General features: G+C 48.2%; 2 protein-coding genes across 2 annotated transcripts; both read left to right on the plus strand.

The window, feature by feature from the left end:
• The first annotated feature begins 646 nt into the window (after positions 1 to 646).
• On the plus strand, positions 647 to 12,087 carry LOC306773711 (zinc finger protein 513-like). The gene is made up of 6 exons (XM_079263605.1): positions 647 to 1,027; positions 5,545 to 5,661; positions 7,105 to 7,233; positions 7,312 to 7,761; positions 9,188 to 9,369; positions 11,247 to 12,087. The coding sequence occupies exons 1-6, from the start codon at positions 988 to 990 to the stop codon at positions 12,060 to 12,062; spliced, it is 1,734 nt and encodes a 577-aa protein (XP_079119731.1). The 5' UTR covers positions 647 to 987; the 3' UTR covers positions 12,063 to 12,087.
• A 2,445-nt stretch (positions 12,088 to 14,532) lies between these two features.
• Positions 14,533 to 16,999, plus strand: plaat1l (phospholipase A and acyltransferase 1-like; the record flags this gene model as incomplete). The annotated part of the gene is made up of 5 exons (XM_079263834.1): positions 14,533 to 14,595; positions 16,178 to 16,307; positions 16,421 to 16,509; positions 16,629 to 16,793; positions 16,865 to 16,999. The coding sequence occupies 5 exons, from the start codon at positions 14,533 to 14,535 to the stop codon at positions 16,928 to 16,930; spliced, it is 513 nt and encodes a 170-aa protein (XP_079119960.1). The 3' UTR covers positions 16,931 to 16,999.
• Between the last annotated feature and the right edge of the window lie 55,090 nt (positions 17,000 to 72,089).

Genomic DNA, 72,089 nt, shown 5'->3' on the forward strand with positions numbered 1-72,089 from the left:
CACATTAAAGATATTAATTTAAAGTTTATTATGGCTTCTAAATGTCTGTTATAGATGATTTTACCAGTTTACATTTATGATAGCAGGATGGGGTTTTTTGGGGCCATTTAACTGTTAGATTTTCCTTAAAAAAAATTATGAATGAGATGTTCAACAGATTAGGCTTTACAATTTTATGTAGGGAAACTATAATAATCATAATTTATTGTGTGAAACATTGACATCTACTCCTGACGAACATCTGGTTTTAAACTTTCCCTTCTATGAAAATTCATTTAACTTAGCGAACACTGCTGAACATCTGCAAAACATTATAGATTAACCAGTACTTTATTGCTTTAAACCTTTTTTCTCTAACTTTGAATATAAAAACCCAGTCAGATGAAAAATGTAAAAGAAGGACATTTAATTCAGTTTAACTCAACATTTAACTCGTATGAGCTAGCTAGCCTTGCCCTGGCCAAGATGGCAGACGCGCCAATCCCACAATCCCTCGCGCCTGTCAATGACGTCACACGTGTCCCGGACCCGGCGCGCCTCTGCCGGTGAGGCGTTTGTGTGTGTCGAAAGGACTAAATCTTGGTTCAGGAGTTCTCCACGACATCTCTGAACCTGAGCACCTGCGCGTGCTTCCCCGCCAGAGAGGTGGCGCGCGGTGACGGTTGTAGCTCAGGTGACCGCGGCAGGTAGATCCCTCTGGGGTTAAAGTCAGCTGCTCGCAGCGTGACGGCGTGCGTGGCGTGAAACGCGTGGATTTGTGCAGCTCTCCGGGCGGCGGTGAAGACGGGATTTCTGACACGTCCGGACTTCAGGCGGTCTGTGATGACACCCCCGCTGCTCGGCGGAGAAGGAGGAAGGAGCTGATGATGATGATGATGATGATGATGATGACGACACGCAGTCTGCGGGCTGCCTGGCTGACTGGCGGACGAACCGGAGCCCGCTGAGAGAACAGGACTACCCGGGGATCCGGGGAGAGGAGCCAGGATGCCGCGGAGGAAGCAGACCAACCCGCAGCCGGTGAAGGGTGAGTTTTGTGGCGCGTGGACACGTGCGCGTGGACAGACTCGCTGTGTGGATGAGGAAGTGGTTCTGGGTCTGTTCTGCGGACTCTCATCAGACTGGTTTCTAACCTAATCTGAAGGTTGTTAGAGCCGTGTAACTGGTCTGACTGGTGTAACTGGGTCTGTTCTTCATCATCTGTCAGAGGAAGACTACTTCCCTCTGGGCTTATCTCACCCCGAGCCTTCATCCTCCTCTTCCTCCTCTCTGCTTCCTGCCTTCATCACCCCTGACCTCCCAACGCCGCCGCCTCTCCGTCCCCTTCCTCTTTCTGCTTCCTCTTTGGCTGGTTCTGCTGTTTCTGGTTTACCTCTGCTGGACCAGGACCAGAACCAGGACCAGGACCAGGACCCCACTATTACCAGCAGACTGAGTTGTTAGACCTGAGGTGATCAGGGGTTAAAAATGTAGTCCACCATCACCTCTTCCTTTTCCTGACTCCTCTTCTGAACTTATCTCATCCTCCCTGACTTCCTGTCATCTGCCCCACTCCTCCTCCTCCTCCTCCTCCTCTTCCTCTTCCTCCTCTTCCTCCTCCTCCTCCTCTTCCTCTTCCTCCTCCTCCTCTTCCTCTTCCTCCTCTTCCTCTTTATCTTTAGTCTCCTACGTCTTCTCATTGTTCAGCAGTCTGAGTAAAGACATCTTTATTATCGTTATTCAGACCGTCATGTCCACACTGTCCCTGTTGTCTACACTGTCCCTGTTGTCCCTGTTGTCTACACTGTCCCTGTTGTCTACACTGTCCCTGTTGTCCCTGTTGTCTACACTGTCCCTGTTGTCCACACTGTCCCTGTTGTCTACACTGTCCCTGTTGTCCACACTGTCCCTGTTGTCTACACTGTCCCTGTTGTCCACACTGTCCCTGTTGTCTACACTGTCCCTGTTGTCCCTGTTGTCTACACTGTCCCTGTTGTCCACACTGTCCACACTGTCCCTGTTGTCTACACTGTCCCTGTTGTCCCTGTTGTCTACACTGTCCCTGTTGTCCACACTGTCCACACTGTCCCTGTTGTCCACACTGTCCCTGTTGTCTACACTGTCCCTGTTGTCCACACTGTCCCTGTTGTCTACACTGTCCCTGTTGTCCCTGTTGTCTACACTGTCCCTGTTGTCCCTGTTGTCCACACTGTCCCTGTTGTCTACACTGTCCCTGTTGTCCCTGTTGTCTACACTGTCCCTGTTGTCCCTGTTGTCTACACTGTCCCTGTTGTCCCTGTTGTCCACACTGTCCACACTGTCCCTGTTGTCCCTGTTGTCCACACTGTCCCTGTTGTCCACACTGTCCCTGTTGTCCCTGTTTTCCACACTGTCCCTGTTGTCCACACTGTCCCTGTTGTCTACACTGTCCCTGTTGTCTACACTGTCCCTGTTGTCCCTGTTGTCTACACTGTCCCTGTTGTCCACACTGTCCCTGTTGTCCACACTGTCCCTGTTGTCTACACTGTCCCTGTTGTCCACACTGTCCCTGTTGTCCCTGTTGTCTACACTGTCCACACTGTCCCTGTTGTCCCTGTTGTCTACACTGTCCCTGTTGTCCCTGTTGTCCACACTGTCCTTGTTGTCTACACTGTCCCTGTTGTCCCTGCTGTCCACATTGTCCCTGTTGTTCACACTGTCCCTGTTGTCTACACTGTCCCTGTTGTCCCTGTTGTCTACACTGTCCCTGTTGTCCACACTGTCCACACTGTCCCTGTTGTCCACACTGTCCCTGTTGTCTACACTGTCCCTGTTGTCCACACTGTCCCTGTTGTCTACACTGTCCCTGTTGTCCCTGTTGTCTACACTGTCCCTGTTGTCCCTGTTGTCCACACTGTCCCTGTTGTCTACACTGTCCCTGTTGTCCCTGTTGTCTACACTGTCCCTGTTGTCCCTGTTGTCCACACTGTCCACACTGTCCACACTGTCCCTGTTGTCCCTGTTGTCCACACTGTCCCTGTTGTCCCTGTTTTCCACACTGTCCCTGTTGTCCACACTGTCCCTGTTGTCTACACTGTCCCTGTTGTCTACACTGTCCCTGTTGTCCCTGTTGTCTACACTGTCCCTGTTGTCCACACTGTCCCTGTTGTCTACACTGTCCCTGTTGTCCCTGTTGTCCACACTGTCCCTGTTGTCTACACTGTCCCTGTTGTCCACACTGTCCCTGTTGTCTACACTGTCCACACTGTCCCTGTTGTCCCTGTTGTCTACACTGTCCCTGTTGTCCCTGTTGTCCACACTGTCCACACTGTCCCTGTTGTCCACACTGTCCCTGTTGTCCCTGTTGTCCACACTGTCCCTGTTGTCCACACTGTCCCTGTTGTCTACACTGTCCCTGTTGTCCACACTGTCCACACTGTCCCTGTTGTCTACACTGTCCACACTGTCCCTGTTGTCCACACTGTCCCTGTTGTCCACACTGTCCACACTGTCCCTGTTGTCTACACTGTCCCTGTTGTCCACACTGTCCCTGTTGTCTACACTGTCCACACTGTCCCTGTTGTCCACACTGTCCCTGTTGTCCCTGTTGTCTACACTGTCCCTGTTGTCTACACTGTCCCTGTTGTCCCTGTTGTCCACACTGTCCCTGTTGTCCACACTGTCCCTGTTGTCCCTGTTGTCTACACTGTCCCTGTTGTCCACACTGTCCCTGTTGTCCCTGTTGTCTACACTGTCCCTGTTGTCCCTGTTGTCTACACTGTCCCTGTTGTCCCTGTTGTCCACACTGTCCCTGTTGTCCACACTGTCCCTGTTGTCCACACTGTCCCTGTTGTCCCTGTTGTCCACACTGTCCCTGTTGTCCCTGCTGTCCACATTGTCCCTGTTGTCCCTGTTGTCTACACTGTCCCTGTTGTCCCTGTTGTCCACACTGTCCCTGTTGTCCCTGTTGTCCACACTGTCCTTGTTGTCTACACTGTCCCTGTTGTCCCTGCTGTCTACATTGTCCCTGTTGTCCACACTGTCCTTGTTGTCTACACTGTCCCTGTTGTCCCTACTGTCCACACTGTCCCTGTTGTCTACACTGTCCCTGTTGTCTACACTGTCCCTGTTGTCCACACTGTCTACACTGTCCCTGTTGTCCACACTGTCCCTGTTGTCCACACTGTCCCCGTTGTCCACACTGTCCTTGTTGTCTACACTGTCCCTGTTGTCCCTGCTGCCCACATTGTCCCTGTTGTCCACACTGTCCCTGTTGTCCCTGTTGTCTACACTGTCCCTGTTGTCCACACTGTCCCTGTTGTCTACACTGTCCCTGTTGTCCACACTGTCCACACTGTCCCTGTTGTACACACTGTCCCCGTTGTCCACACTGTCCTTGTTGTCTACACTGTCCCTGTTGTCCCTGCTGCCCACATTGTCCCTGTTGTCCACACTGTCCCTGTTGTCCCTGTTGTCTACACTGTCCCTGTTGTCCCTGTTGTCCACACTGTCCTTGTTGTCTACACTGTCCCTGTTGTCCCTGCTGTCCACATTGTCCCTGTTGTTCACACTGTCCCTGTTGTCTACATTGTCCCTGTTGTCCCTGCTGTCCACATTGTCCCTGTTGTCCCTGTTGTCTACATTGTCCCTGTTGTCCACACTGTCCTTGTTGTCTACACTGTCCCTGTTGTCCCTGCTGTCCACATTGTCCCTGTTGTCCACACTGTCCCTGTTGTCTACACTGTCCCTGTTGTCCCTGTTGTCTACACTGTCCCTGTTGTCCACACTGTCCACACTGTCCCTGTTGTCTACACTGTCCCTGTTGTCCACACTGTCCACACTGTCCCTGTTGTCTACACTGTCCCTGTTGTCCACACTGTCCCTGTTGTCCCTGTTGTCCACACTGTCCTTGTTGTCTACACTGTCCCTGTTGTCCCTGCTGTCCACACTGTCCCTGTTGTCTACATTGTCCCTGTTGTCCACACTGTCCTTGTTGTCTACACTGTCCCTGTTGTCACTGCTGTCCACATTGTCCCTGTTGTCTACATTGTCCCTGTTGTCCACATTGTCCCTGTTGTCCACACTGTCCCTGTTGTCCCTGCTGTCCACACTGTCCCTGTTGTCCCTGCTGTCCACACTGTCCCTGTTGTCCACACTGTCCCTGTTGTCCACATTGTCCCTGTTGTCCCTGTTGTCCACACTGTCCCTGTTGTCCACACTGTCCCTGTTGTCCACACTGTCCCTGTTGTCCCTGTCGTCCACACTGTCCCTGTTGTCCCTGCTGTCCACACTGTCCCTGTTGTCCACACTGTCCCTGTTGTCCCTGTTGTCCACACTGTCCCTGTTGTCCACACTGTCCCTGTTGTCCCTGTCGTCCACACTGTCCCTGTTGTCCCTGCTGTCCACACTGTCCCTGTTGTCCCTGCTGTCCACACTGTCCCTGTCGTCCACACTGTCCCTGTTGTCCCTGCTGTCCACACTGTCCCTGTCGTCCACACTGTCCCTGTTGTCCACACTGTCCCGACCGACTGTGACCGACCCAAGAAGTTGGACATGTTGGGTTTATCATGTCTCCGCTGGTTTCAGTGGAAGGCCAGTCGGGGGACTGTGATCCGGGCTGCCTGGTTCTGGACAGGGACTTCTTGCTGGGTGGAGACCTGGGGTTTGGAGACCCAGACATCATGGGTCTGGACCAGGAGACAGGTAGGACACCTTTTAGCTTAAAACACCTGTCTACAGATGTGTCTGGTTATATATATACATATATATACATATATATATTTATAATGTGTTACGGAGAGGTGTGTCTGGTGTACGACAGGTGCGTTTAGTGTTCTATAGGTGTGTTTTGGTGGTCTACAGGTGTGACTAACCAGGTGTGTTTGGTGGTCTACAGGTGTGACTAACCAGGTGTGTTTGGTGGTCTACAGGTGTCTAAACAGGTGTGTTTGGTGGTCTACAGGTGTGACTAAACAGGTGTGTTTGGTGGTCTACAGGTGTGACTAAACAGGTGTGTTTGGTGGTGTTTGGTGGTCTACAGGTGTGACTAACCAGGTGTGTTTGGTGGTCTACAGGTGTGACTAACCAGGTGTGTTTGGTGGTCTACAGGTGTGACTAAACAGGTGTGTTTTGGTGGTCTACAGGTGTGACTAACCAGGTGTGTTTGGTGGTCTACAGGTGTGACTAACCAGGTGTGTTTGGTGGTCTACAGGTGTGACTAACCAGGTGTGTTTGGTGGTCTACAGGTGTGACTAACCAGGTGTGTTTGGTGGTCTACAGGTGTGACTAAACAGGTGTGTTTGGTGGTCTACAGGTGTGACTAAACAGGTGTGTTTTGGTGGTCTACAGGTGTGACTAACCAGGTGTGTTTGGTGGTCTACAGGTGTGACTAACCAGGTGTGTTTGGTGGTCTACAGGTGGGACTAACCAGGTGTGTTTGGTGGTCTACAGGTGGGACTAACCAGGTGTGTTTGGTGGTCTACAGGTGTGACTAACCAGGTGTGTTTTGGTGGTCTACAGGTGTGACTAACCAGGTGTGTTTGGTGGTCTACAGGTGTGACTAACCAGGTGTGTTTGGTGGTCTACAGGTGTGACTAACCAGGTGTGTTTGGTGGTCTACAGGTGTGACTAACCAGGTGTGTTTGGTGGTCTACAGGTGTGACTAACCAGGTGTGTTTGGTGGTCTACAGGTGTGACTAAACAGGTGTGTTTTGGTGGTCTACAGGTGTGACTAACCAGGTGTGTTTTGGTGGTCTACAGGTGTGACTAACCAGGTGTGTTTGGTGGTCTACAGGTGTGACTAACCAGGTGTGTTTTGGTGATCTACAGGTGTGACTAACCAGGTGTGTTTTGGTGGTCTACAGGTGTGACTAAACAGGTGTGTTTGGTGGTGTTTGGTGGTCTACAGGTGGGACTAACCAGGTGTGTTTTGGTGGTCTACAGGTGTGACTAACCAGGTGTGTTTGGTGGTCTACAGGTGTGACTAACCAGGTGTGTTTGGTGGTCTACAGGTGTGACTAAACAGGTGTGTTTGGTGGTCTACAGGTGTGACTAAACAGGTGTGTTTGGTGGTCTACAGGTGTGACTAACCAGGTGTGTTTGGTGGTCTACAGGTGTGACTAAACAGGTGTGTTTGGTGGTCTACAGGTGTGACGGTATTCTCCTTAAGTGTGAATGAAGACCCCTCTACACCATCAGACTTCCAGGTGTCGCTGTCCTGTAAGGGGTGCGGTCAGGTCTTGGGGGACCCCCCTCTGGGATCAGGCCTGGACTTGGGTAACTGAACAAAGATAGCTGACTGAACGTCTCCCCACCTGCCTGTTGATGTCCACTGATTGGCTGTCTGGGTTACAGGTCTGGGCCTGGGGGCGGAGATTTACTGTCTGGCCTGTGAGGATGGTCTGCAGCAAACCTCGTCCGTGGAGGTCTCTGACCTCTACGAGCGGACCACCAGGGGGAGGAGAAGTGAGACCACCAACATGTCCACCAAGCTGTACTCTTGCTCGCTGTGCACCTTCACCTCCCGCTACTCCAACCACCTGAAACGCCACATGAGGATCCACGACGGGCAGAAGCCATACCGCTGCCCCGCCTGCCCGTATGCCTCGGCCCAGCTGGTCAACCTGCAGCGCCATGCCCGCACACACACGGGGGAGAAACCGTACCGCTGTCCTCATTGCAGCTATGCGTGCAGCTCCCTCGGCAACCTGAGGAGGCACCAGCGCATGCACACGCAGGAGGCGGCACAGAGGAAGGAGAGGAGGCAAGGGAGGAGGAAGAAGGCGGACACCGGAGCAGAAGAAGGTGAGGAAGACCCACGGTATGATGTCATACCATAGACTGTATATAAAAGATGGGCGGAGCCTCCGTGACGTCCCCCGTAGGTTTCTGAAGAGCTGAATTGAAGCTCGGTGGGCGGTTCCTACCATCACCATCTTGGCATTTGTGTCGTCTCACCTGGAAAATACAAATATGGGCAAAGAGGTGGAGCTGAGAGGGGAGCCGTGAGTGTCATGGTGGATGATTGACATCGAGCGACCTCCGAGCTTTCTGTAGCTAAGAGCTAACCGAGCTAACCCGGAGATAACAGGAGCTAACCAGCTAACGGAGGTAAACGGGCTAAAGCTAAGTCACGTTGTTAACCGGCTAAAAACCGCGGTTGTTCTACGTTCTTCTGACTTGAAGCAGGAGATCAGGTACCTGTCAATCAAAAGGACACGCCCCTAAATATGCTGAACTTCGAGATTAAATTACTTTTAATCGGGCGAGTTAGAAAAAAAATCACTCCCCCCACAGTTGTCATGAAGTTAAACCTGACCTATTAAACCTAAAATGGATTTTTAAACCAGGCAGTAAACATGTTTATTTCTGCTGTAAACATGTTTATTCCTGCTGTAAACATGTTTATTCCTGCTGTAAACATGTTTATTTCTGCTGTAAACATGTTTATTCCTGCTGTAAACATGTTTATTCCTGCTGTAAACATGTTTATTCCTGCTGTAAACATGTTTATTTCTGCTGTAAACATGTTTATTCCTGCTGTAAACATGTTTATTTCTGCTGTAAACATGTTTATTCCTGCTGTAAACATGTTTATTCCTGCTGTAAACATGTTTATTTCTGCTGTAAACATGTTTATTTCTGCTGTAAACATGTTTATTCCTGCTGTAAACATGTTTTTAACATGGGAGTCCATGGGGATTCTCTCTGTTTTGCAGCCCCTAGTGGATGAAGGGGGAACTGCAGTTTTCTGTACTTCTGCATAGGCTTCACTTTTTACCGCTCGAGGCTCCGTCCATCTTTCGTATACAGTCCATGTGTCTGCTGGAAGCAGCTGATCTACTACAAGCTGAGAAGCAGCAGAACATGTGAAACCTGCAGAAGCTCCACGGTGGAGGTTTTTAACCTTCGTTGCATCATGATGCAGAAAAGCGGAAGAAAACATTTCTGCTTGAATGATGCCCTGAAACCACAGCAGAACCTGCATCCAGGAAAACACTGAGCTGGTGGTGCGGGGCTGTTCTTCCAGCACCTGCAGAACGCCGCCCGACGCCACTCCCCTTGGTAGGCATTTCCATCGGTATCTTCTGCAGACCTGATGAAGAGGAGGAGGACCTGATGAAGAGGAGTTTTGTGTGTTGTAGATTAGCTGGAGAAGCAGGAAGTGGCGTCATGTTGTGTAAACCTAGAAGAAGACATGTCTGTAAGCTTCTGTCTCTGTGTCCTGCAGTGACCCTGACACTGTACCAGGACTCGGCTTACCTCCAGACTTTGGGTGGCATCAGCTCTCCCTCCGGCCCCCTTCCCGTCCTCCTCTTCCCCCTGTGCTGCTGTGTGTGCGGTCTCACTCTGGAGGAGGCTGACCTGCAGGGGGACAGAGCTGAGGGGGAGGCGGAGACTGATGGAGGACAGGTAATCACCTCACACTGGTGGTTTCTGATGGGGGGCGGGGTTGGTATTGTTTTCATAGATGATGTATCTCTTCTGAAGGTGTGGGTCATGATGGAGTCAGTCTGAGTTTAAGAAGTTAGAGAAAAGCAGCAGTTGTTGTTCTGGTTGCTACAGCAGATGTCTGACGTACTCCTGCAAGACCGGATGTTTTGCTTCCGCTGTCTCCTGCGTTGTTTAATGTCAGCATACAAACATGCCTCTCCTCCTGAATGCATGTAGCTTTTAGCATGTAGACTGATGCATGTAGCGTTTAGCATGTAGTTCATAGCATGTAGCTTTTAGCATGTAGACTGATGCATGTAGCGTTTAGCATGTAGTTCATAGCATGTAGCTTTTAGCATGTAGACTGATGCATGTAGCGTTTAGCATGTAGTTCATAGCATGTAGCTTTTAGAATGTAGACTGATGCATGTAGCGTTTAGCATGTAGACTGATGCATGTAGCGTTTAGCATGTAGTTCATAGCATGTAGCTTTTAGCATGTAGACTGATGCATGTAGCGTTTAGCATGTAGTTCATAGCATGTAGCTTTTAGCATGTAGACTGATGCATGTAGCGTTTAGCATGTAGACTGATGCATGTAGCGTTTAGCATGTAGTTCATAGCATGTAGCTTTTAGCATGTAGACTGATGCATGTAGCGTTTAGCATGTAGTTCATAGCATGTAGCTTTTAGCATGTAGTTCATAGCATGTAGCTTTTAGCATGTAGATTGTAGCTTTTAGCATGTAGATTGTAGCTTGTAGCTTTTAGCATGTAGATTGTAGCCTGTAGCTTTTAGCATGTAGATTGTAGCCTTTGGCTTTTAGAGTGTAGATTGTAGCCTGTGGCTTTTAGCATGTAGATTGTAGCCTGTAGCATTTAGCATGTAGTTCATAGCATGTAGCTTTTAGCATATAGATTGTAGCCTATAGCATTTAGCATGTAGATCGTAGCCTGTAGCTTTTAGCATGTAGATTGTAGCCTGTAGCTTTTAGCATGTGGATTGTAGCTTGTAGCTTTTAGCATGTAGATTGTAGCCTGTAGCTTTTAGCATGTAGATTGTAGCCTGTAGCATTTAGCATGTAGATTGTAGCCTTTGGCTTTTAGCATGTAGATTGTAGCCTGTAGCATTTAGCATGTAGATTGTAGCCTGTAGCATTTAGCATGTAGATTGTAGCCTGTAGCATTTAGCATGTAGATTGTAGCCTTTGGCTTTTAGCATGTAGATTGTAGTTTGTGGCTTTTAGCATGTAGATTGTAGTTTGTAGCTTTTAGCATGTAGATTGTAGCCTTTGGCTTTTAGAGTGTAGATTGTAGCCTGTAGCATTTAGCATGTAGATTGTAGCCTTTGGCTTTTAGCATGTAGATTGTAGCCTGTAGCATTTAGCATGTAGATTGTAGCCTGTAGCATTTAGCATGTAGATTGTAGCCTGTAGCATTTAGCATGTAGATTGTAGCCTGTAGCATTTAGCATGTAGATTGTAGCCTTTGGCTTTTAGCATGTAGATTGTAGTTTGTGGCTTTTAGCATGTAGATTGTAGTTTGTAGCTTTTAGCATGTAGATTGTAGTTTGTAGCTTTTAGCATGTAGATTGTAGCCTTTGGCTTTTAGAGTGTAGATTGTAGCCTGTGGCTTTTAGCATGTAGTTCATAGCATGTAGCTTTTAGCATATAGATTGTCGCATGTAGCTTTTATCATGTGGTGTGAGCACCCTGAGGTCATACAGGAACAAAGTGTAAGTACCACCATTATGAGACTTACTTTGATAAAATATCTGAATCATTTTAAGAGGCAGGAAGAATAAACAGATGAGATGAAGACGTGTCCAGATTCAGACGTCTGTCCTCATGTCTTGCAGGCTTGTCGTCGCTGCTCATTGAACCTGCTGTCTAAAGATGGCTCGGAGCCCCCCTGCAGCGCTGACAACTCAAAAAGGTCCCGAAGGGGCCAGCATGGGAACAAGCTGTACCGATGTCCACACTGTCCCTTCCTGTCTCACTACCCCAACCACTTGGCCCGCCACTCCCACACCCACTCTGAGGACAAACCCCACGGCTGCCCACACTGCCCCTACACGTCCTCACATCTGGACAACCTGAAGCGTCACATGCGCGTGCACACGGGCGAGAAGCCGTACCAGTGTCCCGCCTGCAGCTACGCCTGCGGGAACCTGGCCAACCTGCGGCGCCACCAGCGCATCCACTCCGGATCCAAGCCCTTCCACTGCGTCGTCTGCGGCTACGCCTGCAACCAGAGCATGAACCTGAAACGCCACATGCTGCGGCACACTGGCGAGAAGCCGTACGCCTGCACACAGTGCGCCTACACCACCGGACACCTGGACAACTACAAACGCCACCAGAGGAAGCACGGACAGCTGGGACAACGGCCTCGGCTGGAGCCGCAACACTCAGGAGAGCCTGGATCAGGGGCCGGAGCTCGGTTCCATGCACTGAACCATCACGGGAGGGGCGTGGCGAGAACTGGACTCAGGTTTGACTGGAACGAACCATCATGGGGGGGCGGCAGGGTTTCAGGTGGAACAAAGTCCCATGTTCCGGTTACCGGGCTCGACTTCAGGGACACCTCTCCGGAGCGGCGAGCTCGGGAGTCAAACGAGCTCCGCAGCCGCCACACTGGTCAGACTGGTATGTTCACCCCTGCAGACCTTTAGCTCAGGTTCAAGTCAAACTCAGGTGCCTTTGATGGACTGAACTGATGTGTGTGTGTGTGTGTGTGTGTGTGTGTGTGTGTGTGTGTGTGTGTGTGTGTGTGTGTGTGCGGGCAGGTGTGGAGACATTCTCATCCAGGAGACGAGCATTGCAGACGTCTCTGAGGATGTTTTTGTGAGATGGGAGTGAAAACGTTTCTACCTCTTGCTGCTTCACAAAGCCTGAATAAAAGAGAAAAACTGAATGAACCTGTTGTTTTGTTGTTCAGCTGCGTTCACACAAACACCAGCGTCCTGACGACCGATGAGTCCTGCACCACCTCTAAATGTAGCATCGTTTAAATTACTGAATACCTCTCAAAACTCTAAAACCAGGAAGTTAGCCAGAGTTTCCGCCAAGTTTCTGACTAAACTCAAAACAAGTTAATCCGCAGTTTCCGTCTAGACCTGAACCAAAGACTCTCCTATCTCTGGGGCTGAAGTCGCTGAGGTGGTCAAACAGCTCCTTGGCAGCAAGGCCCCGGGGGTGGATGAGATCCGCCCGGAGTTCCTTAAGGCTCTGGATGCTGTGGGGCTGTCCTGGCTGACACGCCTCTGCAGCATCGCGTGGACATCAGGGACAGTACCGCTGGATTGGCAGACTGGGGTGGTGGTCCCCCTTTTTAAGAAGGGGGACCGGAGGGTGTGTTCCAATTACAGGGGAATCACACTCCTCAGCCTCCCTGGTAAGGTCTATTCAGGGGTCCTGGAGAGGAGGGTCCGCCGGATAGTGGAATCCCGGATTGAGGAGGAGCAGTGTGGTTTTCGTCCTGGTCGCGGAACAGTGGACCAGCTCTATACCCTCTTTGGGGTCCTGGAGGGGGCATGGGAGTTTGCCCAACCAGTCTACATGTGTTTTGTGGACCTGGAGAAGGCATTCGACCGTGTCCCCCGGGGACTCCTGTGGGGGGTACTCCGGGAGTATGGGGTACCGGACCATCTTGTACGAGCTGACCATGGTCCTCAGCCGGAATAGGGTGGATTGCCCTCTCCAGGTCGGGAGTCAGGTCCTGCCTCAAGTGGAAGAATTTAAATATCTCGGGGTCTTGTTCACGAGTGAGGGAAGGATGGAGCGTGAGATCGACAGATGGATCGGTGCGGCGTCTGCAGTAATGCAGACTCTGCGCCGGTCTGTCGTGGTGAAGAAGGAGCTGAGCCAGAAGGCGAAGCTCTCGATTTACCAGTCGATCTACGTTCCTACCCTCACCTATGGTCATGAGCTGTGGGTCGTGACCGAAAGAACGAGATCTCGTATACAGGCGGCTGAAATGAGTTTCCTCCGCAGGGTGGCCGGGCTCTCCCTTAGAGATAGGGTGAGGAGCTCGGTCATCCGGGAGGAGATCAGAGTAGAGCCGCTGCTCCTCCGCATGGAGAGTAACCAGTTGAGGTGGCTCGGGCATCTGGTCAGGATGCCTCCTGGACCTCCCTGGTGAGGTGTTCCAGGCACGTCCCTCTGGGAGGAGACCCCGGGGAAGACCCAGGACACGCTGGAGGGATTACATCTCTCGGCTGGCCTGGGAACGCCTCGGGATCCCCCCCGCAGAGTTGGCAAATGTGGCTGGGGAGAGGGACGTCTGGGCTTCCCTGCTTAGGCTGCTGCCCCCGCGACCCGACCCCGGATAAACGGCAGAAGATGAATGGATGGACTTGAACCAAGTTGACCCAGACTTTCCAACTGGACTGGGACTAAATCAACCAGAATTTCCGACTAGACTGTGTTTGAGTTATCTTCGAGTTTTAAAGAATTGATAGTTTCTGACGGGACGGATCTGGAAGCAGCAGTAAATGAAGGCGGTTAAACAGACAGCAGCGTGTGATTTCAATAAGAAAACCTGCATCTGAGGTTTCAGATGAACGAGTTTGACATTCACTGGACACAGTGAAGGGTAGTCCTGCTTCCTGAACCTGAAACCTTAACCTGGGGTTAAATACAACCATACTATAATCTGTCCCACTGTAAGACATGGGCGTAATGATACAAAGCAATAATTTACAGATTTTATTCGTTTTCCTGATAAAATAAACACGTCAGACGATGAAACATCATCCTGTTACTTTTTACCAATGTGTCCGATCAGATTCATATTTTCTATCAAATGGCAGGAAGTCCCACGTTCATCATTTGATTGGTTGTTTATCTGAGATTTTGCTTCAGGCCTGCCTGTTTCTGCTAGAACACTGTCAGCTCACAGCATGTCTGCTGTGAAGTATGAAGGTACTTCCTCTTTTAGGTTATCTGTTTAGGAAACACCTGGTCACACACCCAGAGATGGAGGGATGTAGATGCCGACAGGGCTGCTCATTCTAAACTGGAAACCGGTCATTTAAAAAGCACGCAGCTGGACCAGAAATGGACAATTCCTCTCAAACTGAGGCTGAAAGGTGGAAATATGGAGGGAAAGGTGGTGCAGATGGCTGTAGGTGTGGCTGAGGGATGATAGATGCTGGATCGGTCAGCTGTGACGGTGACAGACGGGTGATCTCCAGCTTCACATGGGTACGTATGCAAAGCAGATGGAGTTCCTCTACGAAAGTCATATCTTCACTTCAGATTCCAGCGAAGAGAGGCGGAATAAACAGCATCAGCCATGGGCCTAGTGAGTACTCCTCCAGCTTTGTCTCTATAAACCTTCATTTCTGCGGGAGAACTCCTCGTTTGCAGGCATGATGGGAAGCACCGCAGGACAAAGCAGACGCTTTGTGTGCTGAACCTGGAGTTTAATGACACACATTGACTCTGTTTTCCTGTCTGTTTTTCCATCTATACTTCTGTGAAATACCAGTAAAACTGATGGAAAATCCACGTAGAGGCATATCTTTCTGCCGCCGGTGGATGTGCATCTTTAAGAAGAAGAATGTTAACATTATAATTCCTCTGAAAGAGCATTGAGACGCTGTTAGCTCCCCTCTCCACATCTACATGCTTACAGAACTCAGAGCTGACATTCATGCTCTCCAGAGGATGAACCTGCAGAGTTTAGTGCTGCTCTTATGAGGTCACCTGAGGATAAACTGAAGCTCTGAGCTGCTGAAGTAAATCAGCTTGTTCACCATGACAAAGCCAACGTCTGGTTTGTTTCTGCTGGACCAGGACGCGTGGTCACCGGGGAGAAATCGGCTGTTTTTACGTGTTTTTACAATCAAAACATTTTATTTCATTTAAAAACTTGACATAAACATAATTTACAGAAAATATTATCTTAAAACAGCCGTATCATTTAAATAAAGTTATTTTGAGTTCATTATTACACAAAGCAGGTTAGTCCACCAGGTGTTGGAGTTCATGATGGGGGGGGACTACCCACATTCCAGACTTCACACAGGAGTAGAGACGTTTGTTCTGTTTGTTCCCACTGAGCTGCCATCACTGCAGACTTTACGAGTCTTCATCGTGGTGTCTTTGCTGCTTCTCTGTCGTCCGTCCATGTCATCAGGAATTACCGCCACAACATCACCAGTAGGGGGCGACGTAGGGACCACACGTAAGGTCAAAAAGGCCGACAGTGATGGAAAGTTTGGAAAATAAGGCAGCTTATCGGGTTTAAGGCCCGTACAGCCCATCTAGGATACCACTGCTGATGTTTTATCTATGAAACCCATCATGAGAGGAGGAGAAAGCCAAGAGTCAGCATCAGACTGACTTTTACTGGCTGGAGAGACCTCAGAGAAGAGACGGGATGAAGACGATGCTGGATTAGCTGACGGAGACAAAGTCCATGTTCAGGTCCGGGTCGTGCATGTTTACGTCTGGTTTCACAGCGCTAGCGTGTATTAAACAAGGTAATACCACCAGCAACCAGAGGGGGCAGCGTAGAACAGAGCAGCTGTTTCCGTTTGTCTCCTCCGCCGTCAGAACCCTGTCCTCTGGAGGATGTGTTGCCTAGCAACCATGTAACGTTTGCTTCTCACAACCACCGTCAGAACCCTGTCCTCTGGACGATGAGTTGCCTAGCAACCATGTAACGTTTGCTTCTCACAACCACCGTCAGAACCCTGTCCTCTGGACAATGAGTTGCCTAGCAACCATGTAACGTTTGCTTCACACAAACATATGTGACTGTAGATCCTTTTCCTTCCAGAACAATTCCCAACCCAAGCTGTTCCCCGGAGACATTGTGGAGTATCCCAGGAACAAATACTTCTCTCATTTTGGGGTGTACTACGGAGAGAGGGACGGCGTTCCCTATGTGGCCCACCTGACATGTCGAGGTCAGTCCGGGTCCTCTCTCGCTGGCGGAGCTTTCTTGTCTGAGCTGGGCAGTCTCAGACCTCTCAGGTCCTTGCTGTCCTCCTCCAGCTCATGAAACACTCTGCTCTTCCAGACTCAGACACCAAGATACCGCTGTTTGGCCGAGCGCTGAGGTCAGAGGTCAGGCTGGATCCTCTGGAGCTGCTGGGGACCAAATACAAGGTAGAAGCTGCAGTATCCGTCCAGGATGATCATCGACCCAGCCCGGCCCGGTCCGGCTCGGCACGGCTCGGCCCGACCCGGCCGGGTCTGACACCAAACCGTCTGCTTTGTGATTTCAGGTCAACAACATGCTGGACGACACACACTCACCCAGAGACTTCCACACGGTGGTGAAACCCGCCATCGATGACATGATGGGCCGCGAAGTGACCTTCGACATTCTGTTCCACAACAGCGAACACCAGGCCACGCTCTTCAGATACGGACTGAAGAAGTCCGAGCAGGTGGGCTTCGGGACGGCAGCACGCGCTCCTGACGCAGACAGAAATGTGTGAAACAGGTGTGTGTGTTGCAGATAGAGAGGGTCTACCAGCACATCATGCCAGCCTGGACGAAGCTGTTCAAGAAGAAGCTGCTGTGAAGGCTGCTGGGCTCCGTCTGACCAGCAGAGGGCGGACTGCTCCAGTTACCTCCATGGTTCCTCCCATCTTTTCCTCTTTTCTTTATGCTCCTCCTTCATTCCTTTTCATCTAAATAATACCTCTTCCTCTTCGTCTTTTCCTTCCTTCCATTCCTTTCATTACACTTTTGCTTTTTCTCTGGTCATTCCTTCCTTCCATCATCTCTTCATCCCTCCTCCTCATCAGTCTTCACAATCTGTTTAAACAATAAAGACAATAATAACAAACCACAAGTCTTTTTCATTTTTTCCATATAATGTTCTGAAGAAAATTCTTAGAGCAGTTTTCATTTTATTTTACAGACTTTCTAGTTGCACAAACACAATTTCATTAACCAAGCAGGTTGATATACATATACATATACATTTATATATATACATATATATATATATATATATATATATATATATATATATATATATATATATATAGGATCACTGTATTCTCCAGTGATACAGTGATCCTGGAGAAGCGTGGCCGACATAACCTCAAGGGCAAGAAGCAGGCACCGTGGAGAAAGAGGTTATAAACCAAGATCAAGGCAACTCGAAGGGAAGTTAGTGAACTGTCAGAACTCCAGAAAGGCACAACCATGAAGAGGTTGCCAGAGAGGTACAGCCAGATGTCCATACCTCAGGCCCTGGAGATATATATATATATATATATATATATATATATATATATATATATATATATATATATATATACATATATATATATACATATATATATATATATACATATACATATATATATACATATACATATATATATATACATATACATATATATATATATATACATATACATATATATATATATATACATATATATATATATATATATATATATATACATACATATATATATATATTTCTACAGTTTGAAAGTTTTATCTTCTTCGGTCATGAACACAATATCACAATATCTCCCCCTCTCATTCTAACCCTTCCTCTTCCTCCTCCTCTTCCTCTTCCTGTCTCTGCTGACCTGTGGTCTTGTTATCATGGCTGCTTCCTTTGAAGGAAGCAGCCATGTGAGAACTCCCCATGGTGGTGTTCCTGTAGGGACACATCCTGGCTCCTTTGGCGTCGTGTTTTATGCAAACATGAGCCTTTAGGTCAGGCTGTTGTGTTTTATACAGCTCACTGCATTAAAAGTGTAAAACAACAGAAATTGTGTTGAGACGTAAGAAGAGATTGTGCTGATTCTCATGGAGATTCTCAAATCGCCATGAGAATCTCCCGCTCCACCTCATCATGATAAGAATCTTCAGTTCCACCTCATCACCATGAGAATCTCCCGTTCCACCTCATCATGATGAGAATCTACCGTTCCACCTCATACCAACTGAGAATCTCCAGTTCCACCTCATCACCATGAGAATCTCCCGTTCCACTTCATCATGATGAGAATCTTCAGTTCCACCTCATCACCATGAGAATATCCTGTTGCACCGCATCACCATGAAAATCTCACGTTCCACCTCATTATGATGAGAATCTCCCGTTCCACTTCATCATGATGAGAATCTTCAGTTCCACCTCATCACCATGAGAATCTCCCGTTCCACCTCATCATGATGAGAATCTACCGTTCCACCTCATACCAATTGAGAATCTCCAGTTCCACCTCATCACCATGAGAATCTCCCGTTCCACTTCATCATGATGAGAATCTTCAGTTCCACCTCATCACCATGAGAATATCCTGTTGCACCGCATCACCATGAAAATCTCCCGTTCCACCTCATCATGATGAGAATCTCCTGTTCCACTTCATCATGATGAGAATCTTCAGTTCCACCTCATCACCATGAGAATATCCCATTCCACCTCATAACCATGAGAATCTCCCGTTCCACCTCATCATGATGAGAATCTCCTGTTCCACTTCATCACCATGAGAATATCCTGTTGCACCGCATCACCATGAAAATCTCCCGTTCCACCTCATCATGATGAGAATCTCCTGTTCCACTTCATCATGATGAGAATCTCCCATTCCACCTCATCACCATGAGAATCTCCCGTTCCACCTCATCACCATGAGAATCTCCTGTTCCACCGCATCACCATGAGAATCTCCCGTTCCACCTAATCGTGATGAAAATCTTCAGTTCAAACTCATCAACATGAGAATCTCCCGTTCCACCTCATCATGATGAGAATCTCCCGTTCCACCTCATCATGATGAGACTCTCCCGTTCCACCTCATCACCATGAGAATCTCCCGTTCCGCCTCATCATGATGAGAATCTCCCGTTCCACTTCATCATGATGAGAATCTCCCGTTTCACCTCATCATGATGAGAATTTCCCGTTAAACTTCATCATGATGAGAATCTCCCGTTCCACCTCATCACCATGAGAATCTCCCGTTCCACCTCATCACCATGAGAATCTCCCATTCCACCTCATCACCATGAGAATCTCCCGTTCCACCTCATCACCATGAGAATCTCCCGTTCCGCCTCTTCATGATGAGAATCTTCAGTTCCACCTCATCACCATGAGAATCTCCCGTTCCACCTCATCATGATGAGAATCTCCTGTTCCACCTCATCATGATGAGAATCTCCCATTCCACCTCATCATGATGAGAATCTTCAGTTCCACCTCATCACCATGAGAATCTCCCGTTCCACCTCATCATGATGAGAATCTCCTGTTCCACTTCATCATGATGAGAATCTCCCGTTCCACATCATCATGATGAGAATTTCCCGTTCCACTTCATCATGATGAGAATCTCCCATTCCACCTCATCACCATGAGAATCTCCCGTTCCACCTCATCATGATGAGAATCTCCCATTCCACCTCATCACCATGAAAATCTCCCGTTCCACCTCATCACCATGAGAATCTCCCGTTCCACCTCATCATGATGAGAATCTCCCATTCCACCTCATCACCATGAGAGTCTCCCGTTCCACCTCATCACCATGAGAATCTCCCGTTCAGCCTCATCATGATGAGAATCTTCAGTTCCACCTCATCACGATGAGAATCTCCCATTAAACCTCATCACCATGAGAATCTCCCGTTCCGCCTCATCACCATGAGAATCTCCCGTTCCACCTCATCGTGATGAGAATCTTCAGGTCCACCTCATCACCATAAGAATCTCCCGTTCCACCTCATCACCATGAGAATCTCCCGTTCCACCTCATCATGATGAGAATCTTCAATTCCACCTCATCACCATGAGAATCTCCCGTTCCACCTCATCATGATGAGAATCTCCCGTTCCACTTCATCATGATGAAAATCTCCTGTTCCACCTCATCGTAATGAGAATATCCCGTTCCACCTCATCACCATGAGAGTCTCCCGTTCCACCTCATCACCATGAGAATCTCCCGTTCCGCCTCATCATGATGAGAATCTCCTGTTCCACCTCATCATGATGAGAATCTTCAGTTCCACCTCATCACGATGAGAATCTCCCGTTAAACCTCATCACCATGAGAATCTCCCGTTCCGCCTCATCACCATGAGAATCTCCCGTTCCACCTCATCGTGATGAGAATCTTCTGTTCCACCTCATCACCATAAGAATCTCCCGTTCCACCTCATCACCATGAGAATCTCCCGTTCCGCCTCATCACCATGAGAATCTCCCGTTCCACCTCATCATGATGAGAATATCCCGTTCCACCTCATCACCATGAGAATCTCCCGTTCCACCTCATCATGATGAGAATCTCCCGTTCCACTTCATCATGATGAAAATCTCCTGTTCCACCTCATCATGATGAGAATCTCCCGTTCCACCTCATCACCATGAGAATCTCCCGTTCCACCTCATCACCATGAGAATCTCCTGTTCCACCTCATCACCTTGAGAATCTCCTGTTCCACCTCATAACCCTGAGAATCTCCCGTTCCACCTCATCACCATGAGAGTCTCCCGTTCCACCTCATCACCATGAGAATCCCCCGTTCCACCTCATCACCATGAGAATCTCCCGTTCCACCTCATCACCATGAGACTCTCCCGTTCCACCTCATCGTGATAAGAATCTTCAGTTCCACCTCATCAACATGAGAATCTCCCGTTCCACCTCATCATGATGAGAATCTCCCGTTCCACCTCATCACCATGAGATCCTCCCGTTCCACCTCATCATGATGAGAATCTCCCGTTCCACCTCATCACCATGAGACTCTCCCGTTCCACCTCATCACCATGAGACTCTCCCGTTCCACCTCATCGTGATAAGAATCTTCAGTTCCACCTCATCATGATGAAAATCTCCTGTTCCACCTCATCATGATGAGAATCTCCCGTTCCACCTCATCACCATGAGAATCTCCCGTTCCACCTCATCACCATGAGAATCTCCCGTTCCACCTCATCACCATGAGACTCTCCCGTTCCACCTCATTGTGATAAGAATCTTCAGTTCCACCTCTTCAACATGAGAATCTCCCGTTCCACCTCATCATGATGAGAATCTCCCGTTCCACCTCATCAACATGAGATCCTCCCGTTCCACCTCATCACCATGAGAATCTCCCGTTCCACCTCATCACCATGAGAATCTCATGCTCCACCTCATCACCATGAGAATCTCCCATTCCACCTCATCACCATGAGAATCTCCCGTTCCACCTAATCGTGGTGAAAATCTTCAGTTCCACCTCATCAACATGAGAATCTCCCGTTCCACCTCATCACCATGAGAATCTCCCGTTCCACCTCATCACCATGAGAATCTCCCGTTCTGCCTCATCATGATGAGAATCTCCCGTTCCACTTCATCATGATGAGAATCTCCCGTTCCACCTCATCATGATGAGAATTTCCAGTTCCATTTCATAAAGATGAGAATCTCCCGTTCCAGCTCATCACCATGAGAATCTCCCGTTCCACCTCATCACCATGAGAATCTCCCATTCCACCTCATCACCATGAGAATCTCCCGTTCCACCTCATCATGATGAGAATCTCCCATTCCACCTCATCACCACGAAAATCTCCCGTTCCACCTCATCACCATGAGAATCTCCCGTTCCACCTCATCATGATGAGACTCTCCCGTTCCACCTCATCACCATGAGAATCTTCAGTTCCACGTCATCACCATGAGAATATCCCGTTGCACCGCATCACCATGAAAATCTCCCGTTCCACCTCATCACCATGAGAATCTCCCGTTCCAACTCATCATGATGAGAATCTCCTGTTCCACTTCATCATGATGAGAATCTTCAGTTCCACCTCATCACCATGAGAATATCCCATTCCACCTCATAACCATGAGAATCTCCCGTTCCAACTCATCATGATGAGAATTTCCTGTTCCACTTCATCATGATGAGAATCTTCAGTTCCACCTCATCACCATGAGAATATCCTGTTGCACCGCATCACCATGAAAATCTCCCGTTCCACCTCATCATGATGAGAATCTCCCGTTCCACTTCATCATGATGAGGATCTCCCATTCCACCTCATCACCATGAGAATCTCCCGTTCCACCTGATTGTGATGAGAATCTTCAGTTCCACCTCATCAACATGAGAATCTCCCATTCCACCTCATCATGATGAGAATCTCCCGTTCCACCTCATCACCATGAGAATCTCCCGTTCCACCTCATCACCATGAGAATCTCCTGTTCCACCTCATCACCATGAGAATCTCCCGTTCCACCTAATCGTGATGAAAATCTTCAGTTCCACCTCATCAACATGAGAATCTCCCGTTCCACCTCATCATGATGAGAATCTCCCGTTCCACCTCATCATGATGAGACTCTCCCGTTCCACCTCATCACCATGAGAATCTCCCGTTCCACCTCATCACCATGAGAATCTCCAGTTCCACCTCATCACCATGAGAATCTCCCGTTCCAACTCATCATGATGTGAATCTCCCGTTCCACTTCATCATGATGAGAATCTTCAGTTCCACCTCATCACCATGAGAATATCCCGTTGCACCGCATCACCATGAAAATCTCCCGTTCCACCTCATCACCATGAGAATCTCCCGTTCCAACTCATCATGATGAGAATCTCCTGTTCCACTTCATCATGATGAGAATCTTCAGTTCCACCTCATCACCATGAGAATATCACATTCCACCTCATAACCATGAGACTCTCCCGTTCCAACTCATCATGATGAGAATTTCCTGTTCCACTTCATCATGATGAGAATCTTCAGTTCCACCTCATCACCATGAGAATATCCTGTTGCACCGCATCACCATGAAAATCTTGCGTTCCACCTCATCATGATGAGAATCTCCTGTTCCACTTCATCATGATGAGAATCTCCCATTCCACCTCATCACCATGAGAATCTCCCGTTCCACCTCATCACCTTGAGAATCTCCTGTTCCACCTCATCACCATGAGAATCTCCCGTTCCACCTAATCGTGATGAAAATCTTCAGTTCCAACTCATCAACATGAGAATCTCCCGTTCCACCTCATCATGATGAGAATCTACCGTTCCACCTCATCATGATGAGACTCTCCCGTTCCACCTCATCACCATGAGAATCTCCCGTTCCGCCTCATCATGATGAGAATCTCCCGTTCCACTTCATCATGATGAGAATCTCCCGTTTCACCTCATCATGATGAGAATCTCCCGTTCCACTTCATCATGATGAGGATCTCCCATTCCACCTCATCACCATGAGAATCTCCCGTTCCACCTGATTGTGATGAGAATCTTCAGTTCCACCTCATCAACATGAGAATCTCCCGTTCCACCTCATCATGATGAGAATCTCCCGTTCCACCTCATCACCATGAGAATCTCCCGTTCCACCTCATCACCATGAGAATCTCCTGTTCCACCTCATCACCATGAGAATCTCCCGTTCCACCTAATCGTGATGAAAATCTTCAGTTCCACCTCATCAACATGAGAATCTCCCGTTCCACCTCATCATGATGAGAATCTCCCGTTCCACCTCATCATGATGAGACTCTCCCGTTCCACCTCATCACCATGAGAATCTCCCGTTCCACCTCATCACCATGAGAATCTCCCGTTCCACCTCATCACCATGAGAATCTCCCGTTCCAACTCATCATGATGTGAATCTCCCGTTCCACTTCATCATGATGAGAATCTTCAGTTCCACCTCATCACCATGAGAATATCCCGTTGCACCGCATCACCATGAAAATCTCCCGTTCCACCTCATCACCATGAGAATCTCCCGTTCCAACTCATCATGATGAGAATCTCCTGTTCCACTTCATCATGATGAGAATCTTCAGTTCCACCTCATCACCATGAGAATATCACATTCCACCTCATAACCATGAGACTCTCCCGTTCCAACTCATCATGATGAGAATTTCCTGTTCCACTTCATCATGATGAGAATCTTCAGTTCCACCTCATCACCATGAGAATATCCTTTTGCACCGCATCACCATGAAAATCTTGCGTTCCACCTCATCATGATGAGAATCTCCTGTTCCACTTCATCATGATGAGAATCTCCCATTCCACCTCATCACCATGAGAATCTCCCGTTCCACCTCATCACCTTGAGAATCTCCTGTTCCACCTCATCACCATGAGAATCTCCCGTTCCACCTAATCGTGATGAAAATCTTCAGTTCCAACTCATCAACATGAGAATCTCCCGTTCCACCTCATCATGATGAGAATCTCCCGTTCCACCTCATCATGATGAGACTCTCCCGTTCCACCTCATCACCATGAGAATCTCCCGTTCCGCCTCATCATGATGAGAATCTCCCGTTCCACTTCATCATGATGAGAATCTCCCGTTTCACCTCAGCATGATGAGAATTTTCCGTTACACTTCATCATGATGAGAATCTCCCGTTCCACCTCATCACCATGAGAATCTCCCGTTCCACCTCATCACCATGAGAATCTCCCGTTCCACCTCATCACCATGAGAATCTCCCGTTCCGCCTCATCGTGATGAGAATCTCCCGTTCCACCTCATCACCATGAGAATCTCCCGTTCCACCTCATCATGATGAGAATCTCCTGTTCCACTTCATCATGATGAGAATCTCCCATTCCACCTCATCATGATGAGAATCTTCAGTTCCACCTCATCACCATGAGAATCTCCCGTTCCACCTCATCATGATGAGAATCTCCTGTTCCACTTCATCATGATGAGAATCTCCCGTTCCACATCATCATGATGAGAATTTCCCGTTCCACTTCATCATGATGAGAATCTCCCATTCCACCTCATCACCATGAGAATCTCCCGTTCCACCTCATCATGATGAGAATCTCCCATTCCACCTCATCACCATGAAAATCTCCCGTTCCACCTCATCACCATGAGAATCTCCCGTTCCACCTCATCATGATGAGAATCTCCCATTCCACCTCATCACCATGAGAGTCTCCCGTTCCACCTCATCACCATGAGAATCTCCCGTTCAGCCTCATCATGATGAGTATCTTCAGTTCCACCTCATCACGATGAGAATCTCCCGTTAAACCTCATCACCATGAGAATCTCCCGTTCCGCCTCATCACCATGAGAATCTCCCGTTCCACCTCATCGTGATGAGAATCTTCAGTTCCACCTCATCACCATAAGAATCTCCCGTTCCACCTCATCACCATGAGAATCTCCCGTTCCGCCTCATCACCATGAGAATCTCTCGTTCCACCTCATCATGATGAGAATCTTCAGTTCCACCTCATCACCATGAGAATCTCCTGTTCCACCTCATAACCCTGAGAATCTCCCGTTCCACCTCATCACCATGAGAGTCTCCCGTTCCACCTCATCACCATGAGAATCTCCCGTTCCACCTCATCACCATGAGAATCTCCTGTTCCACCTCATCACCATGAGAATCTCCCGTTCCACCTAATCGTGATAAGAATCTTCAGTTCCACCTCATCAACATGAGAATCTCCCGTTCCACCTCATCATGATGAGAATCTCCCGTTCCACCTCATCACCATGAGATCCTCCCGTTCCACCTCATCATGATGAGAATCTCCCGTTCCACTTCATCATGATGAAAATCTCCTGTTCCACCTCATCACCATGAGAATCTCCCGTTCCACCTCATCACCATGAGAATCTCCCGTTCCACCTCATCACCATGAGACTCTCCCGTTCCACCTCATTGTGATAAGAATCTTCAGTTCCACCTCTTCAACATGAGAATCTCCCGTTCCACCTCATCATGATGAGAATCTCCCGTTCCACCTCATCACCATGAGATCCTCCCGTTCCACCTCATCACCATGAGAATCTCCCGTTCCACCTCATCACCATGAGAATATCATGCTCCACCTCATCACCATGAGAATCTCCTTTTCCACCTCATCAACATGAGAATCTCCCGTTCCACCTCATCACCATGAGAATCTCCCGTTCCACCTCATCACCATGAGAATCTCCCGTTCCGCCTCATCATGATGAGAATCTCCCGTTCCACTTCATCATGATGAGAATCTCCCGTTCCACCTCATCATGATGAGAATTTCCAGTTCCATTTCATAAAGATGAGAATCTCCCGTTCCAGCTCATCACCATGAGAATCTCCCGTTCCACCTCATCACCATGAGAATCTCCCATTCCACCTCATCACCATGAGAATCTCCCGTTCCACCTCATCATGATGAGAATCTCCCATTCCACCTCATCACCACGAAAATCTTCAGCTCCACCTCATCACCATGAGAATCTCCCGTTCCACCTCATCATGATGAGACTCTCCCGTTCCACCTCATCACCATGAGAATCTTCAGTTCCACCTCATCACCATGAGAATATCCCGTTGCACCGCATCACCATGAAAATCTCCCGTTCCACCTCATCACCATGAGAATCTCCCGTTCCAACTCATCATGATGAGAATCTCCTGTTCCACTTCATCATGATGAGAATCTTCAGTTCCACCTCATCACCATGAGAATATCCCATTCCACCTCATCACCATGAGAATCTCCCGTTCCAACTCATCATGATGAGAATCTCCTGTTCCACTTCATCATGATGAGAATCTCCCGTTCCACCTCGTCATGATGAGAATCTCCCGTTCCGCCTCATCATGATGAGAATCTCCCGTTCCACTTCATCATGATGAGAATCTCCCGTTTCACCTCATCATGATAATTTCCCATTACACTTCATCATGATGAGAATCTCCCGTTCCACCTCATCACCATGAGAATCTCCCGTTCCACCTAATCGTGATAAGAATCTTCAGTTCCACCTCATCAACATGAGAATCTCCCGTTCCACCTCATCATGATGAGAATCTCCCGTTCCACCTCATCACCATGAGATCCTCCCGTTCCACCTCATCATGATGAGAATCTCCCGTTCCACTTCATCATGATGAAAATCTCCTGTTCCACCTCATCATGATGAGAATCTCCCGTTCCACCTCATCACCATGAGAATCTCCCGTTCCACCTCATCACCATGAGAATCTCCCGTTCCACCTCATCACCATGAGACTCTCCCGTTCCACCTCATTGTGATAAGAATCTTCAGTTCCACCTCTTCAACATGAGAATCTCCCGTTCCACCTCATCATGATGAGAATCTCCCGTTCCACCTCATCACCATGAGATCCTCCCGTTCCACCTCATCACCATGAGAATCTCCCGTTCCACCTCATCACCATGAGAATATCATGCTCCACCTCATCACCATGAGAATCTCCCATTCCACCTCATCAACATGAGAATCTCCCGTTCCACCTCATCACCATGAGAATCTCCCGTTCCACCTCATCACCATGAGAATCTCCCGTTCCGCCTCATCATGATGAGAATCTCCCGTTCCACTTCATCATGATGAGAATCTCCCGTTCCACCTCATCATGATGAGAATTTCCAGTTCCATTTCATAAAGATGAGAATCTCCCGTTCCAGCTCATCACCATGAGAATCTCCCGTTCCACCTCATCACCATGAGAATCTCCCATTCCACCTCATCACCATGAGAATCTCCCGTTCCACCTCATCATGATGAGAATCTCCCATTCCACCTCATCACCACGAAAATCTTCAGTTCCACCTCATCACCATGAGAATCTCCCGTTCCACCTCATCATGATGAGACTCTCCCGTTCCACCTCATCACCATGAGAATCTTCAGTTCCACCTCATCACCATGAGAATATCCCGTTGCACCGCATCACCATGAAAATCTCCCGTTCCACCTCATCACCATGAGAATCTCCCGTTCCAACTCATCATGATGAGAATCTCCTGTTCCACTTCATCATGATGAGAATCTTCAGTTCCACCTCATCACCATGAGAATATCCCATTCCACCTCATCACCATGAGACTCTCCCGTTCCAACTCATCATGATGAGAATCTCCTGTTCCACTTCATCATGATGAGAATCTCCCGTTCCACCTCGTCATGATGAGAATCTCCCGTTCCGCCTCATCATGATGAGAATCTCCCGTTCCACTTCATCATGATGAGAATCTCCCGTTTCACCTCATCATGATAATTTCCCATTACACTTCATCATGATGAGAATCTCCCGTTCCACCTCATCACCATGAGAATCTCCCGTTCCACCTCATCATCATGAGAAACTCCCGTTCCACCTCATCACCATGAGAATCTCCCGTTCCACCTCATCACCATGAGAATCTCCCGTTCCGCCTCATCGTGATGAGAATCTCCCGTTCCACCTCATCACCATGAGAATCTCCCGTTCCACCTCATCATGATGAGAATCTCCTGTTCCACTTCATCATGATGAGAATCTCCCATTCCACCTCATCATGATGAGAATCTTCAGTTAGACCTCATCACCATGAGAATCTCCCGTTCCACCTCATCATGATGAGAATCTCCTGTTCCACTTCATCATGATGAGAATCTCCCGTTCCACATCATCATGATGAGAATTTCCCGTTCCACTTCATCATGATGAGAATCTCCCATTCCACCTCATCACCATGAGAATCTCCCGTTCCACCTCATCATGATGAGAATCTCCCATTCCACCTCATCACCATGAAAATCTCCCGTTCCACCTCATCACCATGAGAATCTCCCGTTCCACCTCATCATGATGAGACTCTCCCGTTCCACCTCATCACCATGAGAATCTCCCGTTCCACCTCATCATGATGAGAATCTCCCGTTCCACTTCATCATGATGAGAATCTCCCGTTTCACCTCATCATGATGAGAATTTCCCGTTACACTTCATCATGATGAGAATCTCCCGTTCCACCTCATCACCATGAGAATCTCCCGTTCCACCTCATCACCATGAGAATCTCCCGTTCCACCTCATAACCATGAGAATCTCCCGTTCCACCTCATCACCATGAGAATCTCCCGTTCCGCCTCATCGTGATGAGAATCTCCCGTTCCACCTCATCACCATGAGAATCTCCCGTTCCACCTCATCATGATGAGAATCTCCTGTTCCACTTCATCATGATGAGAATCTCCCATTCCACCTCATCATGATGAGAATCTTCAGTTCCACCTCATCACCATGAGAATCTCCCGTTCCACCTCATTATGATGAGAATCTCCTGTTCCACTTCATCATGATGAGAATCTCCCGTTCCACATCATCATGATGAGAATTTCCCGTTCCACTTCATCATGATGAGAATCTCCCATTCCACCTCATCACCATGAGAATCTCCCGTTCCACCTCATCATGATGAGAATCTCCCATTCCACCTCATCACCATGAAAATCTCCCGTTCCACCTCATCACCATGAGAATCTCCCGTTCCACCTCATCATGATGAGACTCTCCCGTTCCACCTCATCACCATGAGAATCTCCCGTTCCGCCTCATCATGATGAGAATCTCCCGTTCCACTTCATCATGATGAGAATCTCCCGTTTCACCTCATCATGATGAGAATTTCCCGTTACACTTCATCATGATGAGAATCTCCCGTTCCACCTCATCACCATGAGAATCTCCCGTTCCACCTCATCACCATGAGAATCTCCCGTTCCACCTCATAACCATGAGAATCTCCCGTTCCACCTCATCACCATGAGAATCTCCCGTTCCGCCTCATCGTGATGAGAATCTCCCGTTCCACCTCATCACCATGAGAATCTCCCGTTCCACCTCATCATGATGAGAATCTCCTTTTCCACTTCATCATGATGAGAATCTCCCATTCCACCTCATCATGATGAGAATCTTCAGTTCCACCTCATCACCATGAGAATCTCCCGTTCCACCTCATCATGATGAGAATCTCCTGTTCCACTTCATCATGATGAGAATCTCCCGTTCCACATCATCATGATGAGAATTTCCCGTTCCACTTCATCATGATGAGAATCTCCCATTCCACCTCATCACCATGAGAATCTCCCGTTCCACCTCATCATGATGAGAATCTCCCATTCCACCTCATCACCATTAAAATCTCCCGTTCCACCTCATCACCATGAGAATCTCCCGTTCCACCTCATCATGATGAGAATCTCCCATTCCACCTCATCACCATGAGAGTCTCCCGTTCCACCTCATCACCATGAGAATCTCCCGTTCAGCCTCATCATGATGAGAATCTTCAGTTCCACCTCATCACGATGAGAATTTCCCGTTAAACCTCATCACCATGAGAATCTCCCGTTCCGCCTCATCACCATGAGAATCTCCCGTTCCACCTCATCGTGATGAGAATCTTCAGTTCCACCTCATCACCATAAGAATCTCCCGTTCCACCTCATCACCATGAGAATCTCCCGTTCCGCCTCATCACCATGAGAATCTCCTGTTCCACCTCATCATGATGAGAATCTTCAGTTCCACCTAATCACCATGAGAATCTCCCGTTCCACCTCATCATGATGAGAATCTCCCGTTCCACTTCATCATGATGAAAATCTCCTGTTCCACGTCATCGTAATGAGAATATCCCGTTCCACCTCATCACCATGAGAGTCTCCCGTTCCACCTCATCACCATGAGAATCTCCCGTTCCGCCTCATCATGATGAGAATCTCCTGTTCCACCTCATCATGATGAGAATCTCCCGTTCCACCTCATCACGATGAGAATCTCCCGTTAAACCTCATCACCATGAGAATCTCCCGTTCCGCCTCATCACCATGAGAATCTCCCGTTCCACCTCATCGTGATGAGAATCTTCAGTTCCACCTCATCACCATAAGAATCTCCCGTTCCACCTCATCACCATGAGAATCTCCCGTTCCGCCTCATCACCATGAGAATCTCCTGTTCCACTTTATCATGATGAAAATCTCCTGTTCCACCTCATCATGATGAGAATCTCCCGTTCCACCTCATCACCATGAGAATCTCCCGTTCCACCTCATCACCATGAGAATCTCCTGTTCCACCTCATCACCTTGAGAATCTCCTGTTCCACCTCATAACCCTGAGAATCTCCCGTTCCACCTCATCACCATGAGAGTCTCCCGTTCCACCTCATCACCATGAGAATCTCCCGTTCCACCTCATCACCATGAGAATCTCCTGTTCCACCTCATCACCATGAGAATCTCCCGTTCCACCTAATCGTGATAAGAATCTTCAGTTCCACCTCATCAACATGAGAATCTCCCGTTCCACCTCATCATGATGAGAATCTCCCGTTCCACCTCATCACCATGAGATCCTCCCGTTCCACCTCATCATGATGAGAATCTCCCGTTCCACTTCATCATGATGAAAATCTCCTGTTCCACCTCATCATGATGAGAATCTCCCGTTCCACCTCATCACCATGAGAATCTCCCGTTCCACCTCATCACCATGACAATCTCCCGTTCCACCTCATCACCATGAGACTCTCCCGTTCCACCTCATTGTGATAAGAATCTTCAGTTCCACTTCTTCAACATGAGAATCTCCCGTTCCACCTCATCATGATGAGAATCTCCCGTTCCACCTCATCACCATGAGATCCTCCCGTTCCACCTCATCACCATGAGAATCTCCCGTTCCACCTCATCACCATGAGAATCTCATGCTCCACCTCATCACCATGAGAATCTCCCATTCCACCTCATCAACATGACAATCTCCCGTTCCACCTCATCACCATGAGAATCTCCCGTTCCACCTCATCACCATGAGAATCTCCCGTTCCGCCTCATCATGATGAGAATCTCCCGTTCCACTTCATCATGATGAGAATCTCCCGTTCCACCTCATCATGATGAGAATTTCCAGTTCCATTTCATAAAGATGAGAATCTCCCGTTCCAGCTCATCACCATGAGAATCTCCCGTTCCACCTCATCACCATGAGAATCTCCCATTCCACCTCATCACCATGAGAATCTCCCGTTCCACCTCATCATGATGAGAATCTCCCATTCCACCTCATCACCACGAAAATCTTCAGTTCCACCTCATCACCATGAGAATCTCCCGTTCCACCTCATCATGATGAGACTCTCCCGTTCCACCTCATCACCATGAGAATCTTCAGTTCCACCTCATCACCATGAGAATATCCCGTTGCACCGCATCACCATGAAAATCTCCCGTTCCACCTCATCACCATAAGAATCTCCCGTTCCAACTCATCATGATGAGAATCTCCTGTTCCACTTCATCATGATGAGAATCTTCAGTTCCACCTCATCACCATGAGAATATCCCATTCCACCTCATCACCATGAGACTCTCCCGTTCCACCTCATCATGATGAGAATCTCCTGTTCCACTTCATCATGATGAGAATCTCCCGTTCCACCTCGTCATGATGAGAATCTCCCGTTCCGCCTCATCATGATGAGAATCTCCCGTTCCACTTCATCATGATGAGAATCTCCCGTTTCACCTCATCATGATGAGAATTTCCCGTTACACTTCATCATGATGAGAATCTCCCGTTCCACCTCATCACCATGAGAATCTCCCGTTCCACCTCATCACCATGAGAATCTCCCGTTCCACCTCATCACCATGAGAATCTCCCGTTCCACCTCATCACCATGAGAATCTCCCGTTCCGCCTCATCGTGATGAGAATCTCCCGTTCCACCTCATCACCATGAGAATCTCCCGTTCCACCTCATCATGATGAGAATCTCCTGTTCCACTTCATCATGATGAGAATCTCCCATTCCACCTCATCATGATGAGAATCTTCAGTTCCACCTCATCACCATGAGAATCTCCCGTTCCACCTCATCATGATGAGAATCTCCTGTTCCACTTCATCATGATGAGAATCTCCCGTTCCACATCATCATGATGAGAATTTCCCGTTCCACTTCATCATGATGAGAATCTCCCATTCCACCTCATCACCATGAGAATCTCCCGTTCCACCTCATCATGATGAGAATCTCCCATTCCACCTCATCACCATGAAAATCTCCCGTTCCACCTCATCACCATGAGAATCTCCCGTTCCACCTCATCATGATGAGAATCTCCCATTACACCTCTTCACCATGAGAGTGTCCCGTTCCACCTCATCACGATGAGAATCTCCCGTTCAGCCTCATCATGATGAGAATCTTCAGTTCCACCTCATCACGATGAGAATCTCCCGTTAAACCTCATCACCATGAGAATCTCCCGTTCCACCTCATCATGATGAGAATTTCCAGTTCCATTTCATAAAGATGAGAATCTCCCGTTCCAGCTCATCACCATGAGAATCTCCCGTTCCACCTCATCACCATGAGAATCTCCCATTCCACCTCATCACCATGAGAATCTCCCGTTCCACCTCATCATGATGAGAATCTCCCATTCCACCTCATCACCACGAAAATCTTCAGTTCCACCTCATCACCATGAGAATCTCCCGTTCCACCTCATCATGATGAGACTCTCCCGTTCCACCTCATCACCATGAGAATCTTCAGTTCCACCTCATCACCATGAGAATATCCCGTTGCACCGCATCACCATGAAAATCTCCCGTTCCACCTCATCACCATGAGAATCTCCCGTTCCAACTCATCATGATGAGAATCTCCTGTTCCACTTCATCATGATGAGAATCTTCAGTTCCACCTCATCACCATGAGAATATCCCATTCCACCTCATCACCATGAGACTCTCCCGTTCCACCTCATCATGATGAGAATCTCCTGTTCCACTTCATCATGATGAGAATCTCCCGTTCCACCTCGTCATGATGAGAATCTCCCGTTCCGCCTCATCATGATGAGAATCTCCCGTTCCACTTCATCATGATGAGAATCTCCCGTTTCACCTCATCATGATGAGAATTTCCCGTTACACTTCATCATGATGAGAATCTCCCGTTCCACCTCATCACCATGAGAATCTCCCGTTCCACCTCATCACCATGAGAATCTCCCGTTCCACCTCATCACCATGAGAATCTCCCGTTCCACCTCATCACCATGAGAATCTCCCGTTCCGCCTCATCGTGATGAGAATCTCCCGTTCCACCTCATCACCATGAGAATCTCCCGTTCCACCTCATCATGATGAGAATCTCCTGTTCCACTTCATCATGATGAGAATCTCCCATTCCACCTCATCATGATGAGAATCTTCAGTTCCACCTCATCACCATGAGAATCTCCCGTTCCACCTCATCATGATGAGAATCTCCTGTTCCACTTCATCATGATGAGAATCTCCCGTTCCACATCATCATGATGAGAATTTCCCGTTCCACTTCATCATGATGAGAATCTCCCATTCCACCTCATCACCATGAGAATCTCCCGTTCCACCTCATCATGATGAGAATCTCCCATTCCACCTCATCACCATGAAAATCTCCCGTTCCACCTCATCACCATGAGAATCTCCCGTTCCACCTCATCATGATGAGAATCTCCCATTACACCTCTTCACCATGAGAGTGTCCCGTTCCACCTCATCACCATGAGAATCTCCCGTTCAGCCTCATCATGATGAGAATCTTCAGTTCCACCTCATCACCATGAGAATCTCCCGTTAAACCTCATCACCATGAGAATCTCCCGTGCCGCCTCATCACCATGAGAATCTCCCGTTCCACCTCATCGTGATGAGAATCTTCAGTTCCACCTCATCACCATGAGAATCTCCCGTTCCACCTCATCACCATGAGAATCTCCCGTTCCGCCTCATCACCATGAGAATCTCCCGTTCCACCTCATCATGATGAGAATCTTCAGTTCCACCTCATCACCATGAGAATCTCCCGTTCCACCTCATCATGATGAGAATCTCCCGTTCCACTTCATCATGATGAAAATCTCCTGTTCCACGTCATCGTAATGAGAATATCCCGTTCCACCTCATCACCATGAGAGTCTCCCGTTCCACCTCATCACCATGAGAATCTCCCGTTCCGCCTCATCATGATGAGAATCTCCTGTTCCACCTCATCATGATGAGAATCTTCAGTTCCACCTCATCACGATGAGAATCTCCCGTTAAACCTCATCACCATGAGAATCTCCCGTTCCGCCTCATCACCATGAGAATCTCCCGTTCCACCTCATCATGATGAGAATATCCCGTTCCACCTCATCACCATGAGAATCTCCCGTTCCACCTCATCATGATGAGAATCTCCCGTTCCACCTCATCACCATGAGATCCTCCCGTTCCACCTCATCACCATGAGAATCTCCCGTTCCACCTCATCACCATGAGAATCTCATGCTCCACCTCATCACCATGAGAATCTCCCATTCCACCTCATCAACATGACAATCTCCCGTTCCACCTCATCACCATGAGAATCTCCCGTTCCACCTCATCACCATGAGAATCTCCCGTTCCGCCTCATCATGATGAGAATCTCCCGTTCCACTTCATCATGATGAGAATCTCCCGTTCCACCTCATCATGATGAGAATTTCCAGTTCCATTTCATAAAGATGAGAATCTCCCGTTCCAGCTCATCACCATGAGAATCTCCCGTTCCACCTCATCACCATGAGAATCTCCCATTCCACCTCATCACCATGAGAATCTCCCGTTCCACCTCATCATGATGAGAATCTCCCATTCCACCTCATCACCACGAAAATCTTCAGTTCCACCTCATCACCATGAGAATCTCCCGTTCCACCTCATCATGATGAGACTCTCCCGTTCCACCTCATCACCATGAGAATCTTCAGTTCCACCTCATCACCATGAGAATATCCCGTTGCACCGCATCACCATGAAAATCTCCCGTTCCACCTCATCACCATGAGAATCTCCCGTTCCAACTCATCATGATGAGAATCTCCTGTTCCACTTCATCATGATGAGAATCTTCAGTTCCACCTCATCACCATGAGAATATCCCATTCCACCTCATCACCATGAGACTCTCCCGTTCCACCTCATCATGATGAGAATCTCCTGTTCCACTTCATCATGATGAGAATCTCCCGTTCCACCTCGTCATGATGAGAATCTCCCGTTCCGCCTCATCATGATGAGAATCTCCCGTTCCACTTCATCATGATGAGAATCTCCCGTTTCACCTCATCATGATGAGAATTTCCCGTTACACTTCATCATGATGAGAATCTCCCGTTCCACCTCATCACCATGAGAATCTCCCGTTCCACCTCATCACCATGAGAATCTCCCGTTCCACCTCATCACCATGAGAATCTCCCGTTCCACCTCATCACCATGAGAATCTCCCGTTCCGCCTCATCGTGATGAGAATCTCCCGTTCCACCTCATCACCATGAGAATCTCCCGTTCCACCTCATCATGATGAGAATCTCCTGTTCCACTTCATCATGATGAGAATCTCCCATTCCACCTCATCATGATGAGAATCTTCAGTTCCACCTCATCACCATGAGAATCTCCCGTTCCACCTCATCATGATGAGAATCTCCTGTTCCACTTCATCATGATGAGAATCTCCCGTTCCACATCATCATGATGAGAATTTCCCGTTCCACTTCATCATGATGAGAATCTCCCATTCCACCTCATCACCATGAGAATCTCCCGTTCCACCTCATCATGATGAGAATCTCCCATTCCACCTCATCACCATGAAAATCTCCCGTTCCACCTCATCACCATGAGAATCTCCCGTTCCACCTCATCATGATGAGAATCTCCCATTACACCTCTTCACCATGAGAGTGTCCCGTTCCACCTCATCACCATGAGAATCTCCCGTTCAGCCTCATCATGATGAGAATCTTCAGTTCCACCTCATCACGATGAGAATCTCCCGTTAAACCTCATCACCATGAGAATCTCCCGTTCCGCCTCATCACCATGAGAATCTCCCGTTCCACCTCATCGTGATGAGAATCTTCAGTTCCACCTCATCACCATGAGAATCTCCCGTTCCACCTCATCACCATGAGAATCTCCCGTTCCGCCTCATCACCATGAGAATCTCCCGTTCCACCTCATCATGATGAGAATCTTCAGTTCCACCTCATCACCATGAGAATCTCCCGTTCCACCTCATCATGATGAGAATCTCCCGTTCCACTTCATCATGATGAAAATCTCCTGTTCCACGTCATCGTAATGAGAATATCCCGTTCCACCTCATCACCATGAGAGTCTCCCGTTCCACCTCATCACCATGAGAATCTCCCGTTCCGCCTCATCATGATGAGAATCTCCTGTTCCACCTCATCATGATGAGAATCTTCAGTTCCACCTCATCACGATGAGAATCTCCCGTTAAACCTCATCACCATGAGAATCTCCCGTTCCGCCTCATCACCATGAGAATCTCCCGTTCCACCTCATCATGATGAGAATATCCCGTTCCACCTCATCACCATGAGAATCTCCCGTTCCACCTCATCATGATGAGAATCTCCCGTTCCACCTCATCACCATGAGATCCTCCCGTTCCACCTCATCACCATGAGAATCTCCCGTTCCACCTCATCACCATGAGAATCTCATGCTCCACCTCATCACCATGAGAATCTCCCATTCCACCTCATCAACATGACAATCTCCCGTTCCACCTCATCACCATGAGAATCTCCCGTTCCACCTCATCACCATGAGAATCTCCCGTTCCGCCTCATCATGATGAGAATCTCCCGTTCCACTTCATCATGATGAGAATCTCCCGTTCCACCTCATCATGATGAGAATTTCCAGTTCCATTTCATAAAGATGAGAATCTCCCGTTCCAGCTCATCACCATGAGAATCTCCCGTTCCACCTCATCACCATGAGAATCTCCCATTCCACCTCATCACCATGAGAATCTCCCGTTCCACCTCATCATGATGAGAATCTCCCATTCCACCTCATCACCACGAAAATCTTCAGTTCCACCTCATCACCATGAGAATCTCCCGTTCCACCTCATCATGATGAGACTCTCCCGTTCCACCTCATCACCATGAGAATCTTCAGTTCCACCTCATCACCATGAGAATATCCCGTTGCACCGCATCACCATGAAAATCTCCCGTTCCACCTCATCACCATGAGAATCTCCCGTTCCAACTCATCATGATGAGAATCTCCTGTTCCACTTCATCATGATGAGAATCTTCAGTTCCACCTCATCACCATGAGAATATCCCATTCCACCTCATCACCATGAGACTCTCCCGTTCCACCTCATCATGATGAGAATCTCCTGTTCCACTTCATCATGATGAGAATCTCCCGTTCCACCTCGTCATGATGAGAATCTCCCGTTCCGCCTCATCATGATGAGAATCTCCCGTTCCACTTCATCATGATGAGAATCTCCCGTTTCACCTCATCATGATGAGAATTTCCCGTTACACTTCATCATGATGAGAATCTCCCGTTCCACCTCATCACCATGAGAATCTCCCGTTCCACCTCATCACCATGAGAATCTCCCGTTCCACCTCATCACCATGAGAATCTCCCGTTCCACCTCATCACCATGAGAATCTCCCGTTCCGCCTCATCGTGATGAGAATCTCCCGTTCCACCTCATCACCATGAGAATCTCCCGTTCCACCTCATCATGATGAGAATCTCCTGTTCCACTTCATCATGATGAGAATCTCCCATTCCACCTCATCATGATGAGAATCTTCAGTTCCACCTCATCACCATGAGAATCTCCCGTTCCACCTCATCATGATGAGAATCTCCTGTTCCACTTCATCATGATGAGAATCTCCCGTTCCACATCATCATGATGAGAATTTCCCGTTCCACTTCATCATGATGAGAATCTCCCATTCCACCTCATCACCATGAGAATCTCCCGTTCCACCTCATCATGATGAGAATCTCCCATTCCACCTCATCACCATGAGAATCTCCCGTTCCACCTCATCATGATGAGAATCTCCCATTCCACCTCATCACCACGAAAATCTTCAGTTCCACCTCATCACCATGAGAATCTCCCGTTCCACCTCATCATGATGAGACTCTCCCGTTCCACCTCATCACCATGAGAATCTTCAGTTCCACCTCATCACCATGAGAATATCCCGTTGCACCGCATCACCATGAAAATCTCCCGTTCCACCTCATCACCATGAGAATCTCCCGTTCCGCCTCATCATGATGAGAATCTCCTGTTCCACCTCATCATGATGAGAATCTTCAGTTCCACCTCATCACGATGAGAATCTCCCGTTAAACCTCATCACCATGAGAATCTCCCGTTCCGCCTCATCACCATGAGAATCTCCCGTTCCACCTCATCATGATGAGAATATCCCGTTCCACCTCATCACCATGAGAATCTCCCGTTCCACCTCATCATGATGAGAATCTCCCGTTCCACTTCATCATGATGAAAATCTCCTGTTCCACCTCATCATGATGAGAATCTCCCGTTCCACCTCATCACCATGAGAATCTCCCGTTCCACCTCATCACCATGAGAATCTCCTGTTCCACCTCATCACCTTGAGAATCTCCTGTTCCACCTCATAACCCTGAGAATCTCCCGTTCCACCTCATCACCATGAGAGTCTCCCGTTCCACCTCATCACCATGAGAATCTCCCGTTCCACCTCATCACCATGAGAATCTCCCGTTCCACCTCATCACCATGAGACTCTCCCGTTCCACCTCATCGTGATAAGAATCTTCAGTTCCACCTCATCAACATGAGAATCTCCCGTTCCACCTCATCATGATGAGAGTCTCCCGTTCCACCTCATCACCATGAGATCCTCCCGTTCCACCTCATCATGATGAGAATCTCCCGTTCCACTTCATCATGATGAAAATCTCCTGTTCCACCTCATCTTGATGAGAATCTCCCGTTCCACCTCATCACCATGAGAATCTCCCGTTCCACCTCATCACCATGAGAATCTCCCGTTCCACCTCATCACCATGAGACTCTCCCGTTCCACCTCATTGTGATAAGAATCTTCAGTTCCACCTCTTCAACATGAGAATCTCCCGTTCCTCCTCATCACCATGAGAATCTCCCGTTCCACCTCATCACCATGAGAACCTCCCGTTCCACCTCATCACCATGAGAATCTCCCGTTCCACCTCATCACCATGAGAATCTCATGCTCCACCTCATCACCATGAGAATCTCCCATTCCACCTCATCACCATGAGAATCTCCCGTTCCACCTAATCGTGGTGAAAATCTTCAGTTCCACCTCATCAACATGAGAATCTCCCGTTCCACCTCATCACCATGAGAATCTCCCGTTCCACCTCATCACCATGAGAATCTCCCGTTCCGCCTCATCATGATGAGAATCTCCCGTTCCACTTCATCATGATGAGAATCTCCCGTTCCACCTCATCATGATGAGAATTTCCAGTTCCATTTCATAAAGATGAGAATCTCCCGTTCCAGCTCATCACCATGAGAATCTCCCGTTCCACCTCATCACCATGAGAATCTCCCATTCCACCTCATCACCATGAGAATCTTCCGTTCCACCTCATCATGATGAGAATCTCCCATTCCACCTCATCACCACGAAAATCTCCCGTTCCACCTCATCACCATGAGAATCTCCCGTTCCACCTCATCATGATGAGACTCTCCCGTTCCACCTCATCACCATGAGAATCTTCAGTTCCACCTCATCACCATGAGAATATCCCGTTGCACCGCATCACCATGAAAATCTCCCGTTCCACCTCATCACCATGAGAATCTCCCGTTCCAACTCATCATGATGAGAATTTCCTGTTCCACTTCATCATGATGAGAATCTTCAGTTCCACCTCATCACCATGAGAATATCCCGTTCCACCTCATAACCATGAGAATCTCCCGTTCCAACTCATCATGATGAGAATCTCCTGTTCCACTTCATCATGATGAGAATCTTCAGTTCCACCTCATCACCATGAGAATATCCTGTTGCACCGCATCACCATGAAAATCTCCCGTTCCACCTCATCATGATGAGAATCTCCCGTTCCACTTCATCATGATGAGGATCTCCCAATCCACCTCATCATCATGAGAATCTCCCGTTCCACCTCATTGTGATGAGAATCTTCAGTTCCACCTCATCAACATGAGAATCTCCCGTTCCACCTCATCATGATGAGAATCTCCCGTTCCACCTCATCACCATGAGAATTTCCCGTTCCACCTCATCACCATGAGAATCTCCTGTTCCACCTCATCACCATGAGAATCTCCCGTTCCACCTAATCGTGATGAAAATCTTCAGTTCCACCTCATCAACATGAGAATCTCCCGTTCCACCTCATCATGATGAGAATCTCCCGTTCCACCTCATCATGATGAGACTCTCCCGTTCCACCTCATCACCATGAGAATCTCCCGTTCCACCTCATCATGATGAGAATCTCCCGTTCCACTTCATCATGATGAAAATCTCCTGTTCCACCTCATCGTAATGAGAATATCCCGTTCCACCTCATCACCATGAGAGTCTCCCGTTCCACCTCATCACCATGAGAATCTCCCGTTCCGCCTCATCATGCTGAGAATCTCCTGTTCCACCTCATCATGATGAGAATCTTCAGTTCCACCTCATCACGATGAGAATCTCCCGTTAAACCTCATCACCATGAGAATCTCCCGTTCCGCCTCATCACCATGAGAATCTCCCGTTCCACCTCATCGTGATGAGAATCTTCAGTTCCACCTCATCACCATAAGAATCTCCCGTTCCACCTCATCACCATGAGAATCTCCCGTTCCGCCTCATCACCATGAGAATCTCCCGTTCTACCTCATCATGATGAGAATATCCCGTTCCACCTCATCACCATGAGAATCTCCCGTTCCACCTCATCATGATGAGAATCTCCCGTTCCACTTCATCATGATGAAAATCTCCTGTTCCACCTCATCATGATGAGAATCTCCCGTTCCACCTCATCACCATGAGAATCTCCCGTTCCACCTCATCACCATGAGAATCTCCTGTTCCACCTCATCACCTTGAGAATCTCCTGTTCCACCTCATAACCCTGAGAATCTCCCGTTCCACCTCATCACCATGAGAGTCTCCCGTTCCACCTCATCACCATGAGAATCTCCCGTTCCACCTCATCACCATGAGAATATCCTGTTGCACCGCATCACCATGAAAATCTCCCGTTCCACCTCATCATGATGAGAATCTCCCGTTCCACTTCATCATGATGAGGATCTCCCAATCCACCTCATCACCATGAGAATCTCCCGTTCCACCTCATTGTGATGAGAATCTTCAGTTCCACCTCATCAACATGAGAATCTCCCGTTCCACCTCATCATGATGAGAATCTCCCGTTCCACCTCATCACCATGAGAATCTCCCGTTCCACCTCATCACCATGAGAATCTCCTGTTCCACCTCATCACCATGAGAATCTCCCGTTCCACCTAATCGTGATGAAAATCTTCAGTTCCACCTCATCAACATGAGAATCTCCCGTTCCACCTCATCATGATGAGAATCTCCCGTTCCACCTCATCATGATGAGACTCTCCCGTTCCACCTCATCACCATGAGAATCTCCCGTTCCACCTCATCATGATGAGAATCTCCCGTTCCACTTCATCATGATGAGAATTTCCAGTTCCATTTCATCATGATGAGAATCCTCAGTTCCAGCTCATCACGATGAGAATCTCCCGTTAAACCTCATCACCATGAGAATCTCCCGTTCCGCCTCATCACCATGAGAATCTCCCGTTCCACCTCATCGTGATGAGAATATCCCGTTCCACCTCATCACCATGAGAGTCTCCCGTTCCACCTCATCACCATGAGAATCTCCCGTTCCGCCTCATCATGCTGAGAATCTCCTGTTCCACCTCATCATGATGAGAATCTTCAGTTCCACCTCATCACGATGAGAATCTCCCGTTAAACCTCATCACCATGAGAATCTCCCGTTCCGCCTCATCACCATGAGAATCTCCCGTTCCACCTCATCGTGATGAGAATCTTCAGTTCCACCTCATCACCATAAGAATCTCCCGTTCCACCTCATCACCATGAGAATCTCCCCTTCCGCCTCATCACCATGAGAATCTCCCGTTCCACCTCATCATGATGAGAATATCCCGTTCCACCTCATCACCATGAGAATCTCCCGTTCCACCTCATCATGATGAGAATCTCCCGTTCCACTTCATCATGATGAAAATCTCCTGTTCCACCTCATCATGATGAGAATCTCCCGTTCCACCTCATCACCATGAGAATCTCCTGTTCCACCTCATCACCTTGAGAATCTCCTGTTCCACCTCATAACCCTGAGAATCTCCCTTTCCACCTCATCACCATGAGAGTCTCCCGTTCCACCTCATCACCATGAGAATCTCCCGTTCCACCTCATCACCATGAGAATCTCCCGTTCCACCTCATCACCATGAGACTCTCCCGTTCCACCTCATCGTGATAAGAATCTTCAGTTCCACCTCATCAACATGAGAATCTCCCGTTCCACCTCATCATGATGAGAATCTCCCGTTCCACCTCATCACCATGAGATCCTCCCGTTCCACCTCATCATGATGAGAATCTCCCGTTCCACTTCATCATGATGAAAATCTCCTGTTCCACCTCATCATGATGAGAATCTCCCGTTCCACCTCATCACCATGAGAATCTCCCGTTCCACCTCATCACCATGAGAATCTCCTGTTCCACCTCATCACCCTGAGAATCTCCTGTTCCACCTCATCACCCTGAGAATCTCCCGTTCCAACTCATCACCATGAGAGTCTCCCGTTCCACCTCATCACCATGAGAATCTCCCGTTCCACCTCATCACCATGAGAATCTCCCGTTCCACCTCATCACCATGAGACTCTCCCGTTCCACCTCATTGTGATAAGAATCTTCAGTTCCACCTCATCAACATGAGAATCTCCCGTTCCACCTCATCATGATGAGAATCTCCCGTTCCACCTCATCACCATGAGATCCTCCCGTTCCACCTCATCACCATGAGAATCTCCCGTTCCACCTCATCACCATAAGAATCTCATTCTCCACCTCATCACCATGAGAATCTCCGATTCCACCTCATCACCATGAGAATCTCCCGTTCCACCTAATCGTGGTGAAAATCTTCAGTTCCACCTCATCAACATGAGAATCTCCCGTTCCACCTCATCACCATGAGAATCTCCCGTTCCGCCTCATCATGATGAGAATCTCCCGTTCCGCCTCATCATGATGAGAATCTCCCGTTCCACTTCATCATGATGAGAATCTCCCGTTCCACTTCATCATGATGAGAATTTCCCGTTCCATTTCATAAAGATGAGAATCTCCCGTTCCAGCTCATCACCATGAGAATCTCCCGTTCCACCTCATCACCATGAGAATCTCCCATTCCACCTCATCACCATGAGAATCTCCCGTTCCACCTCATCATGATGAGAATCTCCTGTTCCACTTCATCATGATGAGAATCTTCAGTTCCACCTCATCACCATGAGAATATCCTGTTGCACCGCATCACCATGAAAATCTCCCGTTCCACCTCATCATGATGAGAATCTCCCGTTCCACTTCATCATGATGAGGATCTCCCATTCCACCTCATCACCATGAGAATCTCCCGTTCCACTTCATCATGATGAGGATCTCCCATTCCACCTCATCACCATGAGAATCTCCCGTTCCACCACATTGTGATGAGAATCTTCAGTTCCACCTCATCAACATGAGAATCTCCCGTTCCACCTCATCATGATGAGAATCTCCCGTTCCACCTCATCACCATGAGAATCTCCCATTCCACCTCATCACCATGAGAGTCTCCTGTTCCACCTCATCACCATGAGAATCTCCCGTTCCACCTAATCGTGATGAAAATCTTCAGTTCCACCTCATCAACATGAGAATCTCCCGTTCCACCTCATCATGATGAGAATCTCCCGTTCCACCTCATCATGATGAGACTCTCCCGTTCCACCTCATCACCATGAGAATCTCCCGTTCCACCTCATCATGATGAGAATCTCCCGTTCCACTTCATCATGATGAAAATCTCCTGTTCCACCTCATCGTAATGAGAATATCCCGTTCCACCTCATCACCATGAGAGTCTCCCGTTCCACCTCATCACCATGAGAATCTCCCGTTCCGCCTCATCATGATGAGAATCTCCCGTTCCACCTCATCATGATGAGAATCTTCAGTTCCACCTCATCACGATGAGAATCTCCCGTTAAACCTCATCACCATGAGAATCTCCCGTTCCGCCTCATCACCATGAGAATCTCCCGTTCCACCTCATCGTGATGAGAATCTTCAGTTCCACCTCATCACCATAAGAATCTCCCGTTCCACCTCATCACCATGAGAATCTCCCGTTCCGCCTCATCACCATGAGAATCTCCCGTTCCACCTCATCATGATGAGAATATCCCGTTCCACCTCATCACCATGAGAATCTCCCGTTCCACCTCATCATGATGAGAATCTCCCGTTCCACTTCATCATGATGAAAATCTCCTGTTCCACCTCATCATGATGAGAATCTCCCGTTCCACCTCATCACCATGAGAATCTCCCGTTCCACCTCATCACCATGAGAATCTCCTGTTCCACCTCATCAACTTGAGAATCTCCTGTTCCACCTCATAACCCTGAGAATCTCCCGTTCCACCTCATCACCATGAGAGTCTCCCGTTCCACCTCATCACCATGAGAATCTCCCGTTCCACCTCATCACCATGAGAATCTCCCGTTCCACCTCATCACCATGAGACTCTCCCGTTCCACCTCATCGTGATAAGAATCTTCAGTTCCACCTCATCAACATGAGAATCTCCCGTTCCACCTCATCATGATGAGAATCTCCCGTTCCACCTCATCACCATGAGATCCTCCCGTTCCACCTCATCATGATGAGAATCTCCCGTTCCACTTCATCATGATGAAAATCTCCTTTTCCACCTCATCATGATGAGAATCTCCCGTTCCACCTCATCACCATGAGAATCTCCCGTTCCACCTCATCACCATGAGAATCTCCTGTTCCACCTCATCACCCTGAGAATCTCCTGTTCCACCTCATCACCCTGAGAATCTCCCGTTCCAACTCATCACCATGAGAGTCTCCCGTTCCACCTCATCACCATGAGAATCTCCCGTTCCACCTCATCACCATGAGAATCTCCCGTTCCACCTCATCACCATGAGACTCTCCCGTTCCACCTCATTGTGATAAGAATCTTCAGTTCCACCTCATCAACATGAGAATCTCCCGTTCCACCTCATCATGATGAGAATCTCCCGTTCCACCTCATCACCATGAGATCCTCCCGTTCCACCTCATCACCATGAGAATCTCCCGTTCCACCTCATCACCATAAGAATCTCATGCTCCACCTCATCACCATGAGAATCTCCGATTCCACCTCATCACCATGAGAATCTCCCGTTCCACCTAATCGTGGTGAAAATCTTCAGTTCCACCTCATCAACATGAGAATCTCCCGTTCCACCTCATCACCATGAGAATCTCCCTTACCACCTCATCACCATGAGAATCTCCCGTTCCGCCTCATCATGATGAGAATCTCCCGTTCCACTTCATCATGTTGAGAATTTCCCGTTCCATTTCATAAAGATGAGAATCTCCCGTTCCAGCTCATCACCATGAGAATCTCCCGTTCCACCTCATCACCATGAGAATCTCCCATTCCACCTCATCACCATGAGAATCTCCCGTTCCACCTCATCATGATGAGAATCTCCTGTTCCACTTCATCATGATGAGAATCTTCAGTTCCACCTCATCACCATGAGAATATCCTGTTGCACCGCATCACCATGAAAATCTCCCGTTCCACCTCATCATGATGAGAATCTCCCGTTCCACTTCATCATGATGAGGATCTCCCATTCCACCTCATCACCATGAGAATCTCCCGTTCCACCACATTGTGATGAGAATCTTCAGTTCCACCTCATCAACATGAGAATCTCCCGTTCCACCTCATCATGATGAGAATCTCCCGTTCCACCTCATCACCATGAGAATCTCCCGTTCCACCTCATCACCATGAGAATCTCCTGTTCCACCTCATCACCATGAGAATCTCCCGTTCCACCTAATCGTGATGAAAATCTTCAGTTCCACCTCATCAACATGAGAATCTCCCGTTCCACCTCATCGTGATGAGAATCTCCCGTTCCACCTCATCATGATGAGACTCTCCCGTTCCACCTCATCACCATGAGAATCTCCCGTTCCACCTCATCATGATGAGAATCTCCCGTTCCACTTCATCATGATGAAAATCTCCTGTTCCACCTCATCGTAATGAGAATATCCCGTTCCACCTCATCACCATGAGAGTCTCCCGTTCCACCTCATCACCATGAGAATCTCCCGTTCCGCCTCATCATGATGAGAATCTCCCGTTCCACCTCATCATGATGAGAATCTTCAGTTCCACCTCATCACGATGAGAATCTCCCGTTAAACCTCATCACCATGAGAATCTCCCATTCCGCCTCATCACCATGAGCATCTCCCGTTCCACCTCATCGTGATGAGAATCTTCAGTTCCACCTCATCACCATAAGAATCTCCCGTTCCACCTCATCACCATGAGAATCTCCCGTTCCGCCTCATCACCATGAGAATCTCCCGTTCCACCTCATCATGATGAGAATATCCCGTTCCACCTCATCACCATGAGAATCTCCCGTTCCACCTCATCATGATGAGAATCTCCCGTTCCACTTCATCATGATGAAAATCTCCTGTTCCACCTCATCATGATGAGAATCTCCCGTTCCACCTCATCACCATGAGAATCTCCCGTTCCACCTCATCACCATGAGAATCTCCTGTTCCACCTCATCACCATGAGACTCTCCCGTTCCACCTCATCGTGATAAGAATCTTCAGTTCCACCTCATCAACATGAGAATCTCCCGTTACACTTCATCATGATGAGAATCTCCCGTTCCACCTCATCACCATGAGAATCTCCCGTTCCACCTCATCACCATGAGAATCTCCCGTTCCACCTCATCACCATGAGAATCTCCCGTTCCACCTCATCACCATGAGAATCTCCCGTTCCGCCTCATCGTGATGAGAATCTCCCGTTCCACCTCATCACCATGAGAATCTCCCGTTCCACCTCATCATGATGAGAATCTCCTGTTCCACTTCATCATGATGAGAATCTCCCATTCCACCTCATCATGATGAGAATCTTCAGTTCCACCTCATCACCATGAGAATCTCCCGTTCCACCTCATCATGATGAGAATCTCCTGTTCCACTTCATCATGATGAGAATCTCCCGTTCCACATCATCATGATGAGAATTTCCCGTTCCACTTCATCATGATGAGAATCTCCCGTTCCACCTCATCACCATGAGAATCTCCCGTTCCACCTCATCATGATGAGAATCTCCCATTCCACCTCATCACCATGAAAATCTCCCGTTCCACCTCATCACCATGAGAATCTCCCGTTCCACCTCATCATGATGAGAATCTCCCATTACACCTCTTCACCATGAGAGTGTCCCGTTCCACCTCATCACCATGAGAATCTCCCGTTCAGCCTCATCATGATGAGAATCTTCAGTTCCACCTCATCACGATGAGAATCTCCCGTTAAACCTCATCACCATGAGAATCTCCCGTTCCGCCTCATCACCATGAGAATCTCCCGTTCCACCTCATCGTGATGAGAATCTTCAGTTCCACCTCATCACCATGAGAATCTCCCGTTCCACCTCATCACCATGAGAATCTCCCGTTCCGCCTCATCACCATGAGAATCTCCCGTTCCACCTCATCATGATGAGAATCTTCAGTTCCACCTCATCACCATGAGAATCTCCCGTTCCACCTCATCATGATGAGAATCTCCCGTTCCACTTCATCATGATGAAAATCTCCTGTTCCACGTCATCGTAATGAGAATATCCCGTTCCACCTCATCACCATGAGAGTCTCCCGTTCCACCTCATCACCATGAGAATCTCCCGTTCCGCCTCATCATGATGAGAATCTCCTGTTCCACCTCATCATGATGAGAATCTTCAGTTCCACCTCATCACGATGAGAATCTCCCGTTAAACCTCATCACCATGAGAATCTCCCGTTCCGCCTCATCACCATGAGAATCTCCCGTTCCACCTCATCATGATGAGAATATCCCGTTCCACCTCATCACCATGAGAATCTCCCGTTCCACCTCATCATGATGAGAATCTCCCGTTCCACTTCATCATGATGAAAATCTCCTGTTCCACCTCATCATGATGAGAATCTCCCGTTCCACCTCATCACCATGAGAATCTCCCGTTCCACCTCATCACCATGAGAATCTCCTGTTCCACCTCATCACCTTGAGAATCTCCTGTTCCACCTCATAACCCTGAGAATCTCCCGTTCCACCTCATCACCATGAGAGTCTCCCGTTCCACCTCATCACCATGAGAATCTCCCGTTCCACCTCATCACCATGAGAATCTCCCGTTCCACCTCATCACCATGAGACTCTCCCGTTCCACCTCATCGTGATAAGAATCTTCAGTTCCACCTCATCAACATGAGAATCTCCCGTTCCACCTCATCATGATGAGAGTCTCCCGTTCCACCTCATCACCATGAGATCCTCCCGTTCCACCTCATCATGATGAGAATCTCCCGTTCCACTTCATCATGATGAAAATCTCCTGTTCCACCTCATCTTGATGAGAATCTCCCGTTCCACCTCATCACCATGAGAATCTCCCGTTCCACCTCATCACCATGAGAATCTCCCGTTCCACCTCATCACCATGAGACTCTCCCGTTCCACCTCATTGTGATAAGAATCTTCAGTTCCACCTCTTCAACATGAGAATCTCCCGTTCCTCCTCATCACCATGAGAATCTCCCGTTCCACCTCATCACCATGAGAACCTCCCGTTCCACCTCATCACCATGAGAATCTCCCGTTCCACCTCATCACCATGAGAATCTCATGCTCCACCTCATCACCATGAGAATCTCCCATTCCACCTCATCACCATGAGAATCTCCCGTTCCACCTAATCGTGGTGAAAATCTTCAGTTCCACCTCATCAACATGAGAATCTCCCGTTCCACCTCATCACCATGAGAATCTCCCGTTCCACCTCATCACCATGAGAATCTCCCGTTCCGCCTCATCATGATGAGAATCTCCCGTTCCACTTCATCATGATGAGAATCTCCCGTTCCACCTCATCATGATGAGAATTTCCAGTTCCATTTCATAAAGATGAGAATCTCCCGTTCCAGCTCATCACCATGAGAATCTCCCGTTCCACCTCATCACCATGAGAATCTCCCATTCCACCTCATCACCATGAGAATCTTCCGTTCCACCTCATCATGATGAGAATCTCCCATTCCACCTCATCACCACGAAAATCTCCCGTTCCACCTCATCACCATGAGAATCTCCCGTTCCACCTCATCATGATGAGACTCTCCCGTTCCACCTCATCACCATGAGAATCTTCAGTTCCACCTCATCACCATGAGAATATCCCGTTGCACCGCATCACCATGAAAATCTCCCGTTCCACCTCATCACCATGAGAATCTCCCGTTCCAACTCATCATGATGAGAATTTCCTGTTCCACTTCATCATGATGAGAATCTTCAGTTCCACCTCATCACCATGAGAATATCCCGTTCCACCTCATAACCATGAGAATCTCCCGTTCCAACTCATCATGATGAGAATCTCCTGTTCCACTTCATCATGATGAGAATCTTCAGTTCCACCTCATCACCATGAGAATATCCTGTTGCACCGCATCACCATGAAAATCTCCCGTTCCACCTCATCATGATGAGAATCTCCCGTTCCACTTCATCATGATGAGGATCTCCCAATCCACCTCATCATCATGAGAATCTCCCGTTCCACCTCATTGTGATGAGAATCTTCAGTTCCACCTCATCAACATGAGAATCTCCCGTTCCACCTCATCATGATGAGAATCTCCCGTTCCACCTCATCACCATGAGAATTTCCCGTTCCACCTCATCACCATGAGAATCTCCTGTTCCACCTCATCACCATGAGAATCTCCCGTTCCACCTAATCGTGATGAAAATCTTCAGTTCCACCTCATCAACATGAGAATCTCCCGTTCCACCTCATCATGATGAGAATCTCCCGTTCCACCTCATCATGATGAGACTCTCCCGTTCCACCTCATCACCATGAGAATCTCCCGTTCCACCTCATCATGATGAGAATCTCCCGTTCCACTTCATCATGATGAAAATCTCCTGTTCCACCTCATCGTAATGAGAATATCCCGTTCCACCTCATCACCATGAGAGTCTCCCGTTCCACCTCATCACCATGAGAATCTCCCGTTCCGCCTCATCATGCTGAGAATCTCCTGTTCCACCTCATCATGATGAGAATCTTCAGTTCCACCTCATCACGATGAGAATCTCCCGTTAAACCTCATCACCATGAGAATCTCCCGTTCCGCCTCATCACCATGAGAATCTCCCGTTCCACCTCATCGTGATGAGAATCTTCAGTTCCACCTCATCACCATAAGAATCTCCCGTTCCACCTCATCACCATGAGAATCTCCCGTTCCGCCTCATCACCATGAGAATCTCCCGTTCTACCTCATCATGATGAGAATATCCCGTTCCACCTCATCACCATGAGAATCTCCCGTTCCACCTCATCATGATGAGAATCTCCCGTTCCACTTCATCATGATGAAAATCTCCTGTTCCACCTCATCATGATGAGAATCTCCCGTTCCACCTCATCACCATGAGAATCTCCCGTTCCACCTCATCACCATGAGAATCTCCTGTTCCACCTCATCACCTTGAGAATCTCCTGTTCCACCTCATAACCCTGAGAATCTCCCGTTCCACCTCATCACCATGAGAGTCTCCCGTTCCACCTCATCACCATGAGAATCTCCCGTTCCACCTCATCACCATGAGAATATCCTGTTGCACCGCATCACCATGAAAATCTCCCGTTCCACCTCATCATGATGAGAATCTCCCGTTCCACTTCATCATGATGAGGATCTCCCAATCCACCTCATCACCATGAGAATCTCCCGTTCCACCTCATTGTGATGAGAATCTTCAGTTCCACCTCATCAACATGAGAATCTCCCGTTCCACCTCATCATGATGAGAATCTCCCGTTCCACCTCATCACCATGAGAATCTCCCGTTCCACCTCATCACCATGAGAATCTCCTGTTCCACCTCATCACCATGAGAATCTCCCGTTCCACCTAATCGTGATGAAAATCTTCAGTTCCACCTCATCAACATGAGAATCTCCCGTTCCACCTCATCATGATGAGAATCTCCCGTTCCACCTCATCATGATGAGACTCTCCCGTTCCACCTCATCACCATGAGAATCTCCCGTTCCACCTCATCATGATGAGAATCTCCCGTTCCACTTCATCATGATGAGAATTTCCAGTTCCATTTCATCATGATGAGAATCCTCAGTTCCAGCTCATCACGATGAGAATCTCCCGTTAAACCTCATCACCATGAGAATCTCCCGTTCCGCCTCATCACCATGAGAATCTCCCGTTCCACCTCATCGTGATGAGAATATCCCGTTCCACCTCATCACCATGAGAGTCTCCCGTTCCACCTCATCACCATGAGAATCTCCCGTTCCGCCTCATCATGCTGAGAATCTCCTGTTCCACCTCATCATGATGAGAATCTTCAGTTCCACCTCATCACGATGAGAATCTCCCGTTAAACCTCATCACCATGAGAATCTCCCGTTCCACCTCATCACCATGAGACTCTCCCGTTCCACCTCATCATGATGAGAATATCCTGTTCCACCTCATCAACTTGAGAATCTCCTGTTCCACCTCATAACCCTGAGAATCTCCCGTTCCACCTCATCACCATGAGAGTCTCCCGTTCCACCTCATCACCATGAGAATCTCCCGTTCCACCTCATCACCATGAGAATCTCCCGTTCCACCTCATCACCATGAGACTCTCCCGTTCCACCTCATCGTGATAAGAATCTTCAGTTCCACCTCATCAACATGAGAATCTCCCGTTCCACCTCATCATGATGAGAATCTCCCGTTCCACCTCATCACCATGAGATCCTCCCGTTCCACCTCATCATGATGAGAATCTCCCGTTCCACTTCATCATGATGAAAATCTCCTTTTCCACCTCATCATGATGAGAATCTCCCGTTCCACCTCATCACCATGAGAATCTCCCGTTCCACCTCATCACCATGAGAATCTCCTGTTCCACCTCATCACCCTGAGAATCTCCTGTTCCACCTCATCACCCTGAGAATCTCCCGTTCCAACTCATCACCATGAGAGTCTCCCGTTCCACCTCATCACCATGAGAATCTCCCGTTCCACCTCATCACCATGAGAATCTCCCGTTCCACCTCATCACCATGAGACTCTCCCGTTCCACCTCATTGTGATAAGAATCTTCAGTTCCACCTCATCAACATGAGAATCTCCCGTTCCACCTCATCATGATGAGAATCTCCCGTTCCACCTCATCACCATGAGATCCTCCCGTTCCACCTCATCACCATGAGAATCTCCCGTTCCACCTCATCACCATAAGAATCTCATGCTCCACCTCATCACCATGAGAATCTCCGATTCCACCTCATCACCATGAGAATCTCCCGTTCCACCTAATCGTGGTGAAAATCTTCAGTTCCACCTCATCAACATGAGAATCTCCCGTTCCACCTCATCACCATGAGAATCTCCCTTACCACCTCATCACCATGAGAATCTCCCGTTCCGCCTCATCATGATGAGAATCTCCCGTTCCACTTCATCATGTTGAGAATTTCCCGTTCCATTTCATAAAGATGAGAATCTCCCGTTCCAGCTCATCACCATGAGAATCTCCCGTTCCACCTCATCACCATGAGAATCTCCCATTCCACCTCATCACCATGAGAATCTCCCGTTCCACCTCATCATGATGAGAATCTCCTGTTCCACTTCATCATGATGAGAATCTTCAGTTCCACCTCATCACCATGAGAATATCCTGTTGCACCGCATCACCATGAAAATCTCCCGTTCCACCTCATCATGATGAGAATCTCCCGTTCCACTTCATCATGATGAGGATCTCCCATTCCACCTCATCACCATGAGAATCTCCCGTTCCACCACATTGTGATGAGAATCTTCAGTTCCACCTCATCAACATGAGAATCTCCCGTTCCACCTCATCATGATGAGAATCTCCCGTTCCACCTCATCACCATGAGAATCTCCCGTTCCACCTCATCACCATGAGAATCTCCTGTTCCACCTCATCACCATGAGAATCTCCCGTTCCACCTAATCGTGATGAAAATCTTCAGTTCCACCTCATCAACATGAGAATCTCCCGTTCCACCTCATCGTGATGAGAATCTCCCGTTCCACCTCATCATGATGAGACTCTCCCGTTCCACCTCATCACCATGAGAATCTCCCGTTCCACCTCATCATGATGAGAATCTCCCGTTCCACTTCATCATGATGAAAATCTCCTGTTCCACCTCATCGTAATGAGAATATCCCGTTCCACCTCATCACCATGAGAGTCTCCCGTTCCACCTCATCACCATGAGAATCTCCCGTTCCGCCTCATCATGATGAGAATCTCCCGTTCCACCTCATCATGATGAGAATCTTCAGTTCCACCTCATCACGATGAGAATCTCCCGTTAAACCTCATCACCATGAGAATCTCCCATTCCGCCTCATCACCATGAGCATCTCCCGTTCCACCTCATCGTGATGAGAATCTTCAGTTCCACCTCATCACCATAAGAATCTCCCGTTCCACCTCATCACCATGAGAATCTCCCGTTCCGCCTCATCACCATGAGAATCTCCCGTTCCACCTCATCATGATGAGAATATCCCGTTCCACCTCATCACCATGAGAATCTCCCGTTCCACCTCATCATGATGAGAATCTCCCGTTCCACTTCATAATGATGAAAATCTCCTGTTCCACCTCATCATGATGAGAATCTCCCGTTCCACCTCATCACCATGAGAATCTCCCGTTCCACCTCATCACCATGAGAATCTCCTGTTCCACCTCATCACCATGAGACTCTCCCGTTCCACCTCATCGTGATAAGAATCTTCAGTTCCACCTCATCAACATGAGAATCTCCCGTTCCACCTCATCATGATGAGAATCTCCCGTTCCACCTCATCACCATGAGATCCTCCCGTTCCACCTCATCATGATGAGAATCTCCCGTTCCACTTCATCATGATGAAAATCTCCTGTTCCACCTCATCATGATGAGAATCTCCCGTTCCACCTCATCACCATGAGAATCTCCCGTTCCACCTCATCACCATGAGAATCTCCTGTTCCACCTCATCACCCTGAGAATCTCCTGTTCCACCTCATCACCCTGAGAATCTCCCGTTCCAACTCATCACCATGAGAGTCTCCCATTCCACCTCATCACCATGAGAATCTCCCGTTCCACCTCATCACCATGAGAATCTCCCGTTCCACCTCATCACCATGAGACTCTCCCCTTCCACCTCATTGTGATAAGAATCTTCAGTTCCACCTCATCAACATGAGAATCTCCCGTTCCACCTCATCATGATGAGAATCTCCCGTTCCACCTCATCACCATGAGATCCTCCCGTTCCACCTCATCACCATGAGAATCTCCCGTTCCACCTCATCACCATAAGAATCTCATGCTCCACCTCATCACCATGAGAATCTCCGATTCCACCTCATCACCATGAGAATCTCCCGTTCCACCTAATCGTGGTGAAAATCTTCAGTTCCACCTCATCAACATGAGAATCTCCCGTTCCACCTCATCACCATGAGAATCTCCCTTTCCACCTCATCACCATGAGAATCTCCCGTTCCGCCTCATCATGATGAGAATCTCCCGTTCCATTTCATCATGATGAGAATTTCCCGTTCCATTTCATAAAGATGAGAATCTCCCGTTCCAGCTCATCACCATGAGAATCTCCCGTTCCACCTCATCACCATGAGAATCTCCCATTCCACCTCATCACCATGAGAATCTCCCGTTCCACCTCATCATGATGAGAATCTCCTGTTCCACTTCATCATGATGAGAATCTTCAGTTCCACCTCATCACCATGAGAATATCCTGTTGCACCGCATCACCATGAAAATCTCCCGTTCCACCTCATCATGATGAGAATCTCCCGTTCCACTTCATCATGATGAGGATCTCCCATTCCACCTCATCACCATGAGAATCTCCTGTTCCACCACATTGTGATGAGAATCTTCAGTTCCACCTCATCAACATGAGAATCTCCCGTTCCACCTCATCATGAATAGAATCTCCCGTTCCACCTCATCACCATGAGAATCTCCCGTTCCACCTCATCACCATGAGAATCTCCTGTTCCACCTCATCACCATGAGAATCTCCCGTTCCACCTAATCGTGATGAAAATCTTCAGTTCCACCTCATCAACATGAGAATCTCCCGTTCCACCTCATCATGATGAGAATCTCCCGTTCCACCTCATCATGATGAGACTCTCCCGTTCCACCTCATCACCATGAGAATCTCCCGTTCCACCTCATCATGATGAGAATCTCCCGTTCCACTTCATCATGATGAAAATCTCCTGTTCCACCTCATCGTAATGAGAATATCCCGTTCCACCTCATCACCATGAGAGTCTCCCGTTCCACCTCATCACCATGAGAATCTCCCGTTCCGCCTCATCATGATGAGAATCTCCCGTTCCACCTCATCATGATGAGAATCTTCAGTTCCACCTCATCACGATGAGAATCTCCCGTTAAACCTCATCACCATGAGAATCTCCCATTCCGCCTCATCACCATGAGAATCTCCCGTTCCACCTCATCGTGATGAGAATCTTCAGTTCCACCTCATCACCATAAGAATCTCCCGTTCCACCTCATCACCATGAGAATCTCCCGTTCCGCCTCATCACCATGAGAATCTCCCGTTCCACCTCATCATGATGAGAATATCCCGTTCCACCTCATCACCATGAGAATCTCCCGTTCCACCTCATCATGATGAGAATCTCCCGTTCCACTTCATCATGATGAAAATCTCCTGTTCCACCTCATCATGATGAGAATCTCCCGTTCCACCTCATCACCATGAGAATCTCCCGTTCCACCTCATCACCATGAGAATCTCCTGTTCCACCTCATCAACTTGAGAATCTCCTGTTCCACCTCATAACCCTGAGAATCTCCCGTTCCACCTCATCACCATGAGAGTCTCCCGTTCGACCTCATCACCATGAGAATCTCCCGTTCCACCTCATCACCATGAGAATCTCCCGTTCCACCTCATCACCATGAGACTCTCCCGTTCCACCTCATCGTGATAAGAATCTTCAGTTCCACCTCATCAACATGTGAATCTCCCGTTCCACCTCATCATGATGAGAATCTCCCGTTCCACTTCATCATGATGAAAATCTCCTGTTCCACCTCATCATGATGAGAATCTCCCGTTCCACCTCATCATGATGAGAATCTCCCGTTCCACCTCATCACCATGAGATCCTCCCGTTCCACCTCATCATGATGAGAATCTCCCGTTCCACTTCATCATGATGAAAATCTCCTGTTCCACCTCATCATGATGAGAATCTCCCGTTCCACCTCATCACCATGAGAATCTCCCGTTCCACCTCATCACCATGAGAATCTCCTGTTCCACCTCATCACCCTGAGAATCTCCTGTTCCACCTCATCACCCTGAGAATCTCCCGTTCCAACTCATCACCATGAGAATCTCCCGTTCCACCTCATCACCATGAGACTCTCCTGTTCCACCTCATTATGATGAGAATCTCCCGTTCCACCTCATCCCCATGAGAATCTCCCGTTCCACCTCATCACCATGAGAATCTCCTGTTCCACCTCATCACCTTGAGAATCTCCTGTTCCACCTCATAACCCTGAGAATCTCCCGTTCCACCTCATCACCATGAGAGTCTCCCGTTCCACCTCATCACCATGAGAATCTTCCGTTCCACCTCATCACCATGAGAATCTCCCGTTCCACCTCTTCACCATGAGACTCTCCCGTTCCACCTCATCGTGATAATAATCTTCAGTTCCACCTCATCAACATGAGAATCTCCCGTTCCACCTCATCATGATGAGAATCTCCCGTTCCACCTCATCACCATGAGATCCTCCCGTTCCACCTCATCATGATGAGAATCTCCCGTTCCACTTCATCATGATGAAAATCTCCTGTTCCACCTCATCATGATGAGAATCTCCCGTTCCACCTCATCACCATTAGAATCTCCCGTTCCACCTCATCACCATGAGAATCTCCTGTTCCACCTCATCACCCTGAGAATCTCCTGTTCCACCTCATCACCCTGAGAATCTCCCGTTCCAACTCATCACCATGAGAGTCTCCCGTTCCACCTCATCACCATGAGAATCTCCAGTTCCACCTCATCACCATGAGAATCTCCCGTTCCACCTCATCACCATGAGACTCTCCCGTTCCACCTCATTGTGATAAGAATCTTCAGTTCCACCTCATCAACATGAGAATCTCCCGTTCCACCTCATCATGATGAGAATCTCCCGTTCCACCTCATCACCATGAGATCCTCCCGTTCCACCTCATCACCATGAGAATCTCCCGTTCCACCTCATCACCATGAGAATCTCATGCTCCACCTCATCACCATGAGAATCTCCCATTCCACCTCATCACCATGAGAATCTCCCGTTCCACCTAATCGTGGTGAAAATCTTCAGTTCCACCTCATCAACATGAGAATCTCCCGTTCCACCTCATCACCATGAGAATCTCCCGTTCCACCTCATCACCATGAGAATCTCCCGTTCCGCCTCATCATGATGAGAATCTCCCATTCCACTTCATCATGATGAGAATCTCCCGTTCCACCTCATCATGATGAGAATTTCCCGTTCCATTTCATAAAGATGAGAATCTCCCGTTCCAGCTCATCACCATGAGAATCTCCCGTTCCACCTCATCACCATGAGAATCTCCCATTCCACCTCATCACCATGAGAATCTCCCGTTCCACCTCATCATGATGAGAATCTCCCATTCCACCTCATCACCACGAAAATCTCCCGTTCCACCTCATCACCATGAGAATCTCCCGTTCCACCTCATCATGATGAGAATCTCCCGTTCCACCTAATCATGATGAGACTCTCCCGTTCCACCTCATCACCATGAGAATCTTCAGTTCCACCTCATCACCATGAGAATATCCCGTTGCACCGCATCACCATGAAAATCTCCCGTTCCACCTCATCACCATGAGAATCTCCCGTTCCAACTCATCATGATGAGAATCTCCTGTTCCACTTCATCATGATGAGAATCTTCAGTTCCACCTCATCACCATGAGAATATCCCATTCCACCTCATAACCATGAGAATCTCCCGTTCCAACTCATCATGATGAGAATCTCCTGTTCCACTTCATTGTGATGAGAATCTTCAGTTCCACCTCATCACCATGAGAATATCGTTGCACCCGCATCACCATGAAAAATCTCCCGTTCCACCTCATCATGATGAGAATCTCCCGTTCCACTTCATCATGATGAGGATCTCCCATTCCACCTCATCACCATGAGAATCTCCCGTTCCACCTCATTGTGATGAGAATCTTCAGATCCACCTCATCAACATGAGAATCTCCCGTTCCACCTCATCATGATGAGAATCTCCCGTTCCACCTCATCACCATGAGAATCTCCCGTTCCACCTCATCACCATGAGAATCTCCTGTTCCACCTCATCACCATGAGAATCTCCTGTTCCACTTCATCATGATGAGAATTTACCGTTACACTTCATCATGATTAGAATCTCCCGTTCCACCTCATCACCATGAGAATCTCCCGTTCCACCTCATCACCATGAGAATCTCCCGTTCCACCTCATCACCATGAGAATCTCCCGTTCCACCTCATCATGATGAGAATCTCCTGTTCCACTTAATCATGATGAGAATCTCCCATTCCACCTCATCATGATGAGAATCTTCAGTTCCACCTCATCACCATGAGAATCTCCCGTTCCACCTCATCATGATGAGAATCTCCTGTTCCTCCTCATCATGATGAGAATCTCCCGTTCCACCTCATCACCATGAGAGTCTCCCGTTCCACCTCATCACCATGAGAATCTCCCGTTCCGCCTCATCATGATGAGAATCTCCTGTTCCACCTCATCATGATGAGAATATTCAGTTCCACCTCATCACGATGAGAATCTCCCGTTCCGCCTCATCACCATGAGAATCTCCCGTTCCACCTCATCATGATGAGAATATCCCGTTCCACCTCATCACCATGAGAATCTCCCGTTCCACCTCATCATGATGAGAATCTCCCGTTCCACCTCATCACCATGAGATCCTCCCGTTCCACCTCATCATGATGAGAATCTCCCGTTCCACTTCATCATGATGAAAATCTCCTGTTCCACCTCATCATGATGAGAATCTCCCGTTCCACCTCATCACCATGAGAATCTCCCGTTCCACCTCATCACCATGAGAATCTCCTGTTCCACCTCATCACCCTGAGAATCTCCTGTTCCACCTCATCACCCTGAGAATCTCCCGTTCCACCTCATCATGATGAGAATCTCCCGTTCCACCTCATCACCAAGAGAATCTCCCGTTCCACCTCATCACCATGAGAATCTCCCGTTCCACCTCATCACCATGAGACTCTCCCGTTCCACCTCATTGTGATAAGAATCTTCAGTTCCACCTCATCAACATGAAAATCTCCCGTTCCACCTCATCATGATGAGAATCTCCCGTTCCACCTCATCACCATGAGATCCTCCCGTTCCACCTCATCACCATGAGAATCTCCCGTTCCACCTCATCACCATGAGAATCTCATGCTCCACCTCATCACCATGAGAATCTCCCATTCCACCTCATCACCATGAGAATCTCCCGTTCCACCTAATCGTGGTGAAAATCTTCAGTTCCACCTCATCAACATGAGAATCTCCCGTTCCACCTCATCACCATGAGAATCTCCCGTTCCACCTCATCACCATGAGAATCTCCCGTTCCGCCTCATCATGATGAGAATCTCCCATTCCACTTCATCATGATGAGAATCTCCCGTTCCACCTCATCATGATGAGAATTTCCCGTTCCATTTCATAAAGATGAGAATCTCCCGTTCCAGCTCATCACCATGAGAATCTCCCGTTCCACCTCATCACCATGAGAATCTCCCATTCCACCTCATCACCATGAGAATCTCCCGTTCCACCTCATCATGATGAGAATCTCCCATTCCACCTCATCACCACGAAAATCTCCCGTTCCACCTCATCACCATGAGAATCTCCCGTTCCACCTCATCATGATGAGAATCTCCCGTTCCACCTAATCATGATGAGACTCTCCCGTTCCACCTCATCACCATGAGAATCTTCAGTTCCACCTCATCACCATGAGAATATCCCGTTGCACCGCATCACCATGAAAATCTCCCGTTCCACCTCATCACCATGAGAATCTCCCGTTCCAACTCATCATGATGAGAATCTCCTGTTCCACTTCATCATGATGAGAATCTTCAGTTACACCTCATCACCATGAGAATATCCCATTCCACCTCATAACCATGAGAATCTCCCGTTCCAACTCATCATGATGAGAATCTCCTGTTCCACTTCATTGTGATGAGAATCTTCAGTTCCACCTCATCACCGTGAGAATATCCTGTTGCACCGCATCACCATGAAAATCTCCCGTTCCACCTCATCATGATGAGAATCTCCCGTTACACTTCATCATGATGAGGATCTCCCATTCCACCTCATAACCATGAGAATCTCCCGTTCCACCTCATTGTGATGAGAATCTTCAGATCCACCTCATCAACATGAGAATCTCCCGTTCCACCTCATCATGATGAGAATCTCCCGTTCCACCTCATCACCATGAGAATCTCCCGTTCCACCTCATCACCATGAGAATCTCCTGTTCCACCTCATCACCATGAGAATCTCCTGTTCCACTTCATCATGATGAGAATTTACCGTTACACTTCATCATGATTAGAATCTCCCGTTCCACCTCATCACCATGAGAATCTCCCGTTCCACCTCATCACCATGAGAATCTCCCGTTCCACCTCATCACCATGAGAATCTCCCGTTCCACCTCATCATGATGAGAATCTCCTGTTCCACTTAATCATGATGAGAATCTCCCATTCCACCTCATCATGATGAGAATCTTCAGTTCCACCTCATCACCATGAGAATCTCCCGTTCCACCTCATCATGATGAGAATCTCCTGTTCCTCCTCATCATGATGAGAATCTCCCGTTCCACCTCATCACCATGAGAGTCTCCCGTTCCACCTCATCACCATGAGAATCTCCCGTTCCGCCTCATCATGATGAGAATCTCCTGTTCCACCTCATCATGATGAGAATCTCCCGTTCCACCTCATCACCATGAGAATCTCCCGTTCCACCTCATCACCATGAGAATCTCCTGTTCCACCTCATCACCCTGAGAATCTCCTGTTCCACCTCATCACCCTGAGAATCTCCCGTTCCAACTCATCACCATGAGAATCTCCCGTTCCACCTCATCACCATGAGACTCTCCTGTTCCACCTCATTATGATGAGAATCTCCCGTTCCACCTCATCCCCATGAGAATCTCCCGTTCCACCTCATCACCATGAGAATCTCCTGTTCCACCTCATCACCTTGAGAATCTCCTGTTCCACCTCATAACCCTGAGAATCTCCCGTTCCACCTCATGACCATGAGAGTCTCCCGTTCCACCTCATCACCATGAGAATCTTCCGTTCCACCTCATCACCATGAGAATCTCCCGTTCCACCTCTTCACCATGAGACTCTCCCGTTCCACCTCATCGTGATAATAATCTTCAGTTCCACCTCATCAACATGAGAATCTCCCGTTCCACCTCATCATGATGAGAATCTCCCGTTCCACCTCATCACCATGAGATCCTCCCGTTCCACCTCATCATGATGAGAATCTCCCGTTCCACTTCATCATGATGAAAATCTCCTGTTCCACCTCATCATGATGAGAATCTCCCGTTCCACCTCATCACCATTAGAATCTCCCGTTCCACCTCATCACCATGAGAATCTCCTGTTCCACCTCATCACCCTGAGAATCTCCTGTTCCACCTCATCACCCTGAGAATCTCCCGTTCCAACTCATCACCATGAGAGTCTCCCGTTCCACCTCATCACCATGAGAATCTCCAGTTCCACCTCATCACCATGAGAATCTCCCGTTCCACCTCATCACCATGAGACTCTCCCGTTCCACCTCATTGTGATAAGAATCTTCAGTTCCACCTCATCAACATGAGAATCTCCCGTTCCACCTCATCATGATGAGAATCTCCCGTTCCACCTCATCACCATGAGATCCTCCCGTTCCACCTCATCACCATGAGAATCTCCCGTTCCACCTCATCACCATGAGAATCTCATGCTCCACCTCATCACCATGAGAATCTCCCATTCCACCTCATCACCATGAGAATCTCCCGTTCCACCTAATCGTGGTGAAAATCTTCAGTTCCACCTCATCAACATGAGAATCTCCCGTTCCACCTCATCACCATGAGAATCTCCCGTTCCACCTCATCACCATGAGAATCTCCCGTTCCGCCTCATCACCATGAGAATCTCCCATTCCACTTCATCATGATGAGAATCTCCCGTTCCACCTCATCATGATGAGAATTTCCCGTTCCATTTCATAAAGATGAGAATCTCCCGTTCCAGCTCATCACCATGAGAATCTCCCGTTCCACCTCATCACCATGAGAATCTCCCATTCCACCTCATCACCATGAGAATCTCCCGTTCCACCTCATCATGATGAGAATCTCCCATTCCACCTCATCACCACGAAAATCTCCCGTTCCACCTCATCACCATGAGAATCTCCCGTTCCACCTCATCATGATGAGAATCTCCCGTTCCACCTAATCATGATGAGACTCTCCCGTTCCACCTCATCACCATGAGAATCTTCAGTTCCACCTCATCACCATGAGAATATCCCGTTGCACCGCATCACCATGAAAATCTCCCGTTCCACCTCATCACCATGAGAATCTCCCGTTCCAACTCATCATGATGAGAATCTCCTGTTCCACTTCATCATGATGAGAATCTTCAGTTCCACCTCATCACCATGAGAATATCCCATTCCACCTCATAACCATGAGAATCTCCCGTTCCAACTCATCATGATGAGAATCTCCTGTTCCACTTCATTGTGATGAGAATCTTCAGTTCCACCTCATCACCATGAGAATATCCTGTTGCACCGCATCACCATGAAAATCTCCCGTTCCACCTCATCATGATGAGAATCTCCCGTTCCACTTCATCATGATGAGGATCTCCCATTCCACCTCATCACCATGAGAATCTCCCGTTCCACCTCATTGTGATGAGAATCTTCAGATCCACCTCATCAACATGAGAATCTCCCGTTCCACCTCATCATGATGAGAATCTCCCGTTCCACCTCATCACCATGAGAATCTCCCGTTCCACCTCATCACCATGAGAATCTCCTGTTCCACCTCATCACCATGAGAATCTCCTGTTCCACTTCATCATGATGAGAATTTACCGTTACACTTCATCATGATTAGAATCTCCCGTTCCACCTCATCACCATGAGAATCTCCCGTTCCACCTCATCACCATGAGAATCTCCCGTTCCACCTCATCACCATGAGAATCTCCCGTTCCACCTCATCATGATGAGAATCTCCTGTTCCACTTAATCATGATGAGAATCTCCCATTCCACCTCATCATGATGAGAATCTTCAGTTCCACCTCATCACCATGAGAATCTCCCGTTCCACCTCATCATGATGAGAATCTCCTGTTCCTCCTCATCATGATGAGAATCTCCCGTTCCACCTCATCACCATGAGAGTCTCCCGTTCCACCTCATCACCATGAGAATCTCCCGTTCCGCCTCATCATGATGAGAATCTCCTGTTCCACCTCATCATGATGAGAATATTCAGTTCCACCTCATCACGATGAGAATCTCCCGTTCCGCCTCATCACCATGAGAATCTCCCGTTCCACCTCATCATGATGAGAATATCCCGTTCCACCTCATCACCATGAGAATCTCCCGTTCCACCTCATCATGATGAGAATCTCCCGTTCCACCTCATCACCATGAGATCCTCCCGTTCCACCTCATCATGATGAGAATCTCCCGTTCCACTTCATCATGATGAAAATCTCCTGTTCCACCTCATCATGATGAGAATCTCCCGTTCCACCTCATCACCATGAGAATCTCCCGTTCCACCTCATCACCATGAGAATCTCCTGTTCCACCTCATCACCCTGAGAATCTCCTGTTCCACCTCATCACCCTGAGAATCTCCCGTTCCACCTCATCATGATGAGAATCTCCCGTTCCACCTCATCACCATGAGAATCTCCCGTTCCACCTCATCACCATGAGAATCTCCCGTTCCACCTCATCACCATGAGACTCTCCCGTTCCACCTCATTGTGATAAGAATCTTCAGTTCCACCTCATCAACATGAAAATCTCCCGTTCCACCTCATCATGATGAGAATCTCCCGTTCCACCTCATCACCATGAGATCCTCCCGTTCCACCTCATCACCATGAGAATCTCCCGTTCCACCTCATCACCATGAGAATCTCATGCTCCACCTCATCACCATGAGAATCTCCCATTCCACCTCATCACCATGAGAATCTCCCGTTCCACCTAATCGTGGTGAAAATCTTCAGTTCCACCTCATCAACATGAGAATCTCCCGTTCCACCTCATCACCATGAGAATCTCCCGTTCCACCTCATCACCATGAGAATCTCCCGTTCCGCCTCATCATGATGAGAATCTCCCATTCCACTTCATCATGATGAGAATCTCCCGTTCCACCTCATCATGATGAGAATTTCCCGTTCCATTTCATAAAGATGAGAATCTCCCGTTCCAGCTCATCACCATGAGAATCTCCCGTTCCACCTCATCACCATGAGAATCTCCCATTCCACCTCATCACCATGAGAATCTCCCGTTCCACCTCATCATGATGAGAATCTCCCATTCCACCTCATCACCACGAAAATCTCCCGTTCCACCTCATCACCATGAGAATCTCCCGTTCCACCTCATCATGATGAGAATCTCCCGTTCCACCTAATCATGATGAGACTCTCCCGTTCCACCTCATCACCATGAGAATCTTCAGTTCCACCTCATCACCATGAGAATATCCCGTTGCACCGCATCACCATGAAAATCTCCCGTTCCACCTCATCACCATGAGAATCTCCCGTTCCAACTCATCATGATGAGAATCTCCTGTTCCACTTCATCATGATGAGAATCTTCAGTTACACCTCATCACCATGAGAATATCCCATTCCACCTCATAACCATGAGAATCTCCCGTTCCAACTCATCATGATGAGAATCTCCTGTTCCACTTCATTGTGATGAGAATCTTCAGTTCCACTTCATCACCGTGAGAATATCCTGTTGCACCGCATCACCATGAAAATCTCCCGTTCCACCTCATCATGATGAGAATCTCCCGTTCCACTTCATCATGATGAGGATCTCCCATTCCACCTCATAACCATGAGAATCTCCCGTTCCACCTCATTGTGATGAGAATCTTCAGATCCACCTCATCAACATGAGAATCTCCCGTTCCACCTCATCATGATGAGAATCTCCCGTTCCACCTCATCACCATGAGAATCTCCCGTTCCACCTCATCACCATGAGAATCTCCTGTTCCACCTCATCACCATGAGAATCTCCTGTTCCACTTCATCATGATGAGAATTTACCGTTACACTTCATCATGATTAGAATCTCCCGTTCCACCTCATCACCATGAGAATCTCCCGTTCCACCTCATCACCATGAGAATCTCCCGTTCCACCTCATCACCATGAGAATCTCCCGTTCCACCTCATCATGATGAGAATCTCCTGTTCCACTTAATCATGATGAGAATCTCCCATTCCACCTCATCATGATGAGAATCTTCAGTTCCACCTCATCACCATGAGAATCTCCCGTTCCACCTCATCATGATGAGAATCTCCTGTTCCTCCTCATCATGATGAGAATCTCCCGTTCCACCTCATCACCATGAGAGTCTCCCGTTCCACCTCATCACCATGAGAATCTCCCGTTCCGCCTCATCATGATGAGAATCTCCTGTTCCACCTCATCATGATGAGAATATTCAGTTCCACCTCATCACGATGAGAATCTCCCGTTCCGCCTCATCACCATGAGAATCTCCTGTTCCACCTCATCATGATGAGAATCTCCCGTTCCACCTCATCACCATGAGAATCTCCCGTTCCACCTCATCACCATGAGAATCTCCTGTTCCACCTCATCACCTTGAGAATCTCCTGTTCCACCTCATCACCCTGAGAATCTCCCGTTCCACCTCATCACCATGAGAGTCTCCCATTCCAACTCATCACCATGAAAATCTCCCGTTCCACCTCATCACCATGAGAATCTCCCGTTCCACCTCATCATGATGAGAATCTCCCATTCCACCTCATCACCATGAGAGTCTCGCGTTCCACCTCATCACCATGAGAATCTCCCGTTCAGCCTCATAATGATGAGAATCTCCCGTTCCACCTCATCATGATGAGAATCTCCCATTCCACCTCATCACCATGAGAATCTCCCGTTCCACCTCATCATGATGAGAATCTTCAGTTCCACCTCATCACCATGAGAATCTCCCGTTCCACCTCATCGTGATGAAAATCTTCAGTTCCACCTCATCAACATGAGAATCTCCCGTTCCACCTCATCATGATGAGAATCTCCCGTACCGCCTCATCACCATGAGAATCTCCCGTTCCACCTCATCGTGATGAAAATCTTCAGTTCCACCTCATCAACATGAGAATCTCCCGTTCCACCTCATCATGATGAGAATCTCACGTTCCACCTCATCATGATGAGACTCTCCCGTTCCACCTCATCACCATGAGAATCTCCCGTTCCGCCTCATCATGATGAGAATCTCCTTTTCCACTTCATCATGATGAGAATCTCACGTTCCACCTCATCATGATGAGAATCTCCCGTTCCGCCTCATCATGATGAGAATCTCCTGTTCCACTTCATCATGATGAGAATCTCCCGTTCCACCTCATCACCATGAGAATGTCCCGTTCCACCTCATCACCATGAGATTCTCCCGTTCCGCCTCATCGTGATGAGAATCTCCCCTTCCACCTCATCACCATGAGAATCTCCCGTTCCACCTCATCATGATGAGAATCTCCTGTTCCACTTCATCATGATGAGAATCTCCCGTTCCACCTCATCATGATGAGAATCTTCAGTTCCACCTCATCACCATGAGAATCTCCCGTTCCACTTCATCGTGATGAGAATGTCCCGTTCCACCTCATCACCATGAAAATCCCCCGTTCCACCTCATCACCATGAGATTCTCCTGTTCCACCTCATCACCATGAGAATCTCCTGTTCCACCTCATCACCCTGAGAATCTCCTGTTCCACCTCATCACCCTGAGAATCTCCCGTTCCACCTCATCACCATGAGACTCTCCCGTTCCACCTCATCGTGATAAGAATCTTCAGTTCCACCTCATCAACATGAGAATCTCCCGTTCCACCTCATCATGATGAGAATCTCCCGTTCCACCTAATCATGATGAGAATCTCCTGTTCCACTTCATCATGATGAGAATCTCCCGTTCCACCTCATCATGATGAGAATCTCCCGTTCCACCTCATCACCATGAGACTCTCCCATTCCACCTCATCACCATGAGAATCTCCCGTTCCGCCTCATCATGATGAGAATCTCCTGTTCCACTTCATCATGATGAGAATCTCCAGTTCCACCTCATCATGATGAGAATTTCCCTTTCCACTTCATAAAGATGAGAATCTCCCGTTCCACCTCATCACCATGAGAATCTCCCGTTCCACCTCATAACCATGAGAATCTCCCATTCCACCTCATCACCATGAGAATCTCCCGTTCCGCCTCATCGTGATGAGAATCTCCCGTTCCACCTCATCACCATGAGAATCTCCCGTTCCACCTCATCATGATGAGAATCTCCCATTCCACCTCATCATGATGAGAATCTTCAGTTCCACCTCATCACCATGAGAATCTCCCGTTCCGCCTCATCACCATGAGAATCTCCCGTTCCACCTCATCATGATGAGAATCTCCCATTCCACCTCATCACCATGAGAATCTCCCGTTCCACCTCATCATGATGAGAATCTTCCGTTCCACCTCATCACCATGAGAATCTCCCGTTCCACCTCATCGTGATGAAAATCTTCAGTTCCACCTCATCAACATGAGAATCTCCCGTTCCACCTCATCATGATGAGAATCTCCCGTACCGCCTCATCACCATGAGAATCTCCCGTTCCACCTCATCGTGATGAAAATCTTCAGTTCCACCTCATCAACATGAGAATCTCCCGTTCCACCTCATCATGATGAGAATCTCACGTTCCACCTCATCATGATGAGACTCTCCCGTTCCACCTCATCACCATGAGAATCTCCCGTTCCGCCTCATCATGATGAGAATCTCCTGTTCCACTTCATCATGATGAGAATCTCACGTTCCACCTCATCATGATGAGAATGTCCCGTTCCGCCTCATCATGATGAGAATCTCCTGTTCCACTTCATCATGATGAGAATCTCCCGTTCCACCTCATCACCATGAGAAAGTCCCGTTCCACCTCATCACCATGAGATTCTCCCGTTCCGCCTCATCGTGATGAGAATCTCCCGTTCCACCTCATCACCATGAGAATCTCCCGTTCCACCTCATCATGATGAGAATCTCCTGTTCCACTTCATCATGATGAGAATCTCCCGTTCCACCTCATCATGATGAGAATCTTCAGTTCCACCTCATCACCATGAGAATCTCCCGTTCCACTTCATCGTGATGAGAATGTCCCGTTCCACCTCATCACCATGAAAATCCCCCGTTCCACCTCATCACCATGAGAGTCTCCCGTTCCACCTCATCACCATGAGAATCTCCCGTTCCACCTTATCACCATGAGAATCTCCCGTTCCACCTCATCACCATGAGACTCTCCCGTTCCACCTCATCGTGATAAGAATCTTCAGTTCCACCTCATCAACATGAGAATCTCCCGTTCCACCTCATCATGATGAGAATCTCCCGTTCCACCTAATCATGATGAGAATCTCCTGTTCCACTTCATCATGATGAGAATCTCCCGTTCCACCTCATCATGATGAGAATCTCCCGTTCCACCTCATCACCATGAGACTCTCCCATTCCACCTCATCACCATGAGAATCTCCCGTTCCGCCTCATCATGATGAGAATCTCCTGTTCCACTTCATCATGATGAGAATCTCCAGTTCCACCTCATCATGATGAGAATTTCCCGTTCCACTTCATAAAGATGAGAATCTCCCGTTCCACCTCATCACCATGAGAATCTCCCGTTCCACCTCATAACCATGAGAATCTCCCATTCCACCTCATCACCATGAGAATCTCCCGTTCCGCCTCATCGTGATGAGAATCTCCCGTTCCACCTCATCACCATGAGAATCTCCCGTTCCACCTCATCATGATGAGAATCTCCCATTCCACCTCATCATGATGAGAATCTTCAGTTCCACCTCATCACCATGAGAATCTCCCGTTCCACCTCATCATGATGTGAATCTCCTGTTCCACTTCATCATGATGAGAATCTCCCGTTCCACCTCATCATGATGAGAATCTCCCGTTCCACTTCATCATGATGAGAATCTCCCATTCCACCTCATCACCATGAGAATCTCCCGTTCCACCTCATCATGATAAGAATCTCCCATTCCACCTCATCACCACGAAAATCTCCCGTTCCACCGCATCACCATGAGAATCTCCCGTTCCACCTCATCATGATGAGAATCTCGCATTCCACCTCATCACCATGAGAGTCTCCCTTTCCACCTCATCACCATGAGAATCTCCTGTTCAGCCTCATCATGATGAGAATCTCCCGTTCAACCTCATCATGATGAGAATCTTCAGTTCCACCTCATCACCATGAGAATCTCCCGTTCCACCTCATCACCATGAAAATCTCCCGTTCCACCTCATCACCATGAGAATCTCCCGTTCCACCTCATCACCTTGAGAATCTCCCGTTCCACCTCATCATGATGAGAATCTCCTGTTCCACTTCATCATGATGAGAATCTCCCATTCCACCTCATCACCATGAGAATCTCCCGTTCCACCTCATCATGATGAGAATCTCCCATTCCACCTCATCACCATGAAAATCTCCCGTTCCACCTCATCACCATGAGAATCTCCCGTTCCACCTCATCATGATGAGAATCTCCCGTTCCACCTCATCACCATGAGAATCTCCCATTCCACCTCATCACCATGAGAATCTCCCGTTCCGCCTCATCGTGATGAGAATCTCCCGTTCCACCTCATCACCATGAGAATCTCCCGTTCCACCTCATCATGATGAGAATCTCCCATTCCACCTCATCATGATGAGAATCTTCAGTTCCACCTCATCACCATGAGAATCTCCCGTTCCACCTCATCATGATGTGAATCTCCTGTTCCACTTCATCATGATGAGAAT

Source organism: Telmatherina bonti (genome assembly GCF_933228915.1).
Source record: "Telmatherina bonti genome assembly, chromosome: 24".
NCBI lineage: Eukaryota > Metazoa > Chordata > Actinopteri > Atheriniformes > Telmatherinidae > Telmatherina > Telmatherina bonti.

Coding starts and splice junctions, on each gene's coding strand:
- LOC306773711 (XM_079263605.1), top strand. CDS start 988: ATGCCGCGGAGGAAGCAGACCAACCCGCAGCCGGTGAAGG. Junction 1,028..5,544: donor CAACCCGCAGCCGGTGAAGG/GTGAGTTTTGTG, acceptor CGCTGGTTTCAG/TGGAAGGCCAGTCGGGGGAC. Junction 7,234..7,311: donor GGGATCAGGCCTGGACTTGG/GTAACTGAACAA, acceptor TCTGGGTTACAG/GTCTGGGCCTGGGGGCGGAG.